Raw genomic sequence first — 72,089 nt, 5'->3', positions numbered from 1 at the left:
ATCAAGAAGATGTGGTATATATACACAATGGAATACTATGCAGCCATCAAAAGAAACGAAATCTTGCCATTTGCGACAACATGGATGGAACTAGAGCGTATCATGCTTAGCGAAATAAGTCAAGCGGAGAAAGACAACTATCATATGATCTCCCTGATATGAGGGAGTGGTGATGCAACATGGGGGCTTAAGTGGGTAGGAGAAGAATCCATGAAACAAGATGGGATAGGGAGGGAGACAAACCATAAGTGACTCTTAATCTCACGAAAGAAACTGTGGGTTGCTGGGGGGAGGGGGGTTGGGAGAAGGGGGGTCGGGTTATGGACATTGGGGAGGGTATGTGCTTTTGGGTAAATTGGAAGGGGAGATGAACCATGAGAGACTATGGACTCTGAAAAACAGTCTGAGGGGTTTGAAGTGGCGGGGGGGTGGGAGGTTGGGGTACCAGGTGGTGGGTATTATAGAGGGCACAGCTTGCATGGAGCACTGGGTGTGGTGAAAAAATAATGAATACTGTTTTTCTGAAAATAAATAAATTGGAAAAAAAAAAGCAAAGTCACCTTTGTCACTTACTAAATTTCCATAGTTAGGTCCAACTTTGTATTCTCTTGCATTATTCTTTGCTAGCCCTAATATTTAACTTACTATAACTAGATACTATTTCCCTGGTAGGTCTGGACTTTCCATTTCTCTGATTTTCCAGATTTTTTCCTGGTTAATTATTTAAATTAAAATAAATAAATCATAGTTAAAGAATTTAGATACCACAAGTAGGGTTTTTTTTTTTTTTACGATTTTATTTATTTATTTGACAGACAGAGATTACAAGTAGGCAGACAGGCAGGCAGAGAGAGAGGGGGGGGAGAAAGCAGGCTTCTTGCAGAGCAGAGAGTCTGATGCAGGACTCAATCCCAGGACACTGAGATCATGACCTGAGCCCAAGGCAGAGGCTTAACCCATTGAGCCACCCAGGCGACCCCACAAGTAGTTTTTAAATGAAAAAATAGTCACCTGATTTTATCCTTCCCCACTTGCAGTCTTGTTAACCAGAGAAAGTCATTTTTAACACTACAAACTTTGCCTATCCCACATTGTATCTGCCGTATTGTTTGATATATGCTTACGCTGCTATTTACTGACTGATTAATTTTAGTTGTATTTATCATCCTTTTGGAACAGATGTGGAATTAGTTCTTTTTTTTTTTAAAGATTTTATTTATTTAACAGAAAGAGGGAGATCACAAGTAGGCAGAGAGGGGGGCGGGAAGCAGGCTCCCTGCTGAGCAGAGAGCCCGATTCGGGGCTCTATCCCAGGACCCTGGGATCATGACCTGAGCTGAAGGCAGAGGCTTAACCCACTGAGCCACCCAGGTGCCCTGGAATTAGTTCTTTCAACCCTCCTCCCCTTTTTCATCTTCCCAAAATAAAGCAGTATTTTTAGTTATGTGAGCAAATTGTATGAGTCATTATAATGATGGAAGTTTTGTTCACTATAAAGTTAATGCTTTTTAAAAAGATTTATTTATTCATTTTATCTTTATTTTATTATATTTTATTTTATTTTGGAAACAACAAGCTTTTATAGGAAGCTGATAAAGGACCAGAGAGAATTAGGAAAAATAAAAAGAACATATACAACTGGATCTTCAAGAATCTTCATGGAACATTATGACCCATCAAATTGAGGTGTCCACATTTTCTAACAAAAATGAACTGATCTGAGTAAGGGCAGCATGAAAATATTCTAATGCAGTGCTGCTTAACAGAACTTTCTGTGATGATGGAAATGTTCCATTATCTCTGTTGTTGAATACAGAAGCTACTAGCCACGTGGATACTCATAATGTGGCTAATGCAACTGAGGAACTGAATTTTTAATATAGTTTAAACAGCACCGTGGCTAGTGATTACTGATTGAACAGCACAGTTCTAATGCCTCATGGGTCGAAATCAGTGGTTTCTTCAGGGGATTTCTCTCATCACTGCTGACATGTGTAGAGGGTTGGGGGTGGAAAGAGAGGAAAGCTCTTAACAGCTCTATTTAACACTTAAGTTCTGAAACTCTTTTTCAGAGGCAAGAGATGAGGAGAGCACTTTGGGAGAGACCTGAGAATGCCCTTGAACTCCTGGCTAATGCCAACGGAAGTAGAAGGCCTAGGATTTGGCTCACTCTGATGGGAAGAGAGCTATGGTACAACTCATAGAATCTGAGGCTTAGGTCATCTGTGCATGGAAATCATTGCTGAGGGACTTGAAGGGCGGTAGGGGTGCTCATTTCCAGACAGGGTTTCCAGGGCTAGAAGAGGATTTAGAGGTGGAGGGAGGACCTGGGGGTCCTTTCTGGCCACGTGCAGGCGGTACTGGCCTTTTGGGGATTAAGGTCTTGTTCTTGCTCTTGAACACTTTGCTGGGATCCAGCTTGTTCACGAAGGAGTTGGTCTCTTCTGCAAGTAGGTCTGTGTTGTAGGTGATGGGTTTATACATGCCGAACCACTACTTGGCCTGTGGGCTAATGCCATAGCTGGTGAAGGTGTATTGCCACTGCGGTAGGCCCAGGTGCGTGATGAGCAGGCAATAGTAAGCAGTGAAGTTGTCTGTGAGAAAATGCCAGTATAATGTTCTGTCCAGGAACCAGATCTCAGTGTCTTGTGCTAACATTGGTTTCCCTCTTTTGTAGACAAGGCAAACCTTCCCATTCCCACTGCAAGGATCCAGCTCAAATACCACGTTGTGAGAATCAAAGTGAGGCTTCTCTGGCTGGTTCTCACTGGCTTCAAGTGCATCATCCTCCAGGTCTGCCAGAGTTGGTGCATTAGGGAGTGAATACACAGAAGACATGGTTGAGTTGAGTCAGTTATTTACTTATTTATTTAATTTTTAAAAAGTTTTTTTTCAGTGTAACAAAATTCATTGTTTATGCACCACACCCAGTGCTCCATGGAATACGTGCCCTCTGTAATACCTACCACCTGGCTCTCCCAACCTCCCACCCCCCTGCCCCTTCAAAACCCTCAGGTTGTTTTTCAGAGTCCATAGTCTCTCATGGTTCATCTCCCCTTCCAATTTCCCTCAACTCCCTTCTCCTCTCCATCTCTCCTTGTTAGCTGAGTCAGTTTAGAGATGCTGTTAATTGCCATGCTGCCCAACGGAATGGTGTGCTCATCCAGCTTCACACTCCATGTCATGTGGAAGCCATTGGTCATCAGATAAAAATTCTTCACATCCTCAGGTAGCACACAGTTATTTTTTTGTTCCCATGAAGAAATCATGTGACATTCAGCAGGTGGTTTCTCTATGATAGTCACCTCTGTCACACCTGGGGAAGATTCTAATATGCGGGTGATTCCCAGGGTCAGCTTCTCCAGGTGTGGCTTGCTGCAGCCTGGGGGAGGCGTCTCCTCCATGGCTCGCGTCCCCGCCCCGCACACGGCGGGGTGCAGTGGCGAAGACTGGGCTGGAGAGCTGGGTGGGTGGGAGGTCTGGAGGCTGCCCCAGAAGCTCGGCCATCAAGTTCACGGCATGCTGAACTTGTAGTGAATTGTAGTGCTTGGTGCCAGAGAGCACTGCAGGGCGGAGATGGGAGGCCCCGGGTTGCTCTGGGAGTACTAGTTCCTGGGCACACTTCTTCCAGCCACCCCGAGGTCGCTCCACCTATTTATTCATTTTAGAAGGGGGAGGGGCTCAGGAGGAGGGAAAGAGAAATTCCAGCCGACTCTGACATGGGGATCAATCCTATGGCTCCAGCCAAAGCTAAGAGTTGGGTGACCCACTGGCTTCACCACCCAGGTACCCCTTGCTCACTATAAAGTTAAATAGAATTATACTTTCTTTCTTGTACAGCTTATGTTCCCCCCAGAGAGAATAGTTACCTCAACTTTACTTTGCCTACTTTCTCATATGCATAGTCTCATTTTGTTCCTCAAGTCCGGTTGAGTCTACTTTTTTCCAGGCACGGAGTCCTTTGTCTTCTGCTCCATCTGGCCGGATTGCTTTCTAAGCCGACTGCACAGTCAGTATCCTGGGACTGTTTTGCTGCTCTCCTAGGTTAAATCTGTGAGTTTCTGAATTCCATGAACTCTTTGTTTTGGATTTTCTCCCTGATTCTGCTGAGCCCTGTCCCTAGTACCTTCTTAAGAAAAAAATGGGAGACAAACTTTTTGAGTCCTAGATTCCTGGCTTGGCTGGAAATTCTGGACTGAAAATATTTATTTTCAGAGATTTTTAAGGCATTGCACCAGTCTTTTAGCAACCAGAATAACCTTTTATAGTTGATTATATTTCTTTTCTGGAAGCATTTATGATCTGCATATACAGTTCATCTGAGATTTAAAAAAAAAATTTATTTATTTATTTGACAGAGAGAGATCACAAGTAGGCAGAGAGAGAGGGCAAAGCAGGCTCCCTGCTGAGCAGAGAACCCGATGTGGGGCTCGATCCCAGGACCCCGAGATCATGACCTGACCTGAAGGCAGAGGCTTAACTCATTGACCCACCCAGGTGCTCCAGTGATCTAAAATTTTTTGACAACATGTCTTGGGGTAAGTTTTTTAATAGATGGGTTTCATTGTTTTGGACTCTTAGTGAATTTTACAACATTGACATCTACGACCATAAGATTAGGGAATTTTTTAAAGTTATTTCTTTTGATTTTATTAAAAGTTTATAATTCCATATAACTTAATTTTTTTAAAGATTTATTTATGAGAGAGAGAGGGTGATCAAACATGGGGCAGGGGCAGAGGGAGGAGGAGAGAGAAATTTTAGCAGACTCCTCACTTGAGCTTGTAGTCTGACATGGAGTTTGATCTCAAGATCCTGTGAAATCATGACCTGAGCTGAAACCAAGAGTCATTTGCTCAACTGACTGAACCACCAAGGGACCCCAATTTCATAGGACTTTAAAATCAACTTTTCTAGGAAGAGGAGTTAAGATGGTGGAGTACGGGGACTCTAAGCTTGCCTTGTCCTTCAAACACAGCTAGATAAATAGCAAATCATTCTGAGCACTCAAGGAGTACATCTGAAGACTGAGAGAACAAAAATGCAAGTCTAGAAGTAGTAAAGGGACAACCTCATGAAATTAGGAAATGCAGAAAGTTGATTTGGGGGGATAAGAACTGTGGGTGCTGTGGAGGGGAGGGAACCCTTCTTACAGAGACTACTACAAGGTATTATAAGCAGAAGAGTGCAAAATCTGAAGTTTTAGAAGTCTGCCGCACCAGGATCATGACTGGCTTAGCAGTGCTTCTGTGGGGAAAGAGGGAGGAAACCCTGGAATGGACAGTGTGGTCTGAGAATCCCCTGCCTTGCATGGGGAAAAACAGTTCCCCTACTTGGAGTGCATTCGGGAGTGGTGGCAAGGCCTCTCTGGGGACAAAAGGATGGGTGGCACTAATGTATTGTGCCTTTCCCAGGCATAGGAGCAGGGATGACAGCAGAGGGCAGCAAGCCTGGGTATTGGCTTTCTGCTCCACTTTGCCATAAACTCTGCACCACTGCATGGTCATGCAAATGATTTCCTGGGATGGGCTGGAAAATGGCAAAATCCTGGTGAGACCCTCTCCCAGAGGATCACTGTGGGGCCACAAGGTGTGCAAGTCCCTAAATTTAGAGTCTAGAAACCCAGCCTTGCACCTGAGATAAAACACAGGAGTACTGTGCTGCCTGGCAGGCAGACAGCTTGGGCACAGACAGGGCAAAGGCAGGAATCTGATGGAAGCTGGGGACACAAGAAGGGTGATTGTTTGCTCTGCTGTGAGGGCTTCCCAAAGGGTGGTGGGCACAAGCTCTCTGCTCTGGAGACCAGAGAGCAGGCAGAGGCCATTTTGTCTATTGCTTATCAGCACTATGGACCTCTGTGAGCTAAATAGTGTCACCAAGTGGAGACTGCAGCCACTTACACCAAACCTTGCCCTGTTGTACCTGCAGGCAAGTCCACCTGAGAATCATCAGCACAACAGGCCCTTCCCTCAGAAGACTAGCACAAACCCCTCATATGCTCCAAGTCTACTAAACATAGAGTTCTGCAAAGCTTAAGCTCTAGGGAAAATGAGATCTAGCTTCCTTTATATTTTTTATTTTATTTTTATGTTTTTTTTTTTAAGATTTTATTTATTTATTTGACAGAGATCACAAGTAGGCAGAGAAGCAGGCAGAGAGAGGAAGGGAAGCAGAAAGCAGAAAGCCCAATGCGGGGTTCAATCCCAGGACCCTGAGACCATGACCTGAGCTGAAGGCAGAGGCTTAACCCACTGAGCCACCCAGGCGCCCCGTTATTTTCGTTTTTTAATTTAAAAAATTTACTTGTATATATTTTTTGGATCCAGCTTCTTTTAATAGGCAGACCAAAACACACCTAGGATATAGTTCTTTGTTTCTGGATAAAATGACGAGATGGAGGAATTCACCAAAAGAAAGGACAGGAAGTAGAAGTAACAGCCAGGGATTTAATCATTACAGATATAAGTAAGATGTCTGAACTAGAATTTAAAAAACAATTATAAGGATACTAACTGGGATTGACAAAAGCATAGCAGACACTAGAGAATCCCTTACTGCAGAGATAAAAGACCTAAAGTCTAGTCAGGCTGAAATTAAAAATGCTACAACCAAGATGCAAGACCAGTGATACAGAAGATAAAAGTATGGAAAATAATGAAGCTGAAAAGAAGAGAGAAAGAAAGGTATTAGATCACAAAGGTAGACTTGGGGAACTCAGCAACTGCTTTAAACTTAACATTTGTATCATAGGAGTCCCAGAAGATGAAGAGAGAGGAAAAGGGGCCGAAGGTTTATTTGAGCAAATTATAGCTGAAAAATTTCATCATCTGGGGAAAGACATAGACATCAAAATCCAAGAAGCACAGAGAACTCCCATTAAATCCAGCAAAAGCTGGTCATCCCCAAGACATATCACAGTCAGATTCACAAAATACACAGACAAGGAAAGAATCCTGAAAGGAGCAGGGGACAAAAAGTCCTTAATCTACAAGTGAGGACAGATTAGGTTCGCAGCAGATCTATCCACAAAAACTTGACAGGTCGGTTGAGAGTGGCAGGATATAGTCAACATGCTTAAAGGGAAAAATATGTAGCCAAGAATATTTTATAATAAGGCTGTCATTCAGAATAGAGATAAGGCGTTTCCAAGTTAAACGAAAACTAAAGGAGTTCATGACCACCAAACCAGTTTTGCAAGAAACATTAAAGGGGATGGTTTGAGTGGGGAACAAGGGACCAAAAGCAACAAAGACTAGAAAGGAACAGAGAACCTCACCAGAAACACCAACTTTACAGGTAACATAATGGCACTAAATTCATATCTTTCAGTAATCACTCTGAATGCTCTAATCAAAGGACATAAGACATCAGAATGGATTAAAAAAAAAACAAAAAGACCCATTTATATGTTGCCTACAGGAGAGTCATTTAGACCTAAAGACACCTGCAGATTGAAAGTGAGGGGATGGAAAACCATTTAAAGAGTTAATACCTGTTTTTCTTAAATTGTTCTAAAAAATAGGTTTCCAAACTCATTCTACAAGGCCAGCATGATTCCAAAACCAAAGACCTGATTAAAAAGGAGAATTACAGGCCAGTATCCCTGGTGAACATGGGTACAAAATTCTGAACAAGATACAAGCAAATCAAATCCTACAGTACATTAAGAGAATCATTTACCACAGTCAAGTGGGATTTATTCCTGGGCTTCAGGGGTGTTTAATATTCACAAATCAATTGATGTGATGCACCACACTAATAAAAGAAATGATAAGAACCATTTGAACCTTTCAATAGATGCAGAGAAAGCTTTTGATAAAATATAGCATCCATTCTTTTTTTTTAAAAGATTTTATTTATTCAGATTTTTTAGATTTTATTTATTTAGGGGCACCTGGGTGGCTCAGAGGGTTGAGCCTCTGCCTTCAGCTCAGGTCATGATCTCAGGGTCCTGGGATTGAGGTCTCTCTGCCCAGTGGGGAGCCTGCTTCCCCCTCTCTGCCTGCCTCTCTACCCACTTGTGATCTCTCTCTCTCTCTGTCAACTAAATAAATAAAATCTTAACCAAGTGGTGGGTATTAGGGCATGGATTGCATGGAGCACTGGGTGTGATGCAAAAACAATGAATACTGTTATGCTGAAAAGAAATTAAAAAAAAGATTTTATTTATTTAATTGAGAGAGAAAGTACACAGAGGAATGGGGGGAGGGGCAGAGGGAGAAGGAGAAGCAGACTCCAATATGGAGTCAGAGCTCAATCCCAGGACTCTGAGATCATGACCTGAGCTGAAGGTAGGTGCTTAACCAGTTGAGCCACCCAGGTGTCCCTATAGCATCCATTCTTGAAAAAGACCCTCTAACAGAGTTAGGGATACATGGAACATACCTCAACATCATAAAGGCCATATATGAAAGAACTACAACTAAGATCATTCCCAGTGGGGAAATACTGAGAGCTTTTCTTCTGAGGTTAGGAACAAGACAATGTCACCATTACTACTTAATGTAATACTGGAAGTCAGCCTCACCAATCAGACAAGAAGAAGAAATAAAAGGCATTGAAATTGACAAGGAAGAAGTCAAATTTTCACTTTTCACAGATGATGTGTTATTCTATGTAGAAAATCTGAAAGTCTCAACAAAAAGATTGCTAGAACTGATTCATGAATTCAGCAAAGTCACAGGATATAAAATCAACGTACAGAACTGTGTTGCATTTCTATACACCAATAATGAAGCATCAGAGAGAGAAATCAGGAATTGATCCATTTATAATGGCACCAAAACCCATAAGATACTTAATAATAAGCCTAACTAAAGAGGTAAAAGATCTGTACCCTGAAAACTATAGAACAATTATGAAAGAAATTGAGGGGGTGGGTGGATGGGATAACTGGGTGATGAACATTAAGGAGGGCATGTGATGTAATGAGCATGGGGTATTACATGAACTGATGATGAATCACTGACCTCTACCTCTGAAACTAATAATATACATTAATTAGTTGAATTTAAATTTAAAAAAGGAAAAAGCATAAATAAAATTAAAAAAAGGAATTGAAGAGGGCACAAAGAAATGGAAAAACATTCTGTGCTCATGGATTAGAAGAACAAACATAGTTAAAATGTTTATACTTCCAAAGCAATCTACACATTCAATGCAATCCCTATCAAAATAACACCAGCATTGTATACAGAGCTAGAACAAACAATCCTAAAATCTGTATGGAACCATAAAAGACTCCAAATAGCTAAAGTAATGTTGAAAAAGAGAAGCAAAGTGTGAGGCATCACAATTCTAGACCTTAAGCTGTATTACAAAGCTGTAATCATGAGGACAGTATGGTACTGGCACAAAAACCGACACATAGATCAATAGAACAGAATAGAAAACACAGAAATGGGGGCGCCTGGGTGGCTCAGTGGGTTGGGCCGCTGCCTTCAGCTCAGGTCATGATCTCAGGGTCCTGGGATTGAGTCCCGCATCGGGCTCTCTGTTCAGCAGTGAGCCTGCTTCCCTTCCTTTCTCTCTGCCTGCCTATCTGCCTACTTGTGATCTCTCTCTGTCAAATAAATAAATAAAATCTTAAAAAAAACACACACACAGAAATGGACTCTCAACCCTGTGGTCAACTAATCTTCAACACAGCAGGAAAGAATATCCAATGGAAAAAAGACAGTCTATTCAACAAATGGTGTTTGGAAAACTGCACAGTGACATGCAGAAGAATGAAACTGGATCACTTTCTTACACCATATAGAAAAATAAATTCAAAATGCATGAAAAACCTAAATGTGGGACAGAAAACCATCAAAATCCTAGAGGAGAGAATACAGGCAGCAACATTTTTTTGTTTTGTTTTGTTTTTTCCAATTTATTTATTTTCAGAAAAACAGTATTCATATTTTTTCACCACACCCAGTGCTCCATGCAAGCTGTGCCCTCTATAATACCCACCACCTGGTACCCCAACCTCCCACCCCCTGCCACTTCAAACCCCTCAGATTGTTTTTCAGAGTCCATAGTCTCTCATGGTTCATCTCCCCTTCCAATTTACCCAAAAGCACATACCCTCCCCAATGTCCATAACCCTACCCCCCTTCTCCTAACCCCCCTCCCCCCAGCAACCCACAGTTTGTTTCGTGAGATTAAGAGTCACTTATGGTTTGTCTCCCTCCCTATCCCATCTTGTTTCATGGATTCTTCTCCTACCCACTTAAGCCCCCATGTTGCATCACCACTTCCTCGTATCAGGGAGATCATATGATAGTTGTCTTTCTCCACTTGACTTATTTCGCTAAGCATGATACGCTCTAGTTCCATCCATGTTGTCGCAAATGGCAAGATTTCGTTTCTTTTGATGGCTGCATAGTATTCCATTGTGTATATATACCACATCTTCTTGATCCATTCATCTGTTGATGGACATCTAGGTTCTTTCCATAGTTTGGCTATTGTGGATATTACAGGCAGCAACATTTTTGACCTCAGCTGGAGCAACCTCTTACTAGACACATGGTTAGAGGTGAGGGAAGCAAGAGCAAAAGTGAAGTATTGGGACTTTATTTAGGATAAAAAGCTTTTTCACAACAAAGGTAACAATCATCAAATCTAATGGTAACCTATAGAATGGGAGAAGATATTTACAAATGACATATTTGATAAAGGGTTACTATCCCAAATCAAGAACTTATTAAACTGAATGCCCAAAAAACAAATAATCCAGTTAAGGAATGGGCAGAAGACATGAATAGGCATTTTTCCAAAAGAAGACATCCAGACAGCTAACAGACACATGAAAAGATGCTCTACACCACACATCATCAGGGGAAATACAAATAAAAACCAAAATGAGATACCCCCTTACACTGGTCAGAATGGTTAGAATTAATAACACAAGAAACAACAGATATTGAGGAGGATGCGAAGAAAAGGGAATCATCTTGCTCTGTTGGTAGGAATGCAAACTGGTGCAGCCACTCTGAAAAACAGTATGGAGTATCCTCAAAAAGTTAAAAATAGGAACTACTCTACAATCCAGTAACTGCACTACTGGGTATTTACCCGAAGGATGAAAAATACAGTTTAAAAAGGGTACATGCACCACAATGTTTAAAGTAGCATTATCAACAATAGCCAAACCATGGAGAGAGCACAGATGTCCATCAACTGATGAATGGATAAAGAAGATGTCATTCATATATATATATATATATATATATATATATATATACACACACACACACACACACACACACAATAGAATATTACTCAGCCATAAAAAGAATGAAATCTTGCCATTTGCAATGATGTGGATGGAGCTGGGATGTCTTATGCTAAGCAAAATAAGTCAGTCAGAAAAAGACAAATACCATATGATTTTCACTCCTATGGGGGAATTTAAGAAACAAAAAAAGATGAACATATGGGAGAGGGATAAAAGAAAAGAGGGAAACAAGCCGTAAGAGACTCTTAAAATAGAGAAGACACAGGGTTGATGGAGGGATGTGGGTGGTGGATGGGCTAGATGGGTGATGGTTTAGGAGGGCACTTGTTATGATGGGCACTGGGTGTTGTATGTAAGCACCGAATCACTGAATTTTATTCCTTTTTTAAGATTTTAAAATTTGTTTTAGAAAGAGAGAGCCCGTGAGTGGGAAGAGGGGCAGAGGGAGAGGAAGAGAATCCTCAAGCAGACTCTCCACTGAGTGCAGAGTGGAATGCTGGGGTGGATCCCAGGACCCTGAGATCGGACCTGAGCTGAAACCAAGAAATGGATGCTTGACTGAGTGAGCCATTCAGGTGCCCCTGAATTCTACTCCTGAAATCAATATTGCACTGTATGTTAACTAACTAGAATTTAAATAAAAATTTGAAAAGAGAAAAAAATCAACTTTCTAATACTCAAGTACCTCTCAAATACATTTGGAAGTTTTATTAGGATTACATTAATGTTATAATTTAAATTAGAGAGATTTGACATCTTTATTATATTGAGCCTTCTTATCTACAAACAGGGATTTAAGTTTTCTTTTATGTACTCCAGTGGCCTATAGAAGAAAGTGAACGTTTCTTGTTAATTTATTCCTAGTTAGTATTCCTTTTTGGTGCTATATGGGATATTTTTATTTCTATTATATTTTCTACCTGATTCTTTGTATATGGAAATACTAATTTTTTTCTTTAATGCCCCCCCGAAACACTAATTTTTGTGTACTGATTTTGTACCCAAATTATGCCTTTCTCTTATTGTTATTAATAGTTTTCATTTGAGTTTATATCTCCAAGTACACAATCATATAATCTCTATATACAAATTTTTGCTTTCCCTCTTCCATTGAATGGGATCTTCTTTTCTTCCACAGAGCATAAGTCTTTGATATTAGCATAGAGAAAAAGCTATAGTCTTCTTTCCTTTTATGTGTTCCCTTCTTTATATTGCCCACACATAACACTTTTTACACATAAATATATCTTTCCTCGGGATGCCTGGGTGGCTCAGTTGGTTGAGCTGCTGCTTCAGCTTGGGTCGTGATCCCAGGGTCCTGGGATGAGTCCCACATTGGGCTCCTTGCTCATCTGGGAGCCTGCTTCTCTCTCTCCCTCTGCCTGCTGCTCCCCCTGCTTGTGCTGTCTCTCTCTGTCAAATAAATAAATAAACTAAAATAAAAAAGTACTTCAGTGACATCATTGGCTCAACCTCTGCAATAAAAGATAATTTATTTTAAAAAATACCTATTTCTTCAAGACGCCTTTCTAAATTCTTCAGGTTTTAGTGGGTTTTTCTGGATTTTCAGGGATAAATAATTTCACTTGAAATAATGATATTTTGTCTTTTCTTCCCCTTTTCTACTTTTAACTCCACTCCCTGTCAGTCTCTCTAAAACATTAAATGAAATTGGGGAGACTTGGAGTACCATAGTTCCCCTATCTGGGGTTTCTGCTTTTTTGTAGTTCCAGTTTCTGGAGGTCAGCCTTGGTCTGGAAGCAGATGATCCTCCTTCTGACTTATGGGCAGGAGATCAATGGAACCTAATCATAACCCTTGCATCATTCACCCCCCTTCATTTCATCGCCCGCGTTTTATCATCTCATACCACCACAAGAAGGGTGAGGACTGCAACATTAGGTATTTTGGGAGAGAGAGACCACATTCACATACCTTTTACTACAGTATATTGTTATAATTATTATTTGTTATTAATCTTACCGTGCCTAATTTATAAATAAAACTTTATCATACGTAGGTATGGGAAAAAACAGTATATACAGTACGGAAGTACTATCCCTGGTTTTAGGCATCCACTGCCAGATAGAAGGGGACAACTGTATTTGTATCCATCTTGACTTTCATAGGAATTTCACACAGTGTGAGATTCTCTGTGGTTTTCTGAGTCTGTTAAATTGTTCCTTGAATTCCTAGTTTACTGAGAATTTCATTTTTTTTTAAACTCGGTAATTGATGTTAAAAATTTTATCAACTGCCATTGTTTTTCTAATGATCTGTTGATCCCTGTAATTGTGCATTACTCTCTTACTTTAATCCTGAACTTAATTTTCTAGTGTTTTATTTAGAGCCCTGCATCAAATGCTTTAACAGAATAGAGAGCCTGCCCAGTGGGAGCCCACGCCTGGCAGTCCTGAGAAAGAATTACTTAGTTTTCAAGAGGTCCCAGACTATTTTGCTTCCAGGTGGGAGGGGAGGGTCGGCAGGATCTTTTCTTAAAAGGGAACACTGGGAAGGTTGAAACAGGTTTTGTTTCTCATAAAGATGCTTCCCATTTCCAACAGGCCGCCACCAAAGGTTTGTTTGAGCAGCGACTTTCCGGAGCTCTTCATTAGCTTTTTCCGCGGAAGTCCCGCCTTTCTCAACTCCCCATTGGGTTTGGCCAGCTCCTCCGCTTCCACTGGCTAATCAAACAGGAGGTCCACCCCCAGGGCTTCCCATTGGCTGTTGCGCCTGCAATTGCTGTCCTCTCCTTGGAGGAGGCAGGGAGGTTCTCCGTAGCTCTCAGGCAGGAGTTACTTGTTGGACCCGGTACACTGAAGAACGGTTTTATCGCTTTGTACCACTGTCCGAGTGAAGTCCGCGGCAAGTAGGGCCGCTTCAGGAGACAGCTGGTCCCGAGGTCGGGTTGGGGGCGTTCAGCAGTTCTCCAGAACATGGTCGGGGGTGGGGAAGAGAAGTCTACTTGGACTTGAGATCTGGATGCTCTGACTGGGTGAGGGGACTCTGGGTTGGAGTCCTTAATGGAGGCCGGGGGGGTGGTGGTGGAGGAGACCACCGTATGCAGCCTCTGTCCTCCCCGCTGAGCTCTGCTTGCGGGGGTCACCTCCCGCCGGAATCCCCCAAGGGCCCAGTAGACGCCCAGTACGGGAGGCCTAATCCCACGCAAAATCGATCACTAAAATGCACCATGCTCCACGGTAAACGTAACTGGTAGGTGACTCTGGAAGACACGAGTTGTCGCCAAGTTGATGTGTTAGGTTTTGTAGACCTTGAGATAAATATTTAGTAATTTAATTTTGCTCCTTGATGTCAAGGGGGGCTTTTTTTTTTTTTTTTTGGACCACTCAGTGTTTCATCAATCCTTGTAAAGGTCGTAGGCCCAAAGCAGGGAAACTGTATAAGGCCCAGCGTCTAGAGTGCTTTGTGGATAAAAACGAAAGCACTGCGTCATCCCTCCTTCAACACGCTCCAGGTTTTGCTGGGTCCTGATTCAAGGAGAACCAGACAGATGTTGCTTTTATTACCAGGAGAAGCTGGCCCAGCCTCTCTGCATACTCGCAGAGCTGGATGCTATGGAATATGCATGTAGATAAAAGGCTGAAGGAACTGTGGGGATCCTTGCTAAACAACAAAATTGAATATAGAAAATGCTTTATAAACCTGATGGGGACTGGGACAGAGGCAGTGGTCTAGACCCATGGCTTGTGTGGGGAGGGAAGATGTTAGTTGCAGTGGCACAACACGCAACCTGGCAAAACCTGCTCTGGCAGAATCACTGGCTACCTGTTTGGGTCACTGTTCTGTTACTCAGCTCTGAGGACAAAGAACAGAGAGACTTAGTACAATGGCTAGGTAATTTCAAGTAGTTTATTCTGTAATACCATATAGACAGACACACCCTTGGGCCAGAAAATCTGTGGAAGAAAGGATGAGTATTTGAAAGGATACACATCAAACCTTAATTTCTGGGATATCAAAGCAGATATGGGGGGGATGGTGAAAATTTATTTTTTTGACAATTAAAAAAGTACATATACTACATATACATAATACATATACATGGACAAAATAGAAGCTGTGTAAGTGAGTAGTCAGTGAAAAGTACGCCTCTCTCACTGTGATGTCCCTGTTCACATACCTGGAGGGAACCTCCTAAGTTTCTTGAGTATCCTTCACAACAGTTTACGTAAATAGGCATTTACGTATACACACTCCTTTTAACTTTATGCACATTTGCATTGCTTGTTTTTGCAAGGAAACCGATTAAAAAACAAGTGAATGGGGACTTAATACTTAATATGTATTAATTAGGTTGGGGATAGGCTTTTTAATTTCTTTATTTTTTTTTAAAGATTTTATTTATTTATTTGACACAGAGAGAGAGAGAGAGATCACAAGTAGGCAGAGAGGCAGGCAGAGAGAGGGGGAAGCAGGCTCCCTGCTGAGCAGAGAGCCTGATATGGGGCTCAATCCCAGGACCCTGAGATCATGACCCGAGATGAAGGTAGAGGCTTAACGCACTGAGCCACCAAGGTGCCCCCAGGCTTTTTTTTTTCCCAATTTATTTATTTTCAGAAAAACAGTATTCATTATTTTTTCACCACACCCAGTGCTCCATGCAAGCTGTGCCCTCTATAATACCCACCACCTGGTACCCCAACCTCCCACCCCCCCGCCACTTCACACCCCTCAGACTGTTTTTCAGAGTCCATAGTCTCTCATGGTTCACCTCCCCTTCCAATTTACACAAATTCCCTACTCCTCTCTAACGCCCCTTGTCCTCCATGCTATTGGTTATGCTCCACAAATAAGTGAAACCATATGATAATTGACTCTCTCTGCTTGACTGATTTCACTCAGCATAATCTCTTCCAGTCCCGTCCATGTTGCTACAAAAGTTGGATATTCGTCCTTTCTGATGGAGGCATAATACTCCATAGTGTATATGGACCACATCTTCCTTATCCATTCATCCGTTGAAGGGCATCTTGGTTCTTTCCATAGTTTGGCGACTGTGGCCATTGCTGCTATAAACATTGGGGTACAGATGGCCCTTCTTTTCACGACATCTGTATCTTTGGGGTAAATACCCAGGAGTGCAATTGCAGGGTCGTAGGGAAGCTCTATTTTTAATTTCTTGAGGAATCTCCACACTGTTCTCCAAAGAGGCTGCACCAACTTGCATTCCCACCAACAGTGTAAGAGGGTTCCCCTTTCTCCACATCCTCTCCAACACATGTTGTTTCCTGTTTTGTTAATTTTGGCCATTCTAACTGGTGTAAGGTGATATCTCAATGTGGTTTTAATTTGAATCTCCCTGAGGGCTAATGATGATGAGCATTTTTTCATGTGTCTGATAGCCATTTGTTTTCTTGATTGGAGAAGTGTCTGTTCATATCTTCTGCCCATTTTTTGATATGTTTGTCTGTTTCGTGTGGGTTGAGTTTGAGGAGTTCATTATAGATCCTGGATATCAACCTTTTGTCTGTACTGTCATTTGCAAATATCTTCTCCCATTCCGTGGGTTGCCTCTTTGTTTTTTTGACTGTTTCCTTTGCTGTGCAGAAGCTTTTGATTTTGATGAAGTCCCAGAAGTTTATTTTCGCTTTTGTTTCCTTTGCCTTTGGAGACGTATCTTGAAAGAAGTTGCTGTGGCTGATATCGAAGAGATTACTGCCTATGTTCTCCTGTAGGATTCTGATAGATTCCTGTCTCACGTTGAGGTCTTTTATCCATTTTGAGTTGATCTTTGTGTACGGTGTAAGAGAATGGTCGAGTTTCATTCTTCTACATATAGCTGTCCAGTTTTCCCAGCACCATTTATTGAAGAGACTGTCTTTTTTCCACTGTATATTTTTTCCTGTTTTGTCGAAGATTAATTGACCATAGAGTTGAGGGTCCATATCAGGGCTCTCTACTCTGTTCCACTGGTCTATCTGTCTGTTTTTATGCCAGTACCATGCTGTCTTAGTGATCACAGTTTTGTAATAAAGCTTGAAATCAGGTAAGGTGATGCCACCAGCTTTATTTTTGTTTTTCAACATTTCCTTAGCGATTCGGGGTCTCTTCTGATTCCATACAAATTTTAGGATTATTTGCTCCAGCTCTTTGAAGAATGCCGGTGGAATTTTGATCGGAATGGCATTAAAAGTATAGATTGCAGTATAGATAGGCAGTATAGACATTTTAACAATGTTTATTCTTCCGATCCAAGAGCATGGAATGGTCTTCCATCTTTTTGTGTCTTCTTCAATTTCTTTCATGAGTGTTCTATAGTTCCTCAAGTATAGATCCTTTACCTCTTTAGTTAGGTTTATTCCCAGGTATCTTATGGTTCTTGGTGCTATAGTAAATGGAATCGATTCTCTAATTTCCCTTTCTGTATTTTCATTGTTAGTGTATAAGAAAGCCACTGATTTCTGCACATTGACTTTGTATCCTGCCACGCTGCTGAATTGCTGTATGAGTTCTAGTAGTTTGGGGGTGGAGTCTTTTGGGTTTTCCATATAAAGAATCATGTCATCTGCGAAGAGAGAGAGTTTGACTTCTTCATTACCAATTTGGATACCTTTTATTTCTCTCTGTTGTCTGATTGCTGTTGCTAGGACTTCTAATACTATGTTGAACAAGAGTGGTGAAAGTGGGCATCCTTGTCTTGTTCCTGATCTCAACAGGAAGGCTGCAAGCTTTTTCCCATTGAGGATGATATTTGCTGTGGGTCTTTCATAGATAGATTTGATGAGGTTCAGGAATGTTCCCTCTATCCCTATACTTTGAAGCGTTTTAATCAGGAACGGATGTTGGATTTTGTCAAATGCTTTTTCTGCATCAATTGAGAGGACCATGTGGTTCTTCTCTCTTCTCATATTAATTTGTTGTATCACATTGATTGATTTACGAATGTTGAACCATCCTTGTAGCCCAGGGATGAATCCCACCTGATCATGGTGGATAATCTTTTTAATGTGTTGTTGGATCCTGTTGGCTAGGATCTTGTTGAGAATCTTAGCATCCATATTCATCAGTGATATTGGTCTGAAATTCTCCTTTTTGGTATGGTCCTTGCCTGGTTTGCCCCCAGGCTTTTTAATTTCTAATCAAATGGCATCTTAAATATTTGGCTGAGAGTGCTCAAAATATGCATTTCTAGTCATTCTCAGAGCTGAGGTCTGGCGGAGAGATTTTTAGGTCTAAAAGATAATTTTGGCTCAGAGCTAAGTGGGTAGCATGTCTGATTGTGGAGGTTGTTTATTCCACTGGATCTGCTGCATGAGAGGGTTCATGCCCATTTTTCAGTCACTGTTAACCCAGAGATAGGTTGTGCTACTGTGTCAGTCTTCTCATTGTTCTGAATTCCACCTTAGATGGTTGTGTGAATGTATATGCTCCAATTTGATAAGGTTTCTGAAGACTCACATGATTAGGAAGTAGCAGCCATATCTTGTGTCAGTTGACTGGGGTCTTTGTCCTCTCACACATCTATCCATTCACTCAGTAAATATTTCTCAAGCATCTATTATGTAGGAGGCAGTGTTCTACCTACTGGGGAAACTGGTGAACAAAAGTAGATGGAAGCCCTTAATCAGCTGAATGTGGGCTGGTAAGGAGTGAGGATGGATGTCAAGATGTTCTGCTTTTGCATATTTGATACCCCGACTTACCTCCCCAAAGTACGTAGTCTTGGCGTGGGTCCCTGCAAGTTTTAGTTTGGAAATTTTCTGATCTATCCACTTATACTTCTTTTAGTACCCTGTGCAGGTCCTTCCTAGAAAGGGAACAATTTGGTAGTCTCCTTATTTGGCTCTGTTTTAACTCTTCACCTCCAGTTTCACATCTGTTATTTCGACTGTCAACAAAAAGCTGAGCATCATCACTCCCATGCTTGACCCTTACCATGGGCTCTTCATTGTCCATGGAATAAAATCTGGGCTCTCTAACTGGCTATAGGGGATCCTGGGTGACATTGCCTCTGCATGTCTATGAAAAAATGGAGATGCGTTGCCCACATCCCATTCAAGGACAGACTTGCTGTCCAGCTGTGGGGAGTGCAGCAGTCAGCAGAGAGCATCCAGCTGTCAACTCCTTGAGGCTTTACCTCAGTTGCACAGAGTCTCCTGGCCTGAAAACACATCTTTCCTAGGGTAATCCACACCTGATGACCAGGACAGGTGGGGACATAGAGTGTCTATTTTGGGCTGATGTGGGTCAACTCTAATGATCAGTATTCACTCCAGATCTGCCTGCTGTGTTGGCTAATACTTGGTAGGGCTTGCTTGCAGTTTTGACTTCATCTACCCAGTTTAGCTTCCACCCTTGTTATTTCTCAGATGTTGATCTCTAATAAGCACTTTCCACTCCAGACTCCATCTTAGTACCTAGTGAACCCAACCTGTGACATTGCCTGAACAGCTTTATCACCCAATGGTCTAATTATTCAAACTGCCTATAACTTCGCAGGTACCAGGCTATTTAAAGATCTTGTGCTTTTGTTTGTGCCACACCCTTTGCCTCATTTTCCTTTTTACTTTTTTTGTGGCCATAACTTCTTTTTTCCTATCCTCCCAGGCCCACTTCAGGGCATGTCTCCTCCCTGGTCCCTACCCCTTGGCATGGTTTGCTTCTCTGCTCTCCTACTTCCCTGTGTTCACAATACTGTTGTACTATGTGGCATTGTGAAGTGTGTTTTCCACTTAGAAGTGATGGACTCTAGAGTAGGAAGGCATCCAGGATTGCCTGGCACAGTGATCCATTGTTCTGTAGTGGGATCAGCAACAGCCTAACTCTTTGCAGTCAGGTAACAGTGATGGGATTATTTGACTGTGAGTGAGAGGGAAAAAATATAGAAGGTTGGTTGGAGATAGAAAAGAACCCCTAGTAGCTAGTGAAATCTGGGGAAAACAGGGGACACTCATGCCCACAAGACCAGCTGCTGAGGTCTGTTATCACAGTTAAATTTGTATTTAGATCCAGCTGTCAGTGAAAAGAGTGCAGAATGCAAGCTTCCATTTTAACTTCCACCCCAACCGAGGCAGGTGATATACAGAGACAAAGGACAGTTAAATAGGGAATCTCAGCTACAAACACAAGTACATATATATCAAGAATCCACCAGCCATTGCAAAAGCACAAAATTTTTCTGAAAAACAACCTGAGGGTTTTGAAGGGGTGGGGGATGGGAGGTTGGGGGAACCAGGTGGTGGGTATTGGAGAGGGCATGGATTGCATGGAGCACTGGGTGTGGTGCAAAAATAATTAATACTGTTACGCTGAAAAAATAAAAAATTAAAAAGCACAAAATTTATGGAAATGTAATGATAAACAATAGACAAACAAAAAGGAAGAAATTATACCCAAGGAAATAGACCTAATTGAGCACAAGAACAGGACTTTTAAGTAAGTATAGTAATATGTTCAGAGAAATACAGCTGGGTAGAACATTGCTTGTCCAGTATTTTTGCTTTAAGCTTCTTTGCTGTAGATATCTGCCACAAGCATTTTTGCAAACACTTTTGACATATAACTAATTGGCTGTAAATCAATTTTGCTATGAAAGATAAAAACTGGTTGACAGTTGGGTTTCATTTTTCCACTGATATAGTTCTCCCATTTTTTTAAAGTCTTAGCCTTTATAGTGGTCTATACAGTGGTGAAGAGTTTTGAACTCACACTTTGGATAGAACTTTGCAATGTCTATACATGTGACAGTATACCAAGAACAAACAAGAGTGTAGAAAGCTTTCAAAATGCAATACAAATATGCATCTTATTCTTTGGAAACTGATCCTTCTCTTAAGGAAGAAAGAAGTTTCAGTGAAAAAAGTAAAGGTTCAATGCCAAGTGAGATGAACGAACAAGCAAAGAGCAAAAAGTATACTATGAGTAAAAGACTTTGGAGACAAGGTACAATTCCCCCAAGTAAAATCAGTTATATGTGCAGGGTTTTAAAAATTTTTTTTTTTTCTAAATTTGTCAGAGAGAAAGAGCAAGTACAAGCAGGGCGAGTGGCAGACAGAGGGAGAAGCAGGTTCCCCACCGAGGAAGGAGCCCAGTACAGGACCTGGGATCATGACCTGAGCTGAAGGCAGATGCTTAACTGTACCAGGCTTCCCCAGTTACATGTACAGTATTGACCTGAATCTACACTGTACATTTCAATGTATTCAAATATTTTGTATTAAAATAATCTTCAATTTTGTTACTAATTTTTCATGTTTTATGTCTTTTTAAATGAATGTTCCTCATTTTTTGTGATTTTATCTTTTATGGCAGAATAACTTATGGCCAATTAATTATGCAGCAAAAATATTTGTGGTGAAAATGCTTGGAACAAAGATGCTTATGGCAAAACTACCTAGAACCAGCATATCCATGAAACAAGGACAGTGTTTATTGCTTGCAAATGAAAAATGTAATTGTTAAAAAAAATTGAGTAATTGGCTCAGGTAGAGAGTAGATGCAGCTGAAAAATAAAGTATTGAGGTGAAAGGTCAAGCTAATGATTTTTTTCTTAAGACATGACACATATAGGGATAGAGAGATATGGAAGTATGAAATGTTTGAGGGTGGATGACTCCCTTCCAGCTCTGATTCTGAGTCAGAGAGAGGAAACTTTACAGGCTCTACTCATGAACAAGACACAGCTTTCTCGGCTCTTTTATTTTTCATTTACAGGAAGTCCACATTGAGATTCCACCAACATGAGTCTTCAGACTTCAACTCCTGCATCTATGGGAGTTAAAAATCCCATCCCCTAAAGTTCCCAGTAGTCCCAGAGGTTACTAATTCAACTCTTCATGGCTTTTTGATTCTGGCTTCTGATGATTTTTCCTTCTAGGCTTTCAAACTTGGCTATTTTAAAAATTCTATGTGTATTATCAGATTTCCTATATAGTTAGAAGGGAAAGAGGTGTTTCCCCACATCTGATCAAACCCAATGGCAAATTCAAACTTTCAAATTATTTATAAACTAAAAAAGATCATGAATAATTTCAAACATGTAATACAATATAGGGAATAATTTTAGATAGAGATGCAGTCCTTAAGAAGTTAAATGATATTAACTTGTTACCTTACTGTGTCACTTCTCTCTCCAAAAATGTTTAAAATGTTATAAATGGCACTGAAGCATTATCCCAATTCCTTCCCCCATTCTGTCCTCTTTCTCAAAAGAACTATTTTCTTGAATTTGAAAATAGTCACTAATTCATTTAAAAAACAATGTGCCCATTACACATTATAATAAGTAGGATTTTAAATGAAAAGCAGTATATTTTTCAAAACAAAATTTTGAAGAATAGCATTGTTTTACACTTTTTTCAACGTGTTTTCATATCTGGCTTAGTAGAAGATAGCTCATATCTGCATCTGCATTCATGTTATTTTGTTTGAAGTATACGAAGAAAATACAGCAGCCTTGTACAAACATGTAACTGGAAAGGGAGGAGTATTTTAATAGTCTTTTCAGTTAATTATGGATATTCTTCTTTGATACTATATAAAAACTTGATAAGTGGTAGTTTCTTAGAGATCAGTGACAGTGTGGAATCTGATACCATAAGAATGAACTTTTTATCCACTATGACATTAAAATCCATCAGTTTTATCTTGCATTTTGAATTGATCTTTTACCCATGTGTGACTCTGTCACATAATGCATTGGTTACTTGGAAAATATTAGCTCACTGAGTTATCTGAGTTATGTATATCTAACAAACATTCAGGCACTTCATTACATGTTGTTGACATGTCATTCTGTCTGTCTGTCTGTGTATTTCATTAAATCTCATCACGGGTCTCATTGTAAAAGTCTTAACATATTGGGAAGCTGTTGAGCTTACAATGACACAAATTTTCCAAAATTCTTATATTCACTTGAAATCTCAAATATTATTACTGGTAATGAATATCATCAATTATTTTCCTTACAGGGAGAGGCTTATTTCATTTGTTTTTGAGACCCAAGTCTGAATAACCATTTATTATTTCAATTTATTCTTTCAAACAAAAGTGGTGTTCCAAGGAGTGGCTCATTCAGTTCAAACTCAAAGAACACACAATTGCTTACTCTCAGGACAACCATTGTACTTTGGGACGCAGAGGTGCTTCATTGTGTGTTTCCCATTTCATCACACAGAATGTTAAAAAGACATGTACTCAAGCCTTGAGATTTAGTAAATTTACTGCTTTATCAGGGATATTCTTTTTGTCTAGAGTTTTATCTAATGCTTTGTATCTAGTAAGATGGCCATATTTTAAAAATCTGTTAACATAGTAACATTTATGGATTTAAAAAATACCAGATGATCTTTATAGACCTGTGATAAATCCAAACTGGTCATATATTAACCTTGTTACTATTATTATTTTTAAAATACTCTGTTGGATTCAATTTACAAGTATTTTGCTTAGAATTACTGTATCTATATTCATAAATGAGATTAGCCCCTGCAATTTTTCTTTCTTGCAACTTTTTCTGCTTTGGTATCAGGTGATACTGATCTCAGAGAATGAGTGGGGAAGTTTTATTTCTTTCTCCATTCTCTGGAAGAATTTGTGAAAACACTGGATGAATGAGAACTTGCTAAAACTTGCCTGTGAAATCGTTGGGGTTTGATATTTTCTTTGTGGGAATATCTTGAACCACTGCTTCAATTCTTCTAATAGTTATAGACTTTCTGTTTTTCCATTTATTTTGAGACAGCTCTGCAAGTCATATTTTTCCAGGAATTCATTCATTTTGTCCAAATGTTCAAAATTGTTGGCGTATAGATGTTAATAATACTCTTGGGACGCCTGGGTGGCTCAGTTGGTTGGACGACTGCCTTCGGCTCAGGGCGTGATCCTGGAGTCCCGGGATCGAGTCCCACATCAGGCTCCCAGCTCCATGGGGAGTCTGCTTCGCTCTCTGACCTTCTCCCCTCTCATGCTCTCTCTCACTGTCTCTCTCTCTCTCAAATAAGTAAATAAAATCTTTAAAAAAAAATAATACTCTTAACTATTCTAATTGCAGTTTTATCTTAAGTTTTATCCCTCTTTTTCTCAGCATAGTGTTTGTGTTTTCTCTTTTCTTAATCTCTTGATTAATTGATTGATTAATCTCCCAAAAGTTTGTCCATTTCATTTAAAGAACCAAACCATTTTTGATCCTCTCTATTGTATTTTGTTTTATTGATTTCTTCTCTCAACTTGTCTCCTTTTTCTGTGTTCCCTGTACTCATTTCATTGTTCATTTATTCCAGAATCCTAAGAAGACACTTAGCTCAGTAAACATGAAGCTTTCTTTTTTGCCAATATAATCACTTAAAACTGAATTTTTCCCTGAACACTTCATGTTTGCCATGTCCTACAATTTTTGACATGCAGTGTCTCTATTACTATTCATTTTCAAATACTCTAAATATATTTAGGAAATATAGAAAATAACTAAATATTTTCAAATTTCCATATTGACTTCATTTCTAATCTTGAGTTAGCTAGCGTTTTGTGTCCACAAATTTGGGATTCTCTATTTGCCTTTCTGTCATTAAAATTCAAACCAAGTTATGACCAGATTCTATTCCTTGATATTTTTTGACACTGTGTGTGTGTGTGTGTGTGTGTCCTAGTACCTAATAATTCCTGCAAATGTTTCATATGTGCTTAAGAAAAATATTCAATTTCTAATCACTGCATGTAAATGCTGCAGATCAAGCACATCAATCATGCTGTTTAGATCCTCCATATTTTCACCATTCTTCCACCTGACCCACCAGTAATCACAGGCCTGCCAATATTTCCTTTCATGATGATGATTCTATACATTTTCCTCTGTAATTACACCAGATTTAAATAATACATTTAGAGACTTTTTTGGGGGAAGAAACATGCTTAAATTGCTTTATCTTAGTGACTTAGTAGAAGTGAGGCAAATAAAAGATTTTGGGGCATGAAGTTATACAGTTTTCACTTCAATGACCCTCGTCACCTTCAATTACCTTGTGTCAACCTCTGGAAAGCTTTCCCTAGGAACAGTCTTCTCAGAACCCCATGCATGTCCTTGTTCCTCAGGCTGTAGATGAAAGGGTTCATCATGGGGGTCACCACAGCATACATCACTGTAGCTACTGAGTCCTTCATGGAGTAGGTTTGGAAGAGCTGCAGATATACCATGCCAAGAGTCCCATAGAAGAGGGAGACCACAGCAAATGGGAAGCACAGGTGGAGAAGGCTTTGTACTTGCTAGAGGCTGAGGGTATTCAGAGGATGGCTTTGACAATCCAGACATAGGACATGATCATGATCCCTAGGGGGGTGAAGAATATGAAGCAGCCTGAGGTAATCAGCACTACGTGAATGATCTGGGTGTTGGAACAGGCCAGCCTCAGCAGGACATACATCTCACAGAAGATGTAGTGTATCTTCTGGGAACCGTAGAATGTCACCCTAGTCATGAGGAGGGTGAGGAAGAGGCCGTAGAGGACAGAAAGTGACCAACATAAGGTGAGGAGCAAAATCAGAGCCCAGGGCTCATGGCTGTGACATAGTGGAGGGGGCGGCAGATGGCCACATAGCGGTCATATGCCATTGTGGCCAGGATGAAGTCCAGTGTCACCAAGGAAACCAGGAAGTAGAGCTGTGTTAGACACCCCACACAGGAGATGGCTTTATTCTGAGACTGAAGGTTTACTAATGTCTTAGGGATTGTATTGGTGACAAAAAAGAGGTCGGTGAAGGAGAGGTTGGCTAAGAATACATACATGGGAGTGTGCATGCGGGAATCAGAGGCAATGGCCAGGATGATGAGCACATTTCCCTCCACTGTGACCAGATATATGGACAGGAACATCCAGAACAGAATCCGCTGCTCTTTAGGACTCTCTCAGATCCCCAGGAGGAGGAACTCTGAGGTTCCATTCTGGTTATCTCTATGCATTTCCCCAATTGTCTGCAAGATTAGTACCAACACACATTTACAAATTGAGTATTGAGTAAGGACATTGAGGTAAACAAAATCAAATATTTTCTTAGGATTAAAAATATCTTAGACTAAATTTTATAATTTTTTAATGTGAGCAATGAAGTAATAACAAAAGCATAAAATGGAAAATCTTTATTCAATTTTTTCCAGTGACCTTTAATCTGACATACCCAATATTATAGAAATAATGTGTATGCCTTATTTTAAATCCTATCAGCTTATAATATTCTTGAGGTACTTAAAGATTAGTATGTTATAGTTTTGAGATTGCACAGATTTAAGTGATTTTAAAATAGGTGTATGTGTTATAGGAAATGGATACGGTACAATGGACAAAGGAGGGAGATAAGGACAAATATTGTAAGGGAAAAGAGAAAAAATTAACATTATTTACTGATAGTATGATCTATCTGGGAAACGTAAGATGATCAGCTGAAGTGCCATTAGAAATAAAAAGGGATTTCAGTAAAGTGACCAATCACACAGTGAGTAGTCACAAAACTAATGGTGCTCTTATAAGTATATACTGCAGTGATGAAGACTGTGTTGTCAGACACTGGAATTCAAGTGTGAGTGCTGCCTCTTACTTGCTGTGAATCCTCAGGCCTTTTAACTAGGTTCCTTAAGACTCCATTTCTTTATATCAAAAATAGGTCAGGAGCGGAGAAAATTAAACAATAAACCACTTAACAGAGTTTGTACGCAGTGAGCACTCCACAAATATTGCCTATTATTATCACATGCAAACAGTAATCAGGAATAATAAGGCTAAAATCTAATGTGAAACAATCCCATTTACATGATCAACAAATGGATCTATGCATTAATACATTGATAAGAATCAGGCACAATCAAAAAGAAAAAGCTGGTGGCATCACAATTCTGGACTTAAAGCTCTATTACAAAGCTGTAATCATCAAGACAGTATGGGACTGGCACAAAAACAGACACATAGATCAATGGAACAGAATAGAGAACTCAGAAATGCACCCTCAACTCTATGGTTAAAGCAGGAAAGAATATCCAATCGAAAAAAAGACAGTATCTTCAACAAAAGGGTATTGGGAAAATTGGACAGGTACATGCAGATGAATGAAACTGCACTATTTCCTTACACCATATACAAAAATACACTCAAAATTGATGAAAGACCAAATGTGAGACAGTAATCCATCAAAATCCTTGAGGAAACACAGGCAGCAACCTCTTTGAGCCCAGCCACAGCAACTTCTTCCTAGAAGAATTGCCAAAGGCAAGGGAAGCAAGGACAAAAATGAGCTATAGGGACTTCATCTAGATAAAAAGCTTTTGCACAACAAAGGAAACAGTTAACAAAACCAAAAGAACTCACAGAGTGGGAAAAGATATTTGCAAATGACATCTCAGATAAAGGGCTAGTATCCAAAATCTATAAAGAACTTATCAAACTCAACACCCATGGAATACATAATCCCATCAAGAAATGGGCAGGAAACCTCAACAGGCGTTTCTGCAAAGAAGACATCCATATGGTCCACAGACACATGAAAAAGTGCTCCACATCACTCGGCATCAGGGAAATACCAAAATCACAGTAATATACCACCTCACACCAGTCAGAATGGCTAAAAATAACAAGTCAGGAAATGACAGATGTTGGCAAGGATGTGGAGAAAGGGGAGCCCTCCTACACTGTGTTGGGAATGCAAATTGGTGTAGCCACTCTGGAAAACAGTATGGGGACTTCTCAAAAAGTTGAAAATAGAGCTACCCTATGACCCAGGAATTGTACGGCTAGGTATTTATACCAAAAATACAAATGTAGTGATCTGAAGGGGCACCTGCCCCCCAATGTTTATAGCAGCAATGTTCACAATAGCCAAACTGGAAAGAGCCCAGAGGTCCATCAACAGAAGAATGGATAAAGAAGATGTATAAAGAGATATTATACAACCATCAAAAAGGGGAAATATTGCCATTTGCAATGATGTAGATGGAACTAGAAGTAAGTGAAGTAAATCAATCAGAGAAAGACAATTCTAATATGATCTTACTGATATGTGGAATTTGAGAAACAAGGCAGAGGATCATAGGGGAAGAAAGGAAAAAAGGAAATGACAAAACCAGAGAGGGAGACAAACTATAAGAGACTCTTAATCTCAGGAAACAAAGTGAGGATTGCTGGAGTGGAGGGGCATGGGAGATGTTGACTCGGTGACAGACATTGGGGAGGGTGTGTGCTATGGTGAATGCTGTATATTGTGTAAGACTGATGAATCACAGACCTGTACCCCTGAAACAAATAATACATTATATGTTAATAATAATAATAATAATAATAATAGCATCAGGCATGCTCTTCAAATTCTCCAGGGAGGCATAAAGTAAAAATTTAATAAATGGATGGATATACCAGATTCCAAACTGATTCTGAAAGCTGAAATATTGCAAAGGCAAAAATGCTATTATTAACCTATTCAAAGTCCAAGTTTTTAAGAAACAAAAGCTAATCTAAAATTCATCTAAAAATAAGCACAAAAATAAGATAAGAAAATGTTGAGAAAGAGAATAACAATGAGACACTTCCTCTGCCAACCGTAAATGATTCAAAAATGGTGTAGTGCTGGTGCTGCACTGAATAGATTGATAGAATGGGACAGAAACTTCAGAAACAACTGAGTACATGTGGGATTTAGTGGATTATTATGATAACAGGTCAGAGTTGCATTATGGGATAAATGTTATTGGGAGAGCTGTCTATTTTTGGGAAAAGTTAGTAAGGTTTTTAATGTCAACTTTATGTCAATTAAAAAAAGAAATGAAGGTTGAACTGAACTGTACAGAATATTAGTCATTTAGTGGATTTGAGCTGAAGGAATGGGGGAGTCAGAAGCCCAAGAACCTTAATGAATGAATGAAGGTACAGATAAAAAATGCAGTTGTTTTGAAAATCAGTCAGTGTGTCAAGGAAAGTTTTGCAAAGACATTTTTTGCAAATTTAGTCAGGAACATGATGAATTTAAAGTAACAGCAATATAAACAAATGTAGATGTGGGGACAATGAATAACCTATGACATAACAGTAATTTGGAGCTCTGGGTTTTAGGGGAGAGGCCAACCTGGCGTTTAGCAAATGAGTGGATTCATTATCTCAATGAAGAGAGTTCAATTCCCAGATATCCTGTGTTAGTGGTATAGTGGAAGGAGACTTTGAGTCAGAAGTTCGAGTCTGTGTTAACCCATACAGCTGTTTTTTTTTGAGCAAACAACTGCCCAATACCGAGTACTTGGTTAGACAATGTGTTGAATATTTTATGTATATTAAATCTTATATTTATTCCACAAATAGCCCTATTACTTTCTATTTCTCCATTTTGGGGATTAGAAGGTTAATGAGTTTCCCAATGTTGCCCAACCAGTAACTCATGGAGCTGGGATTTGATTACCAGTTTCTGCCTCCAAATTCCAGGCCTCAACTGCTCTGCCAGACATTAAACAAGAAAAATGATGTCTCCCTTACTAAGGGTTTAGAGAAGAATTCAAATGGAGGAGGAAGCACTTTTCCAACCCTAAATCCATATGTAAATGAAGGAGCTATTATGAGGGTCCCAAAGGAAGTCTTCTTTACCATTTTCCCAAGCTTCTGAGTATCTCTTAATCCCCTAAAGTCAGAAACTCTGCTCTCAGGAGAAAGAGACATCCAGGGCCTACTTCCTTCTCTGTCTTGCACCTGGCTCTCCCTACTACACAGAGAGAGCACCCTCAGGCCATCTGTGTCTGTAGGAAATAACCCAGGATGTCCTAGGGAAGACCTCACCTGTGGCTGGCCCATTGGTGTGGTCTACATGGATTGGTCAGGTCAGAAGCTAGAAAATAAAATATCCAGGCTGTCTCCCAAAAGACTTGAGTGCTGTGTTGATGAAAAGAGCTGGCAGGGGAAAGTGATCCCAACACAGAAGGCATTTGAACAGGGCTGCATTATACAGTGGGCTAAGTGATCATTTCAGAGCTGATGAAAGCAGTTAGTGGAGGTGGGTGATGGTTAAGATCTAATTCTAAGATTCCAAACTATAGAATAATCATGTGATGGTCCTTTGGCATTTGAGTGAATATGGGAGAAACTCTAAGCTCAGGCTCTAGAAACTTTTTGCATACACAGCTTCCCACATTTATTATTTGCTACTGTAAAATTCACCCAAAGTTCAACACTATAAATGAGGTAAGTTATTTTACCAATATTTAAGGGAAGGTTGTAGCTGGAACAATATGCCCAAGGTCACAGAGTGATTTGGTGGCAAGGATTAGGCTGTGACCTCGTTCCAAGTCAGGTATTCTCTTTGTTAGCCTAAGAAGGGGGAGGAAGTAGAAAACCGGGAAACAAAAGGTCAGCAAGGGGTGGGCTCCTTGCTTCTTAGGACAGTGGAGTTTCAGTGAGAATGAGAACTAATGGGCTAATTTCAGAGACCACTCCAAGACCACGCCTCCCCCCCCCCCCCAGCAAATGGCCTAAGAATGAAAATGAGCATAATGGGGCGCCTGGGTGGCTCAGTGGGTTAAGCCACTGCCTTCGGCTCAGGTCATGATCTCAGGGTCCTGGGATCGAGGCCCGCATCAGGCTCTCTGCTCGGCAGGGAGCCTGCTTCCTCCTCTCTCTCTGCCTGCCTCTCAGCCTGCTTGTGATCTCTCTCTGTCAAATAAATAAATAAAATCTTAAAAAAAAAAAAAAAAGAAAATGAGCATAATGGTAACTCCCTGAGTGACTCCAACCCTGAGCACATTGGCCACCATCTCTGTTTCTGCCATGGAGACAAAGGTCTTACAACTCCTTAGACCTCATCAGAAACTACACAGCCCATTTGTCTGGATTCAGGACCCTCTGGGAGGAAGCAGGGAAGAGGGCTGGGGAAAGACAGAGAACACCCAGAAGGCATGATATCTTTGCTTTTCTAACCCTCAAGGCTGGTGTCTCCCATGCTTCAGTGTGCAGAGAAACACCTGTGATACTTTAAAACAAAAAGCTGATTTTCTGGCCCTTTTCTGGAAATACTGATTTCTGTTTTGAGAACCAAGTCCTTTTTAGCAGCCACCTGGTGATTCTCACTGTGCGGAAATGCTGTTCTGAGTCTGTAAGACTCAATGAGTTCTGAGCATTTGTGTGGTCAGATTGGCTTAGAGACACAAACCCCTCTGCAATGAGGGCAGAGATTGTAGGAGTGGTATGGAAAAGTGTTCCAAACTTGATGTTGGAAAAGTGTCCTTTGGTACCTCCTGTGTTGCTCCCTGGTTGCAGAACCTTGAAGAGGGCATGGAACCTCCCTGAGCCTCCTCATCCCACCACAAAGCCTTTCTTGCGGGTTTGAGAATCACATGCAACAGAGTATGTGGCAGCACTTTGAAAACTGTAGAGTGCTAAAAAGATGGGAGGGGATGCCAATTACCTTCAAATATTAGGGGATTAGATTATATGAAGACCATCAAAGTTTGTTATGTTTGTGTGAGAGAGAAAAGGTGAAGAAAGAAGAAAGGAGAAAAGGGGGAGAGAATGGAGTCTGTGATGTGAAGACCTTACCCACTGTTCTGTGCTGCTTTTAAAGTTACCTGGTTCTGCTGCCCTCAGTTTCTTCCTACATTGGATGAAGAGTCAATCAGAACACAAAGGACCCTACGACATTGATTTCTGAATAGGACTTCATGATTTGTCGTTTTGGCTAAAGGTGGGAAGCAGAGGAATCGGCCTCTGGATAAGCAGTCTGTCCAAAAGAGAATGGCAGGCTGTGGGTGCCCTGCTGAAGATGGGGGATCTGAGAACTGATGGTTGGATCCTAAGCTCAAAAAAGAAAGGGACTGAACTGGAGCCACATCAGGGCTGTTTGTCAGTTTTGGAGAGACACTGGGGAGGCAATCCCAAGAGAGCTTGTTGGGAGGATCCTAGATAATTGCTCCAGTGTTAATATCTACACGCAAAGGTCTTGGGAAATAAGTCTTATTTACAAAGAGTAAACCAACACCTTGGGCCACAATCCTAAAACATGCTCCAGGAATTAGATTAGCAGGAAAGAAAGAGCTACACACACATGCTTCAGCCTGGCCTTGAATCATCAGAGATCCAGAAACTCTCAAGCACTGAATTTGGACAATCCCAGGTGACTAGTGGCTCTGAGTACTAAGTAAAAGAAGCTAAAAAAAATATTACCTGATGTAGGAAAATAACATCAAGTAGACTTCAAAGTATTTTTCTCAATCCCATTTTCAAATATAATTTTGAGCACAAACCCAAAGATAAGCAGGTACACAAGTAAATAAGATACTGAAAGAAGAGCCAACAGCTGAAAGGCATATGGGGACTCTAGATAACAGAATAGTTGGACCCAGAATATATCATGATGTTTGTGATGTTTTGGGATATAGAACTAATTGTGAAATGTTGGAAGGACTTTTTACAAACTGAACAAACATGAGTAACCAGCAATCAGATAAAAACAAACAAACACCTTACTAGCCTTGTAGAGATGCTGTCTGGTTTTCTTTTAGTCACTGACTGTTCCTGCAAGGTCAGCAGACCCTGACTCCTAATAGTATGAATCAGTTGACCCATTTTGTACATTATTGAAATGAAAGTACGTCTTTTGGGTTGTTTTGTGTCTGCTTCTCTCACTCTCTATATTGTGAGGTCTACCTGCATTGTTGTAGATGGTTGTGGGTTGTTCATTCTCATTGCATTGTGTGACTGCCATTGAAATCTATTCTCCCATTGATGGGCACTTGTGGCTTCCAGTGTTGGGCTCTTAAGAATAGTGGAGCTTCACATTCCTCCTGGGCATCTTTCTATATGGGGGCAATGTCTGGATGACTGGGCAGGTGTTCATTTAGTTTAGAAGACAGTGCTATACAGCTTCCCCTACTAGTTGTAACATAGCATTGCTATGCTCCCTTTAGCAGCCAGTGAGAGTTCCAGTTGCTCTACATTCTTTTTTTTTAAGATTTTATTTATTTATTTGACAGAAAGATAGATAGATAGATCACAAGTAGGCAGTAGGCAGAGAGGCAGGCAGAAAGAGAGGGGAAAGCAGGCTCACCACTGAGCAGAGGGCCCAATGTGGGGCTCCATTCCAGGACCCTGAGGTCATGACCTGAGCCAAAAGCAGAAGCTTTACACACTGAGCCACCCAGGTGCCCTCAGTTGCTCCACATTCTTAACATGAGTTGGTATTTTCCATCCTTCTCATTGGAGCTTTTTTGTGGGTATGTGGTATCTTACTGTGGTTTTAATTTGCATGCCTTTTCTGACTAAGGAAGTTAAGCATCTATCTTTTCTTGTGGTTATTTTCCGCAGGTATATTCTCTTGTGTAGATTATCTCTTCAAGTCTTGTGCCCATTTTTCTATTGGGGTTTTCTGTCCCCTTCATGTTGATTTATAGGAGTTCTTTATGTGTTTTGTTTAGAAGTCCTTTGTCAGATGTATGTAATAACATCTTCAACTTTGTGGTTGTCTTTCATTCAGCTAATGATGGGTTCTGTGAATCAGGATATTTTAATTTTAAATAGTCCAATTTATCAGTTTTTAATTTATAGTTACTATTGTTTATATATTGTTTAAGAATCTTTGCTAAATCTTTGCTAATATTCTTCTATATTTTTCTCAAAAAGATACATGGTTTTACCTTTCACATTTAGATCTGCTGTCAGTCTAGACTTGATTTTTATATCAGGTGAGGGAGAGATCAAGACTTTTTTTTCTCCCTCTAGGGACACCTGGTGGCTCAGTTGGTTGGGTGTTTGACTCTTGGTTTTGGCTCAGGTCATGATCTCAGATTTGTGAGATCAGACCCCATGTCAGGCTTTTTGCTCAGTGAGGAATCTGCTTGAGATTCTCTCTTCCCCTTTCTCTGCTCATCTCCCTGCTCAAGTTGTTTCTCTCTCTCTCTGAAAAATAAATAACTAAAATTTTTAAAGAAGATGTTTTTTCTTCCAAAAGTTGGATATACAACTTGGATATCCAAATGTCCAGCCCCATTTATTGAAATGCTTATCCTTTCCCTGCTGTATTGCAGTGTAAATTTCCAGGGTAGCCAATCATGTGATTGGAGTGTTTAAAGTTTCAGTTTTATCACTGCTGCTCACCATCCCCATCTGTGGAGAGGGGCAATCACCAGTGATTTAATCAATCACGCCTATGTAAAGAGGCTTCAATAAAAATCTAAAAAGATGGGTTTCAGACCCATATACACATGTAGATTTAGGGAGAGGTGTATGCAGGGAGGGAATAGAAGCTCCATGCCCCTTCCCACATATCTTGTTCTATGGATCTCTTTCATCTGGTTGTTTTTGAATAATAATTAGTAATCTACTAAGTGATGTGTTTTTCTTAGTTCCATAAGCTATTCATGAAAATTAATCCATCCCAAGGAGGGGATTGTTGAAAACCTTCAATTGGCTGGTCAGTCAGAAACACAGGTGACAACTTTGACTTGCAATTGGTGTCTGAAGTGGGGTGAGGGCAGTCTTATAGGACTGAACCCTTACGCTGTGAGATTTGATTCTATCTACAGGTAGATAGTGTCAGAATTGAGTTGAATTGTAGGATATCCAGCTGGTATCAGGGAATTGCTTGGTGGTGTTGGAAAAAACACACACACCAAAATTTCTGTCAGAATTGTAGAATCTAAGTAGGGTTTGGGTCTCACAATTCCTGCTCCCCTTTTTCTGCTTACACCACCACTCCTGTTATGAGCATATGTTGATATGCTTGAGAGTTTTGTTTTGAGGGAATGAAGAAGATGAGAGGTAAGGAACTACAGAAATAAAGGACAGGATGAACTTTTTCAAAGACAGCCTGATTTCTCTCAGGGAGAAGGAATGCAGGAAAAAGGCAAGGGAAATAGTATTGTTTTGAGGCCCAAAGGAAAAATACCTCCCCAGAGCAAAAGAAAGGGATTTCTTGCCATTTCTGTCTGGACATCCGTGGTTGTGTCCAGAGGGACTATGAATCAGAACTGAAACAATGGGGGCTGTGCCCAGCAGAGCTTCAGGTAAGGGGTGGCATAACCCAGGACATCTACAGTGGATTGATGCAAGTTGTCTTCCATAAAAGGCTTGCAGGAAGCAGGCTCTTTAGAAAAGTTCAGAGCTCAGAGACTCTGAGTGGATGTGTGCTAAAGAACATAACAGACCCGATTAGGTCCTAACTGGGAATGTCTGGATAAGGCTGGGACTTTGGTCCTTGTCAGACAAGTTGAAGGATTTGATTTTGCAAACTTTTAGTATTAGTGTTAGTGACCTTATTTATTGCCAAGGTTTCCATTGTTTGGTGGATATTGGATTATGCATACATTTCTTTTCTTCATCACAGGTATATGAGCTCATTCTGAGTTGGTGCAATGTACTAAACTCTCCTGAATCCCCCAGAGGGTAATGTTTTGCCCATGGTGAAGGAAATTCCCAGTCTCTACTTGAATGCCCTTTCCAAACTTACCTCATGTCAACCTCTGAAAGGCTTTCCCTAAGAGAAGCCTTCCCAGAGCCCCATGCATGTCCTTGTTCTTCAGGCTGTAGATGAAAGGGTTCATCATGGGGGTCACCACAGCATACATCACTGTGGCTACTGAGTCCTTCATGGAGTAGGTTTTGAGGGGCTGCAGATATACCATACAAAGTGTCCCATAGAAGAGGGAGACCACAGCCAAATGGGAAGCACAGGTGGAGAAGGCTTTGTACTTGCTAGAGGCTGAGGGTATTTGGAGGATGGCTCTGACAATCCAGACATAGGACATGATCATGAACCCTAGTGGGGCAAGGAAGATGAAAGATCCTGTAGCAATCAGCATTGTGTGATTGACTTGAGTGTTAGAACATGCCAGCCTCAGCAGGACATACATCTCACAGAAGATGTAGTGTATCTTCTGGGAACCGCAGAATGTCACCCTGGTCATGAGGAGGGTGTGGGTGAGGCCATAAAAAATAGAAAGTGCCCAACACAAGGTGAGGAGCAAAATGCAGAGCCCAGGGCTCATGACCGTGGTGTAGTGGAGGGGGCGGCAGATGGCCACATAGCGGTCATATGCCATTGTGGCCAGGATGAGGTTGTCCAAGGCCACCAAGGAGACTAGGAAGTAGAGCTGTGTCAGACACCCCGCATAGGAGATGGCTTTGTTCTGAGACTGGAGGCTCACCAGCATCTTGGGGATTGTATTGGTGACGAAGAAGAGGTCAGTGAAGGAGAGGTTGGCCAGGAAGAAGTACATGGGTGTGTGCAGGCGGGGATCAAAGCTGATGGCCAGGATGATGAGCACATTTCCCACCACTGTGACCAGATACATGGACAGGAACATCCAGAACAGGACCTGCTGCTGCTCAGGAATGTCTGAGATCCCCAGGAGCAGAAACTCAGAGACTCCACTGTGATTGCTTCCATCCATTTCCTCAACTGTCTGAAACATCAGCACCAACATATGTTTATTAAATGCCCTCAATTGAATAAGGACATCCAAATAAGCAAAATCAACTGTTTTCTGAGCATTAAAAGTATCTTGGACTAAATTTTATAATTTTTTTTTTGGATATAAGACAACATAATAACATATAAAGGCATAACATGGAACATTTTTATGCAACCCAGTCATTCCAGCAACTTCTTTTTTTTTTTTGTTTTTAACTTTTTTTTTCCAATTTATTAGCAACTTCTAATCTAGTATACTCAATATGGAATAATGTCCATGTCTTATTTTAAATCATACCATCTTACAATTTTCTTGAAATGCTTAAAGACTCATATCGTAGATTATGATTTTGTATAGATTTAAGTGATATTTAAAACAAGTGCATGCAGTATAAGAAATTGATTTTATACAATTGGACACGGGGGAAAGTAAAAGTATTGGAAAGGAAATGGAATAATTATTATCTGCTGAGAGGATGATCTATCTGGGAAACCTTTAACAATTGACTAAAATGACATTAGAAATAAAATGGGATTTGAAAACAATTTAAATCTGAGGTCTGACACTTTCTGTTAACCCCCCAGCCAGTTACCTGAGCTTTTTTATATTCCATTTCTGTATGTGAAAAATGGGTCAGGGTGAGAATAAAATGAAGTAATAAAGAGCTGGTGGCCTGCAGTAAAAACTCAAGAAATATTTATTGTTATGATTATTATTATATGTAAGAAATAATAAATACAAATAAGTTTAATATATTGTGAAAGGGATGCCTGGTTGGCCAGTCAGAAGTGTATGTGACTTGATTGCAGGGTCATGAATTCAAGCACCATGTTTGATGTAAAGATTACGTAAATTAAAAAAAGTTATATTTATATTATAGATATACATAAAATACATATATGTATTACATGTAATGTGAAACAATGCCATCCACCAGCAAATAAATCTACGTATTAAAATGTTAACATTCAGGCAAGATCTTCGAATTCTTCAAAGAAGCATGTAGTGGGAATAATTATTATTGTGGAAATAATTATTGTGGAAAAACATACCAATATTCCAAAGGTGTGTATTCTACTGAATTAATCTAAAATTTAAACTATGTGAAGTAAAACTTTGAACAGGGTTTTTAAGAAAACATCTATGTTTAACTTCAAAATAGTTGTGAAAATAAGCTAGAAAAATCTTGAAAAATATAAATATAAATATAAAGGGCTGTATACAAAACTATGTGGTACCAATGCTGGAATCAATGGATCAACCAAACAGAAAGAAACTTCAGATTCAGACCAAAGACCATGTGGGACTGAGTTTATTATAACTATAGTACTTTTGTGGTAGAAAACTGTTGTATTATTCAATAAATGGCATCGAGACAATTGTCTTATTATTTTGGGGGTAATATGAGATCCATATTTTGTTTCTTACCAAACACATTTCAAGCATACCAAAGATTAAAATAACTGTATTTTTCCCTTTCAAAAACCTGAAATAAAGCAAAATCTTAAAAATAAAAACAAACAATAAAAAGGAGGGCATATAAATAAGTTAATTAGAATTCCATTGTGTGGAGATAAATAACAATGGTGCACATTTTGGTGTTTGGATTATTTGCAATGTGAAGGATGCAAAAGGCCAGGCTATAAAATCTGGGTCAAGAGCATTACATGTACAAAGCACCTGAGCTGGAACTTCATTGTATGTAAGGAGTTACATATGGGTCAGTAGGGCTGGAGTGAAGAGAGTGGTGAGATGTAGGGTTGTGCAGGTAAGCAGGAGTCAGGTCATTCAGAGCCTTGTTAGGGTTTTAAAATTTTATTCTAAGTGCAGTAAAAAGCCTTAGAAGTTAAAAAGTTAAAAGCCTTAAAAGCAGAAGAGGTTATATTTATTTAGCAACTATTCTTCTATTTGTATTTTACCAATAGTGTTTTAATAATTAGCTATGAATCTCCATTTTTTAAAAAGACTTATTTATTTATTTATTTGACAGTCAGATTACAAGTAGGCAGAGAGGCAGGCAGACAGAGAGAGGAGGAAGCAGGAGGAAGCTCTCTGCCCGCTGAGCAGAGAGCCTGATTCAGGGCTAGATCCCAGGACCCTGGGATCATGACCTGAGCCGAAGGCAGAGGCTTTAACCCTCTGAGCCACCCAGGTGTCCCTGGATTTCCATTTTTAATCAAATACTTTTTCAGTGCCTATCACACTGAAAGCTCTGGTAATACTGAACCACATTTGCATTTAAATTTACTTAAATTTAAAGTGAAAGAAAGCAAACATCATCACAAATTCTGCCTTGCAACCAACTGTAACATTTTGGTGAACATACCTTGAGGTTTTTGTTTCAATTATCTTAGGCCCTCAACAGTGTGATGAGTAATTTTCTCCAAGACAGTATTGTGATTTACTATATACTTTTTAAAAAGATTTTATTCATTTATTTGACGAGATCACAAGAAGGCAGAGAGGCAGGCACAGGGAGAGGGGGAGGCAGGTTCCCCGCTGAGCAGTGAGCCCAGCATGGGGCTCAATCCCAGGAGCCCTGGGACCATGACCTGACTCAAAGGCAGAGGCCCAACCCACTGACCCACCCAAATGCCCCTACTATATACTTTTCTTGAATAACTTTATATTGCTGTCTACATGATTTTTTATTTAATCTTAAACTGAATTCCACTGTGTGGAGATAGGTAACTTCATATTTTGATGTTTTTATTATTTGAGATATGAAGGATGTTTCTCTTTCACTGATTTATCTGACTTAGAATGTCCTTTCCAATCTTAAAATTATGTCTCCCTTCATTTTATGAGAATATTCTTTCATTGTATCCTTTTTTTTGGTACATTTTTTTGAATTTATATCTATATGTTAACAATAAATTAACATTTCATTTTGGCAATGTTACTCCATCTCTTCGAAAAAACCCATAGTAAACCCCAACCTGTCTCTTTGAAAATGAATAGACAGATTAAAGTAGTGTTTTGAATAGACTAAAAGAAGTCTAAAAGAAGAGTATCATTCCAAGTATTAAGGTGAATAATCCTTTTATGCAAAACACTTTATATAAAGAAAGAAACTTAAAAAATTATTTAATGATACCAATAGCAGGAGGATATTGCCTCTGTCAAAAGAGAGTGCTCCTCTATTAAGAAAATTTCCTTTTGGGTGAAAAATAAGATCATGAAATTTAAAAATATAATGGTAGGCAATTGACTTTTGGCATGACAATTTGAGGAGGTCCAATGACCCACTCCCCAATGACGGTTGTGAAAATATCAAAATAAAAGGATTTAAAACTGATGGAAATTGTCCTAAGGGCAAGCAGCAAATGAAGAAATGTTCAATAACATCTTTGAAAATTCAGTAAGAAATATGGCAAATGAAAAGATGGGAAAACAGCAACCTCTGAAAAACTAGAGTGGCTATACATTAGTCTTTAAACACAAAAGTAGATATAGAGATTAAAAATAGACTTTAAAAATGTTTTTAGAAATAAATGAAGGCATTTTATAGGTTAAAAGGGTAAATTGAACATCACACTTTCAGTGGATTGAACAATTGAGCAGAAGAACAACAAGGGAATAGAGAACAATACTATATGTATATATTTTAAAGATTTATTATTTATTTGAGAGAGAGAGCAAGAGAGCAGGGGAACAGACAGAGGAAGACAGAGAAGTAGAGAATCTGAAGCAGAGTCTGACATGGGACTTGATCTTGCAACCCTGAAATCATGACCTAAGCCAAAACCAAGAGCTGGATGCTCAATTGACTGAGCAAGCCACCCAGGTGCGTCTTGAACAATAGTATAAATCAGCTATACTTGACAGATTTCTATAAAACACTCTGCCCAACAACAACAGGACAAGATTCTTTTCAAGGGCCATTAGAATATTCTCTAGGATAAGCGTATCATCCTTAGCGAAATAAGTCAAGCGGAGAAAGACAAATATCATATGATCTCCCTGATATGAGGAAGTGGTGATGCAACATGGGGACTTAAGTGGGTAGGAGAAGAAGCCATGAAACAAGATGGGATAGGGAGGGAGACAAACGATAAGTGACTCTTAATCTCACGAAACAAACTGTGGGTTGCTGGGGGGAGGGGGGTTGGGAGAAGGGGGGTAGGGTTATGGACATTGGGGAGGGTATATGCTTTTGGGTAAATTGGAAGGGGAGATGAACCGTGAGAGACTATGGACTCTGAAAAACAATCTGAGGGGTTTGCAGTGGCGGGGGGGTGGGAGGTTGGGGTACCAGGTGGTGGGTATTATAGAGGGCACAGCTTGCATGGAGCACTGGGTGTGGTGAAAAAAATAATGAAAACTGTTTTTCTGAAAATAAATAAATTGGAAAAAAAAAAGAATATTCTCTAGGATAGACCATATGCTAGGACATAAAACAAACCTTAATAAATTTAAAAGGATAAAAATAACACAAAATATGTTCTCTAAGTGCAATGGAATGAAAATTAGAAATGAATAGCTGGAAAAATTTGAGAACATTCACATATTTGTGGTAATTAAAGAACACACTACAAAATAGCCAGTGGGTCAAAGAAAAAAAAAAACACAACAACAACCAAAATGGAAGATACTTTGAGATGAATGAAAATGAAGATATAACATACCAAAATTTATGGGATGCAGCTAAAGCAGTGCTTAGAAAGAATACTTTTGTTGTAAATGCCTATATTAGGAAAGAAAGAAGATCTCAAATCAATAACTTAGTCTTACATGGTTAACCTGGTAATAGTCCCCCAATAGATCTACATATTGAAAGTAATTCCTTTTAGAATCCTAGCTGACTTCTTTGCAGAAATTGTACAAATTGATTCTAAAATTCATATGGAATTTCAAGGAACCAGAATAGCCAAAACAATCTTGAAAAACAAGAACAAGAATTCACATTCTCCAATTTTAAAACTTACTACAAACAACAGTAATGAAGACAATCTGGTATTGGCACAAGGATAGGCATATAGATGAATGGAATAGAATTGAGAGTCCAGAAATAAGCCCATGTATCCATGCTCAACTGAGATTTTTAAGAAAAGATTTTATTTATTTGTCAGAGTGGCAGAGAGAGTACAAGCAGGGCTAGCAGCAGGCAGAGTGGGCAGACGGAGAAGGAGGGTCCCAGCTGAGCAAGGAGCCTGATGCCAGACTTGATCCCTGGACCCTAGGATCCTGACCTGAGCCAAAGATAGTTGCTTAACCAACTGAGCCTTGTTAGGGTTAGAGCCTTGTTAGGGACACCCAGGTGTCCCTATGGTTAACTAATTTTTGACAAGGGTATGCAGATTACACAGGAGGGAAAAGATAATTTCAACAAAAAGTGCTGGACCACTAGCCACATGCCAAAATTGGATTATCACACACTGTATATAAAAATTAATTTGACAAACTGTAAGAGACTCTTAACTTTAGGAAACAAACTGAGGGTTGCTGGACGGAGGTGGGTGGGGGAAAGAGATAATTGGGTGATGGGCATTAAGGAGGGCATTTGATGTAATGAGCACTGGGTGTTATGTGCAATTGATGAATCGCTAAACTCTACCTCTGAAACTAATGATGCATATATGTTAATTAATTAAATTTAAATAAAATTAATATGAAATGGATCAATTTGAAATTGAATGTAAGAGCTAAAACTATTAAACTCTTAGAAGAAAATTTGGAGAAATTTTGTGATTTTGGATTTAGTGAAGGGTTCTAAGATGTGACAGCAAAAGCATGAGCAACAAGAGAAAAACTACATTCACAAGAGTGGCACTGATAGCAGGAAACAATGCAAAATTGTGAAAATTATGAAATAAAACTTATGAAAATTTATGCCATATTTTATTTTCATAAAAGTAAAATACCTCTTACATCAAAACATTATAAAACAGTGGTAAAATACAAACAAATAAAAATACCAAAAAGGAAAAATACTTGCCATATATGTGATAGACAAAGGCTTAATATGCTAATAGAGGAATAACTATTTCAAGCTGGTAATAAAGTTGCCAATCCTCATTGGAAAATAGCAACAGACATGGATGTGCAATTCACAAAAGAAGGTCAAAGTCAAAAGCATATGAACATATGGCTTTATTACTTATCAAAAGATGGGATGAACAGGCAGTTTTATATCTGATGAAATAAATGATTATACTTTCTGGAGTGAAATCTGACATTTCATGTCAGAAGCTCTTAAAAAAGAGGTCTTCTGAGCAATCTCAGTGTTAGGGAGCAAATGTAGCTGTGGGAACTGTGAGTAACCTACAAGAGTATAGTAATTTGGAGCTCCAGTATGCAGGTGAGGTGGGCATGGGGAGGCTCAGTGTTTAGTATATCTCAATGAAAACATTTGAATTCCCAGATGTGTGGTGTCCATGTTACAGTGACAGGAAAGTTTAAGTCATATGTTTAGGTCCAAATCTCAATTTGACATCTACGAGTGCCTTTTGAACAAACCATTACTCTTTACAGAGTATCTGACCAGACGACATGTGAGTTGTCACCTCTCCCTCATGACCCCCCACACTTGCCTCCCCATTTAGTCTATACAACAGCACTATTTGTTTTTTATTATCCCATTTTATAGACGAGGTGATTGAGAGTTGGGAGGTATGGATTTCTCCAATTCCTTCAAAACTAGTAACTGATGGAGTTGGGATTTGACTTTCCTTTTGCCTCTAAGTCCACACTCTTACTGCTATGCCACACATTAAACAAGAGTAAAGATGCCTACCTCACTGTGGGTTTAGAGAAGACTTAAATGCTGAATGTGGAAGCACTTCTTCAACTTAAAGCTCTGTGTAAGTGGGAGGTGCTGGTATGAGGATCTCAGAAGGAGTCCTTTTCTTATCGTTTCCCTATGTTTTGACTGCCTGCCACCTCGGCTCCAGTAGGAAATGCTGCTCTTAGAACCAAGAGGGATAGAGGGCCCCATTCTTGTCTCCATCCTGGACATGGTTCTTCCCAACTCACATAGGAGCTGCTTTAGCCCACCTGTGTCTGCAGGCTGTGACCCAAGATGTTGAGGGGACACTTATTTGTGGCTCGCCCCTTGGTGCTGCTGACAAGGAGCAGAGAAAAGTGAGAGAATGCATTATGGCCTTCACATGCTAAGCGGTGTGGATTCGTCAAGTCAGGAGATAAGAAATGAAAGAGACATAGAAAAACAAGTCAGGCTATCTCCCAGATGACTTAAGTCCTGTGCCTGCAAATGGGGCTGGCCAGGGGAAGTGATTCCCCATTATGGAAGACTTTCTTTTACTTGTCTTGTCTTTTCCCCTTCCTTCCTTCCTTCCTTCATTCCTTCCTTCCATCCATCCATCCTTCCTTCCTTCCTTCCTTCCTTCTTTCCTTCCTTCCTTCCTTCCTTCCTTTTATGGAAGACTTTCAAACAGCTTATGATATAGTGGGCACTGGGTATGGTGAAAAAATAATGAATACTGTTTTTCTGAAAATAAATTAATTAAAAAATGATATAGTGGGCTGAGTGATCATTTCGGAGTTGGTTCAAGCATGTAGTGGAGGTGGGTGATGGTTAATCTCTCTTTTAACCCTAAGATTCCAAATTATAGAGTAATCTTGTGCTGGTCCTTTGGCATTTGAGTTAAAATGGGAGTAATCCTTAGGACATGATATTTTGTGTGCCCATATCTATTTGTTACTCATATAGTTCTCCTAAGTTTCTACACTATGACTGAACTCCTTTGTTTCTCTGAGCATGTGAGCCTTCAAGGTGAAGAGGCTGCTTGCCTCTTAGGAAAGCAAAGAGTTTCAGTAAAAATGGGGCATGATAGGCTTATCCCAGAGACCACTACCAGACCCCAGAAGTGACCTGAGGATGAAAAAGAGCACCATGGTAATGGGCTGAGGGTCCCAGATCTGAGCACTGGGCACCATCTCTGCTTTTCCATGGAGACAAAGATATTTCACCTCCTTAGGCCCCATCAGAAACTACTTCCTTGTGTAACCTATTGCCTGGATTCAGGGTTCTCTGGGACATCTTTCTGACAGGATGGAGGAAGAAAGGAAAGAAGAAGGCTGATAAAAGTCAAAGGACACCCAGGGGAATGATAGCTCTGCTTTCTAGCCCTCAAGGCAGCATCACCCACACTTTAGTGTGCATCAGAATCACATGTGATACTTTAAAACAAAAAGCTGATTTTCTGGCCTCCTTCCTTGAAATACTGGTTGTGTTCTGAGAACTAAGTCCTTTTTAGTGATCATCTGTTAATTCTGATGGTGTGTTTTGGGAACTCCTGCTCTGAGTCTGTAAGAGTCAGTGGTTTCTGGACACTTGTGAGGTCAGATGGCCTTAGAGCCCAAGGCTTTCTACAGTGTGGCTGGGTGAAGAAGGGAGAGAAGGGGGGTGGAGGACAATATGGGCAAGGGCTCCAAAGTCAGCCTTAGAAAACTGTCCTTTCATACCTCTGGTGTTGCTCTCTACCTGCATTATCTGTGAGCCTCCATATCTCACCCATGAAGCCCTCTTTGCAGGCTTGAGAATCAAGAGTGACAGCATGTGACAACACTTTGAAAACTAGAGTGCTAAGAGATGGGAGGGATTGTTGTAGTACCTTTAAATACTAAAGGGTTAGATTATATGGAAAATTTTAAAGTATGTGGGTTCATGAGTATATTCATGAGAATAAATGGAGAAGAAAGAAATGTGTGTGTGTGTGTGTGTGAGAGAGAGAGAGAGAGAGAGAGACAGAGACAGAGACAGAGACACAGAGGGAAAGAGAGACAAGGAATGTCTGAGATGTCCAGACCTTACCCACTTCTCTATGCTGGTCACAGAATTGCGTAGTACAACGTCTCCAGTTTCCTTTTCAGGATGAAAATTTCGTCAGGACACAAAGACCCTAAGGCATTATTTCTGAATAGGATAGAAATTGGTGCCTGGGTTTTCAGTGCCTACACAAAAGAATAATGTTAGGCTGTGGATGCTATGATGAACTTGTGGAATCTGAGAACTGAACCCTGGATATGAGGTTCATGAAAAAAATGAATGAGCTGGAGCCACATCAGGGCTATATATCAGTTTTGGAGAGACGCAGGGGAAGCAATCCCAAGACAGCTTGTAGGGATGAACCTGGATAATTGCTCCACTGTTAATGTCTACATGCAAAGGTCTTGGGAAATAAGTCTCGTTTACAAGGAGTAAACAAGCTTCACTGTGGGCAGCAATCCTAAAACGTGCCCTAGAAATTATATTAGCAGGAAAGAAAGAGCTACATAAACATGCTTCAGCTTGGCTTTGAATCATCAGAGGTCCAGAACACTTCAAGCATTGAATTTGGATAATCCCAGATGGCTAGTGGCTCTGAGTACTAAGTAAAAGAAGTTAAAAAAAATCTTATCTGATGTAGGAAAATAACATCAAGTAGACTTCAAGTTATTTTTCTCAATCCCATTTTCAAATACAATTTTGAGCACAAACCCAAAGATAAGCAGACACACAAGGAGACAAGATACTGAAAGCAAAAGCCAATAGCTGAAAGGCATATAGGGACTCTAGATAATAGAACAATTGGACCCAGAATGAAAAATCATGATGTTTGTGATGTTTTGAGATAGATAGTACATACCTCAATATCATAAAAACCATCTGTGAAAACCCCACAGCAAATATCATTTTCAATGGGGAAAAACTGAGAGCCTTACCCCTAAGGTCAGGAGCATGTCAGAGCTGTCCACTATCACCACTGCTATTCAACATAGTACCCAAAGTCCTAACCTCAAAAACCAGACAACAAAAAGAAATGAAAGGCATCCAAATTGGCAAAGAAGTTAAACTCTCACTCTTTGCAGATGATATGATACTTTATGTGGAAAACCCAAAAGACTCCACTCTAAAACTGCTAAAACTAATACAGGAATTCAGTAAAGTGTCAGGATATAAAATCAAATACACAGAAGTCAGTTGCATTTCTATACACCAACAACAAGACAGAAGAAAGAGAAATTAAGGAGTTGATCCCATTTACAATTGCACCCAAAACTGTAAGATACTTAGGAATAAATCTAACCAAAGAGGTAAAGACTCTGTACTCAGAAAACCAAGGAATACTCAATTGAGGAAATTGAGGAAGACACAAAGAAATGGAAAAACATTCCAAATGGCCAACAGACACATGAAAAAGTGCTCAACATCCCTCAGCATCAGGGAAATACAAATCAAAACCACAACAAGATAGCATCTCACATCAGTCAGAATGGCTAAAATTAACAAGTCAGGAAATGACTTGTTGACAAGGATGTGGAGAAAGGGGAACCCTCCTAAACTCTTGCTGGGAATGCAAGCTGGTGTAGCCACTCTGGAAAACAATATGGGGGCTTCTCAAAAGTTGAAAATAGAGCTCTCCTATGACTCAGCAATCACACTACTGGGTATTTACCCTAAAGATACAAATGTAGTGATCTAAAGGGGTACATGCACCCCAATATTTATAGCTGCAAAGTCCACAATAACCAAACTATGGAAAGAGCCTAGATGTCCATCAACAGATGAATGGATAATGAAGATGTGGCATATATGCATGATGGATACTATGTAGCCATCAAAAAACCAGAAATCTTGCCATTTGCAATGACATGGATGGAACTAGAGGGTATTATGCTAAGCAAAATAAGTCAATCAGAGAAAGGCAATTATCACATAATCTATCTGATATGAGGACTTTTAGGGACAGGGTGGGGAGGGAAAAAAATGAAACAAGATGGGACCAGGGAGGGAGACAAACCATAAGAGACTCTTAATCTTAGGAAACAAACTGAGGGTTGTGGGGGATGAGGGGTGGGGAAGGAAAGGGTGGCTGGGTTACGGACATTGGGGAGGGTATGTGCTATGGTGAGTGCTGTGAAGTGTGTAAGACTGATGAGCTCGGGGCCTCACTCATCAGTGCACCTTCAGAGAAAAGCAGTCAATCACTCCTGTCTCCCTGGTCTCCTGCTGCACTCTGAGCTCACTCAGCCTGTGTCTGAGCATTTCTATCTCTGGCGCATGGCCCCATTTGGCATCTCCAAACCCAGCAGATTCCTGCAGCATGCTTCTGCACTGCTCCTCCCAGAGGAGGAAGGAAGGACTCTCCCCGGATCTACCAGTTGTGGTGTCCCTGCCCAAAGAGCAATGGTCCAATTCTGCCTTGGATCGCAGTTTAAGGTAGCCCTGAGGTGAGATTCCCCTCCTTGGCTCCAACTCTGCAGCCAGCTTCCCTGCCCCAATACCTGGGAGCTCTGCCACACTCAGCCCTAGTCTTTCTGTGACCCTGTGGGTCCTGAGACGACACTGTCCCAGCAAGTGTTCCACCCCACCCCCCAACTTAGCCTCTGGAGCAACATCCCTTAGTGGAGCAGACTTCTAAAAGTTCCGATTTTGTACTCTGTGCTCTACCGTTTGGCGGGAGCTGGCCCCTCCTTCCGAAGTCTCTCTTTCCATAAAGTACCTCGGATTCACTTCTCTACATGTCCTATCTCCCAGAAAATGGTTGGTTTTCTGTTCCTAGAATTGCTGTTCTTCTCTTCGATCTCCTGTTGAGTTCGGAATGGTTTGATAACTATCTAGCTTAACTCCTGGGACCTGATGATATTTAGGTCTCCTACTCCTCTGCCATCTTGCTCCTCCTCCATTTCCCTACTAGTTTTAACATAGTATTGGTATGCTCCCTTTAGCAGCCAGTGAGAGTTCCAGTTGTTCCACATTCTTAACACGATTTGGTATTTTCCATCCTTCTCATTGGAGCTTTTGGTGGGTGTGTGGTGGTATCTTACTGTAGTTTTAATTTGCATGTCCCTTCTGATTAAGGAAGTTAAGCATCTATCTTTTCATGTGGTTATTCTCCACAGGTATATTCTCTTGTGTAGATTATCTCTTCAAGTCTTGTGCCCATTTTTTCTATGACCCTTTCATGTTTCCTGACCCTTTCATGTTGATTTATAGGAGTTCTTTATGTAGTTTGTTTAAGGGTCCTTTGTCAGATGTATGTAGTAACATCTTCAACTTTGTGGTTGTCTTTCATTCAGCTAATGATGGATACTGTGAAACAGGATATTTTAATTTTAAAACACTCCAACTTAACAATTTTTAATTTGTAGTTAGTATTGTTTGTATCCTGTTTAAGAATCTTTGCTAAATCTTTTCTGATATTCTCCTATATTTTCCTCCAAAAGATACATGGATTTACCTTTCACATTTAGATCTGTTGTCAATCTAGACTTAATTTCTATATCAGGTGAGGGAGCAATCAAGATACAGTTTTCTTTCCAAAGTATGTATATCCAACTGACTCAGTGCCATTTATTAAAAAGGCCATACTGTCATTAGCCCTCAGGGAGATTCAAATTAAAACCACATTGAGATATCACCTTACACCAGTTAGAATGGCCAAAATTAACAAAACAGGAAACAACATGTGTTGGAGAGGATGTGGAGAACGGGGAACCCTCTTCCACTGTTGGTGGGAATGCAAGTTGGTGCAGCCTCTTTGGAGAACAGTGTGGAGATTCCTCAAGAAATTAAAAATAGAGCTTCCCTATGACCCTGCAATTGCACTCCTGGGTATTTACCCCAAAGATACAGATGTCGTGAAAAGAAGGGCCGTCTGTACCCCAATGTTTATAGCAGCAATGGCCACAGTCGCCAAACTATGGAAAGAACCAAGATGCCCTTCAACGGATGAATGGATAAGGAAGATGTGGTCCATATACACTATGGAGTATTATGCCTCCATCAGGAAGGATGAATACCCAACTTTTGTAGCAACATGGACGGGACTGGAAGAGATTATGCTGAGTGAAATAAGTCAAGCAGAGAGAGTCAATTATCATATGGTTTCACTCATTTGTGGAGCATAACAAATAGCATGGAGGACAAGGGGCGTTAGAGAGGAGTAGGGAATTTGGGTAAATTGGAAGGGGAGGTGAACCATGAGAGACTATGGACTCTGAAAAACAGTCTGAGGGGTTTGAAGTGGCGGGGGGGGTGGGAGGTTGGGGGTACCAGGTGGTGGGTATTATAGAGGGCATGGCTTGCATGGAGCACTGGGTGTGGTGAAAAAATAATGAATACTGTTTTTCTGAAAATAAATAAATTGGAAAAAAAAGGCCATACTGTCCCTGCTGTATTGCTGTGTAAATCTTTATTATTAGTCAAGTGACTGTATATATGTTAATTTGTTCCTGAACTCTTTGTCCTATGCATTTTTCTATCCTTGAATCAATACTCAACTTTTAAATCATTATATATATATTTTAAAGATTTTACTTATTTATTTGAGAGAAAGGGAGAGAGAGCATGAGCAGGGTGGGGTGGGGCAGAGGGAGAAGGTGACTCCCTTCTGAGCAGGGAGCCCAATATGGGGCTTGATCCCAAGACCCTGGGATCATGACCTGAGCCAAAGGCAGATGCTTAACTGACTGAGCACCCAGGTGCTCTAATTACTATATCTTCTAATGGGATTTATTTTTTTCTTCAGTATTTCTTCCACTATTCTTGGCCCTGAATTTCTATTTAATTTTAGAATAGGCCTGTCAATTTCCTCAAAAAGATCTCTTGGGATTTAAATTTTTATTGCACTGAAATAAGATTAACTTGGAGATAGAATGGGCATCTTTCTAATATTGAACCTTCTAAACCAGGAATGTAGTATATTTCTCCATTTTGGAAGGCTTATTATTATTTTTTTTAATCTCAGTAACACTGTGTGGTTTTCAGTAGAGTTCTTCCCCATTATGAATTTTATATCTTTAAAATACTTTGTTAAATGGTAACATTTGAAGATTTTTTTCTACCTGTTTACTCTTATATGTATTTTTCTAGTTGTTAACCATTTATATGTTTATATATATATATATTCTACTTGTTTACTTTTAATACCAAATATAGTATAATATATATAGTATGTATGTATAGTATATATGTAGTATATAGCATATAAATATACACACACACTTGATTTTTACATATTGACCATGTATCTGGTGATCTTGCTGGAGACATCTACTGATTCTATTGGTTTATCTGTAGATTCTCTTGCATTTTATATGTTTACATTCAGGTTTGTGAACAATGACATTTTTTCCTTTCCAATCCCTACATTTTTTATTTCCTTTTTCTGACTTCTAACACCAACTAGGTCTTCCAGTACGGTGTTGAATTAATGTGGTGATAATGACATTACTGATCTTTGAGGAAAGCTTTAAATATCTCACTATTATGTATGTTTGTTTTGAATTAAGAGTCAACAGACTATAGCTTGTTAGTCAAATCTACATGTCACTTGTTTTTATAAATAGATTTTATTGAAACATAGGCCCATTCAGTTACATAATTTTTTCTTTTTTTCCCTCAAAGATTTTATTTATTTATGTATTTGAGAGAGAGAGAGGGAGAGGTAGTGAGAGAGAGCAGGAGCAGAGTGGCAGAGTGGAGGTCAGAGGGAGAGGGAGTAGCAGGCTCCCCACTGAGCAGAGAGCTGGACATGGGCTTGATACAAATCCCCAGGAATTATGACCTGAGCTGAAAGCAGATGCTTAATGACCTGGCACCCATGACTCACCCCTCCCCATTCAGTTACATATTGTCTATGATTGCTTTCATGCTGGAATGGAATAATGGTGCATTTGTTTATTTTAAAATTCTTATATATCTTTTATTAATTTTAACTTTAGTTCTAGAATTTTTTGCTTTATATATTCTGAAGCTATCCTTTTAAGCATATACCAATTTAGAATAGTGATATCATCCTACTAGTTTAACTTATTTTTAATTACAAAATATCACTCTTTATCTCCAGTATTACCGCTTCCTTAAAAACATCTCCACTGTATATATTTTCTTTTGAATTTTGTGTACAAGGTATATCTTATCCCATCTTCTAAACTTTCCGAATCCTTATATTTAATGTGTGTTTTGTAAACAGCTTATAGCTGGGTTTTTATTTTTTATTTTGTTTGAAAAATTTAATCTTCATTTGGAGTATTTAACCTCTTAGATTTATGTAATTACTGATATACTTGAAGTTATATCTAGCATCTCACTTAAAATTTTCTTTTACCCATCTGTTTGTATTCTTTTTTCCTTTTCTTATCTTCCTTCAAAATTCAAAAGTCTAATATTTTAAATCTATTTATCCTTATATATACTTCTTACTTATACAGTGTTTTATTTTTATTTTACTGTAGAGATTATAACATGCATCCTTGACTTATTACAACTGAATGCAAGTGATTTTTTTTTCTTTTATCACTTCTATGATTTTACTAGAATCTTAGGACATTTAAACTCCATTAACCACCTTTTATCTTCACATTATTATTATCATGAAATTTATCTCCACACATGTTTTAAACTTCACAGGACATTATAATTTTTGTCTTGTAGAGGCAGTATTTCAATAATTGATCATTTGCTTACCCTTTCTGCATGTTTGAGATACGAGACTCTAATCTCATTTCTAAGTTTCAGTCTATGATCATTTTCATCTTGCCTGCAACATCTCCTTTAATATTTAAAATTTTTCTCTGTGGAGTCCTTAGTGACAAATTCCTGTAGTTTTATTTGTCAGGAAATGTTATTCTTTTTTGAAGAATGTTTGTACTGTATATCGTCTCTATTAACAGATGGCATGGTACTGTCTTTTGTTCTTCATCATTCTAACTGCTTCTCTTATGAAGATAATGTGCCCTTACTCTCAACCCCAGTTGATTTAAGATTTTTCTTTAGATTTGGTTTCATATGTGTAGATTTAGTTTTATTTGAATTTATACAGCGGGGTTAACTGAGCAAACTAAACCTGTAGTTTTCTGTCTTTCATTGGTTCAGAAAATAGTCATTATTTTCTCAAATATTGCTCCCTCTTTTTTATTTTCTTTCTCCTGTCTTTTTTGGATTTCAGTGTTACATATGTTAGATCTTCAGTGTATGCCCATATAGCTCTTATGATCTTATCTGTTTTTTTTCTTTAAAAAATTTTAAAATTTATTTTCAGCATAACAGTATTCATTATTTTTGCACCACATCCAGTGCTCCATGCAATCCGTGCCCTCTCTAATACCCATCACCTGGTTCCCCCAACCTCCCACACCCCTGCCACTTCAAACCCCTCAGATTGTTTTTCAGAGTCCATAGTCTCTCATAGTTCACCTCCCCTTCCAATTTCCCACAACTCCCTTCTCCTCTCTAACTCCCCTTGTCCTCCATGCTATTTGTTATGCTCCACAAATGAGTGAAACCATATGATAATTGACTCTCTCTGCTTGACTTATTTAATTCAGCATAATCTCTTCCAGTCCCATCCATGTTGCTACAAAAGTTGGGTATTCATCCTTCCTGATGGAGGCATAATACTCCATAGTGTATATGGACCACATCTTCCTTATCCATTCATCCATTGAAGGGCATCTTGGTTCTTTCCACAGTTTGGCGACCATGGCCATTGCTGCTATAAACATTGGGGTACAGATGGCCCTTCTTTTCACTACATCTGTATCTTTGGGGCAAATACCCAGGAGTGCAATTGCAGGGTCATAGGGAAGCTCTATTTTTAATTTCTTGAGGAATCTCCACACTGTTCTCCAAAGAGGCTGCACCAACTTGCATTCCCACCAACAGTGGAAGAGGGTTGCCCTTTCTCCACATCCCCTCCAACACATGTTGTTTCCTGTCTTGTTAATTTTGGCCATTCTAACTGGTGTAAGGTGATATCTCAATGTGGTTTTAATTTGAATCTCCCTGAGGGCTAGTGATGATGAACACTTTTTCATGTGTCTGATAGCCATTTGTATGTCTTGATTGGAGAAGTGTCTGTTCATATCTTCTGCCCATTTTTTGATATGATTGTCTGTTTTGTGTGTGTTGAGTTTGAGGAGTTCATTTTAGATCCTGGATATCAACCTTTTGTCTGTACTGTCATTTGCAAATATCTTCTCCCATTCCGTGGGTTGCCTCTGTTTTCTTGACTGTTTCTTTTGCTGTGCAGAAGCTTTTGATTTTGATGAAGTCCCAAAAGTTCATTTTCGCTTTTGTTTCCTTTGCCTTTGGATACAAAATTCCACCAGTATTCTTCAAAGAGCTGGAGCAAATAATCCAAAAATTGGTATGGAATCAGAAGAGACCCTGAATCGCTAAGGAAATATTGAAAAACAAAAATAAAACTGGGAGCATCACGTTACCCGATTTCAAGCTTTATTACAAATTGTGATCACCAAGACAGCATGGTACTGGCATAAAAACAGACACATAGACCAGTGGAACAGAGTAGAGAGCCCAGATATGGACCCTGAATTCTATGGTCAAATAATCTTCGACAAAACAGGAAAAAATATACAGTGGAAAAAAGACAGTCTCTTCAATAAATGGTGCTGGGAAAACTGGACAGCTATATGTAGAAGAATGAAACTCGACCATTCTCTTACATCATACACAAAGATAAACTCAAAATGGACAAAAGACCTCAACGTGAGACAGGAATCCATCAGAATCCTAAAGGAGAACATAGGCAGTAATCTCTTCGATATCAGCCACAGCAACTTCTTCTTTTAAATTTTTAATTCAATTTTGGTATTTTATATTGACCTGTCTTCTAGCTTATTAATTCTGTATCCTGCTAGTTCCAGTTGGCTGTTAAACTCATTCACTGAATCCTTAATTCTAGATACTCTGTTTTTCACTTCTGGGATGTCCAGTGATTTCTTTTTATATATGTCACTTGCTGATGAAAGTTATGATCCCTTTATTATTTTCAGATATTAATTGCTATAGTTTAAATTCCTTATCCGCTACCTCTAAAATCAGCTTGTCTTTGCTACTTCTTTTTCTTTTCCTTTTCCTTTTCCTCCTCTTTTATTTATTTATTTATTTATTCTTTATTATTGGCCACAGTGTTTTGTGTCTTCCATATTTCTGGTCTTTTTCATTGTATGCTGGACATTATTACCATTAGTATTGCTGTGGCTCCAGATGATGTCATCTTCTGCCAGAGATGGTTCTCCCTTTCCTGCTATGCAGTAGGGTGAAAGGGCTGATCACTCCATTACAGCCAGGGATTGATTTTGGCCTAGGGCTGGGCTGCAGACTTACTACTTCTTAGGGTGTATTTCTCCTAGGTTTTTGATTGAGAACCTGATAAGTTCCTCAGCTCTAAGAGATAATGGGAGGTTCTCTTTAGAGTTTGTTTTACTCCTAGCTCTCTATTGTCTTGCACCATAAAACTTCAAATTTTGGCAAGTAATCTTGACAGAAAGGCCAGGCATGTGTTTAAAGAAGCCCCTTTCCTTTGATGAACCTTGGTTTTCAGTTCTGAAGGACTGTAGGACATTTTGTGCTGCCTTTTAAAAAAACTCATCCTCATTCCCTGGAATTGCATGAGATTCATTAAATGTCCAGAGGAAAACCAGCCATGTGTTTATGACCCCTCAGATTTCCAGTACTGTACAACTGCTGTAAGCTTTGATGCTTCATATTTCCTTAGCATATATCCTGTCTCAGTCTGTGCCCAGACTCAGGATGAAATTAGCCAGTTGTACTCACCTCATTTCAGAACATTCTGTCTCTCTCTGAAACTAATTTATGTAGCTTTTGTTGCTTTTGCTACTCTTTGATGCCTTTCATGATGTAAAAATTTGTTCTTTAAAAATGATCATTGCAGCAGCACATTGTTTGATTCAACCCACTATATTCTATGTTAATGGAGAGATTTGTTTCTTTTATTTCCAGAGAGCCTCATGTCAAGAAATGTTAGTTTGTTTAAGACACTTAGTGGATGTTTATAAGTGACACATTCTTCTAATATATCCACCTTGAAACCCTGTTGCTACTATCTGAATTCAAGTAACTATTATCTCTAACCTGTGGTACTGAATTAATAATTTCTCTCTCTCTTTTTTTTGTTTTTTTTCCAATTTATTTATTTTCAGAAAAACAGTATTCATTATTTTTTCACCACACCCAGTGCTCCATGCAAGCTGTGCCCTCTATAATACCCACCACCTGGTACCCCAATTTCTCTCTTTTTTTAAATGTGAGTGCATTCTCATCTAATCTGAATTACTGTCCTAAAAATGAAATTTTAACATGTAATTCCCCTTAAAACTATTTAGAGATGTTTTTCTGAGAATGAAGATGGCCTTTAGGATGAAGAAGCACACCTTACAAGATTTTGCCTGACCAGTCCCCTGCCTGACCCTCTTACCCTGGCCCTTGCATTTCCTCCTTCAACAATATGTGATAGTTGTGCTGAACTTGCTCAAATTCCCTGAATATGCCATATTATCTTTAATTCTTAAATCTTTGCACAAGTTATTTAGTTTGCTGAGAACACCATTTTCTTTCCATCTATTCTTTTCATCCAGTTGCCTCACAGAGATCCAAGATCCAAGACACAGTTGTCAAATGTGGCTGGGAGTGGCTAGGAGAGTGAGGGTGTAGTGAAGGCACTGTGCTTACAGACTGCAATGAGATTTCATCACTAAGTTACAAGCAATGTGTGAAAATAAGTCACAGTTACTTTTTCTAAATGTAGCAGGGATAAATTATGGGACTCAACTATTGAATAAGTTGATCAACAAGGAAAATTTCTTTTCCTGTTTTCAGGATGATATTTCAGGAGCAATAATTGAACTCTCCAGAAAAATAGGTTATCATACTTAAGCACTTCAGAAGGCATACTTAAGCACTTTAGAAGGCAAATACTTCAGGAGTGAAAATAATGACGTCAAAGAAGGAAGAAGTCTTCTGGACTGTGGTAACCAGGGTGTATTCCTAGTGGGACTGGGGTATGAGCTATTTCCTCTGTTGCCTCTCCCCCTACCTAAATATGGCCAGTAATTAAGAAGTCCCTGCTTTAGACATCCTAGGGGATTTGTCCCAGGGAGGTTTGGAATTTATTTTGTTTGTTATTAATGTCCCCCCCCCCCAAGACATAAGTTCCACTGGGACCCAAAGTCCCCCAGGCTCAGGAAGACAAAATAAGAAAATGAAAACGGATGATATAGATTCAGGTGTTGATTACAGAGTCTGAGTCTCCATCAGCTTATAATAAAAGAGTGAGGGGTCCTGGAAAAAAACACTGAAGTCCCCTTGAAACATACTTGGTAAGTTCGGCTGGAGGGTACATGCCTTAGACTTTTTTTTTTAAGATTTTATTTATTTATTTGACAGAGATCACAAGTAGGCAGAGAGTGAGAGGGGAGAAGCAGGCTTGCTGCTGGGCAGAGAGCCCGATGTGGGGCTCTATCCCAGGACCCTGGGATCACGACCTGAGCTGAAGGCAGAGGCTTTAATCCACTGAGCCACCCAGGGGCTGCTGCCTTAGACTTTTTGTTAGCATTCAGGTTACTAAGGTTTTATGATGTGACTCCGTGGGATTGTTCTTCAGGCAGTCTAAATTAAAAAACAACAACAACAACACATGCTTAACATTCTAGAAATAGCTTCATTTGTGTCACCAGATTCAATATGTATTTCAAATAGTATTTGTAAGTATTTCACGACAGAGTCCTTTGTGTTTTGCAGAGATTTTTTGAAAGAGATTTCAGTTTGTAGCTTTGGGAGGTGGGCAGGAACAAGCCAGTACTGACATTTTAAAGCTGAAGGAGGTAAGATGTAGAGAAATGAAAGGAGTAGGTAAAGTTCATATGGCTCCTTAATGGCAACATTTATAGTGATCTCTGAGTTGGGCTCTTAATCAGGTGTTTTATACAGTAGATGGATCCCACTTGTTTCCCAGAAATGGAAATTCCTGAGAAGTCAGAGATGGCTCCTTCCTCCAGTAATACCTAATAACAGATCTTTCTGTCCTCTGTCCAAGTGTGAGAACATATGCATATGCCTGGTTTAAGCCCCTCGATCTTGGTGAATGTCCTGCAGTGAGTGCACTCTTCTCTCTCTTCAGGGTTAGTAGATGTTTTCTCATCCTGAAATGCTTGTCACACTGTGGGAAGGCTATGTGGAGGAGACCAGAAATAGATCCAAGAGACTGGAAATTATCCTCATTTTTTTTCACTTTTCCATGATCTCCCAACTTCCACATCTGTCTAGTTTCTTCTAATTTGTTCCTACCCACCTCCCAAAGCTACAATATTGATGTTGTGTGGGGCGAATCTTAAGGAAAAATTGATAGCACTGTTGTCTGCGTAAATTAGTGTAAGACATAGAGCAGGATAGCTTCAGTTGGGGTAGTGTGCTGATCCAGGGAAAGAAATTATGGACAGTCTGCAGTACAGTATCTGGAAATCAGTACAACAGATTTAGATAAGGGAGCTCAGATTTGGAAAGGCTCAGTGTCAGTGGATGTTTCAACCTCCAAAATTTTTGGTGTCTGTTGAAACAAATAGGAAATCCCTTGGGTGGCATAAATTTTCTTTTCTTTCCTTCTCTTCCTTTTCCTTCCTTCCTACATTCCTCCCTTCCTCTTTTCCTCCCTCCCTCTCTTTCTTTCTTTCTCCACACATTGTTCTAGATTTTAGGCTTCAGCAATGAACAGGATAGAATTTTTCCCTTTCCTTAAAACCTAGCAAAGAGCAAATAATCCTGATTTAATGGTCTGGGCCAATTCCTAGGACAGAGAATGGAATGAAATGCAGACAGCATGTGTAAGTAAATGGAAGACATGATGTGATATGGTGGGATATAAGCAGGATGCCTTTGAGAAAATCAGAAATAATTGGTATGCCTGGAGTAGAGAGAGGATTAAACATGAGCTAATTGATCTGATGAAATAAAAGGGTTTTGTGGGTCATGTTAACCATTTTGGTCTTTATGTTAACAGAAAGAGGAAACTCTTCAATTAGAATAGTGGCACAAGCAGGTTTGAGTCATAAAAAGAACAATTCTGGGTAATGTCAACGGGATGGAAGGGAGTGAAAGTAAATATGGAGAGACCAGATTGGTTGTGATGGTTCAGGTGAGAAAAGTTGAGTGACCTGAATGATGGCTGTGGGATGGGTAGCAGGGTCTATATGAGAAGTGAGGAGAAAGGGAGATTGGTAACATACAGTAAATGAGTGACAAGCATGAAGGGAGCCCTCAGTCTGGCTTGAGTACCTTGTAGGTGGTACTGCCAGTCACGGAACTACTAGAGCTACTGGGAGTGGGAGCACCTACAGGGCAAGGAAGACAAGACTTCAGACATTTAAGACAGATTGGTTTCAGAGTGACAGTGAGACACATAGGGAAGATGGTCTTCAGGGAACTGAACACCCATATCTATAGCTCAGATGAGCTATGTACGCTGAATAAATACATTTGGGATTCACTTTCATATTTAGGGTAAGTGTAGAAGGAAAACATTCTGAGGACAACCAACATTCAAATGATGACCGGGAAGGGGGAGCTCTGTAAGAAGTGGGTGAAGGTATTGCAAGGCAGGCAGGAAGAACATGAAGCTGAGGTATCACCACTATCAAGAGACAGGAGAGTTTTACAAAGGAAGAAGTGATCATTGGTGTTAAATGTGCTGTCATCTGATTCAGAGACTTGGATGTCATTGGAGGCTTTGATGGGGTAGTTTCAATAGAGCCAGTTGCCACCTGTGCCTTAATTCTCACTCATCCATACATTTGACAATAGGCCACATGCAATAGACATATGTTTATTTCTTATATTTGGATTTTAAGGTCTGTTATTTTCTTCATAAATATGGTAGCATCACAGAATGACAGAAAGGAACCAAACTGTTGTCTCAGATTTCCTCCTTCTGGGTCTGCCCATTGATCCAGATCAGCGAGACCTGTTCTATGCCCTGTTTCTGACCATGTATGTCACCACCATCCTGGGGAACCTTCTCATCATCATCCTCATTCTCCTGGACTCCCACCTCCACACGCCCATGTATTTGTTTCTCAGCAATTTATCCTTCTCTGACCTTTGCTTCTCGTCTGTCACAATGCCCAAATTGCTGCAGAACATGCAGAGCCAAGTCTCCTCCATCCCCTATGCTGGCTGCCTGACCCAGATGTACTTCTTCCTGTTTTTTGGAGACCTGGAGAGCTTCCTCCTGGTGGCGATGGCCTATGACCGCTATGTGGCCATCTGCTTCCCTCTGCACTACACCACTATCATGAGCCCCAAGCTCTGTCTCTCCTTGGTGGTGCTGTCCTGGGTGCTGACCATGTTCCACGCTATGTTACACACTCTGCTCATGGCCAGATTGTGGTTTTGTGCAGACAACACAATCCCCCACTTTTTCTGTGATATGTCTGCTCTGCTGAAACTGGCCTGCTCTGACACTCGTGTTAATGAGTTGGTGATATTTATCATGGGAGGGCTCATTCTTGTCATCCCGTTCCTGCTCATCATCATGTCTTATGTGCGGATTGTATCCTCCATCCTCAAGGTCCCTTCTGCCAGGGGCATCCACAAGGCCTTCTCTACCTGTGGCTCCCACCTCTCTGTGGTGTCTCTCTTTTATGGGACAATTATTGGTCTCTACTTGTGCCCATCAACTAATAATTCTACTGTTAAGGAGACTGTCATGGCCATGATGTACACTGTGGTCACCCCTATGCTGAACCCCTTCATCTACAGCCTGAGGAACAGAGACATGAAGGGAGCCCTGGGAAGAGTCTTTTGGAAAAATAAAATATCTTCCTCTCTAAAGTGGTAACAATTGATATTTTCACATTATTTAATTCAGTGGGTATAGTAATATTGATAATGGAAAATTACTCTTAATCCATGTTTTTTCCCTTTCAATTTTAAACCCTTCAAACTTTTTTTTTTAAATTTTATTATTTTTTTTCCAATTTATTTATTTTCAGAAAAACAGTATTCATTATTTTTTCACCACACCCAGTGCTCCATGCAAGCTGTGCCCTCTATAATACCCACCACCTGGTACCCCAACCTCCCACCCCCCCGCCACTTCAAACCCCTCAGACTGTTTTTCAGAGTCCATAGTTAAACCCTTCAAACTTTTTGTTTGATATCATATTAGAGGCAAATATGAAACTATGATGATCACTTAGCTGTTTTGAGGTAGAGTTGGGGGCAGCAAACCAGTCTGTTCTGAGTCCTTATTTCCCTCTTGCCAGGTGGAATTGAAGTTTGAAAATAAGATTTATATACCTTTGTGCAAAATACCTTATTCCTTTCAATTTAGGAATTTTCTTCTACTTCTTCTTCTTCTCCCCCTCTGCTCTCCTCCCCCCTCCTCCTCTTCATCTTTCTTCTCCTTCTTCTCTTCCTCCTCCTCCTCCTCTTCCTTCTTCTTCTTCTTCCTCCTCCTCCACCCCTTCCTCCTCCTCTTCCCTCTCCTCCTTCTCCTCCCCGTCCCCACCCCCCTTCTTCTTCTTTTTTCTCTTCTTCTTCGTGATTCATCTATCCACTTTAGAGAGAGAGAGAGAGAGAGAGATACAAGGAGAGCAGGGGGAGTGGTGGAGGGAGAGGGAGAATCCTGAAGCCAGCTTCCTGCTGAGTGTGGAGCCCCAGCCTAGGGTTTTATCTTATGAACCTGAGATCATGATCCCAACCTAAATCAAGAGTTGGCCACTCAATTGTCTGAGCCACCCAGGCACCCCCAGGAATTATCTTCTTAAAACATTACTGTAATCATTGCTTTTTTCCTGCCTAGGAATCCTCAGTAATGTGCACAAGCAAAGAAATAATAAAACCCAACAGAACACAGAGACTCCTGGAGCTCTCAGCTTCGATATACACCTTATTCTCCACTATGTCTAAAAGCATCTCATATTTCCCTCTCTCCATCCGTATGCCTGCCTCATTCTATCCTTTAATTCTAACTATTTTTTCGAGCCAGAGCAGAAAATCACTCTTTGAAAGAAAACAAATAGCAAACAGTTGTTGGGTGCTTTTGTATGTGTCAGGTTCTTTTCCAATCTATTAACCTACCACCTCTATGATGTTGGTCCTATTATTATCCCCATTTTATAACTAAAATGATAGAAAGGTTAGTTTACCATCTAACATCAAACAAGAAGTTCAGATTGAAGCCTAGGCCATTTGTCTTATAGCCCAAGATCCTCACGACCACACTATGCTGCATCTTGAGACTATAGAATCACATTCCTCCATTGTAATGGTGTGTTCTATTCAATTTCACTCACTTGTCAGTTGATTGTGCTTTCATTTATTTCTTTCATATCTTTGTTTTTCTGGTTGAATAATAATCTTTTTCATATATAATCATAAAGTATATAACATATATCATAAAGTATATAACAGGAGTTCTAAACCTATATCCCAGTGGCCAAGCAGCTAATGTAGTTGAGTGTAAAGCATATCAGATTTAAGAAAAACCAGCTGTAGAAATATGATAAAAGGTACTTTATTTTATTAATATTTGGAGTATTCATCTATCATAACTCAAAATATATGCCACTGGAGATGATCTTTTAACCCTGATATCAAATAAACTCTAAATAAAAATAGAAATACTTAATCAGTAGATACATTATTGGATTTTATAACTCCTTTGATTTGGAAGCAAACCTGGCACCATGTATTCTGACCAAGATGTCAGTGTGGAGTCCTTTTTTTTTTCTTGAATTGTTTAGTAGAGAATTTAAGCTTGGGTCCATTTAACTGGGAGTGATATTTAGATTTTTTTTTCTACTTAATAATAGATAAGAGCTATTCACCAACACATGTACTTTGAATATGGATCAAATCTTTGCACAGACATTTTTATAATTAAGGTCACTTTTTTGGAGGCATAAGTAGAATTCTGATATTCCAATGTTGTCATGATACTTTTCAGTATTGCACAATGTTCCTAATATTAACTTTAATTTCCCCTCATATATTATACCATCATATTAGTTGGGAAAGGTGAAGTAGTAGGTTCATATAACATATAATGTTATTTTATTGTAAAAAATAGGAAATAAATGAACATTTTAAAAGAACTCATCATTATTTTTTCACCACACCCAGTGCGGTGAAAAAATAATGAATACTGTTATGCTGAAAATAAATAAATTTAATTAAAAAAAGAAATCATCATTCAATTCTGTAATTTCATATATGTAGATCAGTCATTGTTTTCATTTCTCTAAATATATTTTAGCTATACTGAGTAGTTTTCATTTTTCTTTGCCAAGTTATGTTTTCAAAGTACATATATTTAAGGGTATCCATCAATTGAGTGAAATATTTGTGCAGTTATTTGTGAATGTATTTGCAGAGAAATATTCAGTATGTTTGCATGTTTGTAATGTCAAGTTAAGGCCATGTATTGAATCAAATCTTCACAAGTGATATGAGAGGATTTTTTTTTTAAATTAGTGTGTGACATGAGTAACTTGTTTTCTTTAAACATTCCCAAAACCTTCTGGCCCTGTGCCTGACCTCCATGTAGTGCTGAAGGTTACTGTCTTGTTTACCCGTTTTTTAAAGTGGAACATTAGCCAGCTGGTTCAATTCTTGGGAGCATTTTCAATTCATGATATTAAGTACTATTGTATTATGCATTTTATTTTTGACATTTTAACATTGAAAAATATAATAAATGAACTCATATGGTGTCTTGCAAAATATTGCCACTTTGGGTTTAATTTTTAAAAACAAGGTTAACCTTATTACCAATACTATCAGAGTGTGGTTTGTCATAGACTTACTAATAATATTGACCAGGTAACATTAAAATTTTGAAGTTATTTTTACTCCAATAAAAATATAGCTAATTTCATGATATTGTGTCTATTAGGGAATCTTTCCCAAAGTTTCCATGAAAAGATCAAACCTTTCATCAACATCACAAACAGTGAATTCAATGATATTATTTATGTTTATATTCTCATGTGGCAAGATGTAGATGCCTGTTTCTGTTTGAAGCACATTATTTTTTTTCCCAATTTATTTATTTTCAGAAAAACAGTATTCATTATTTTTTCACCACACCCAGTGCTCCATGCAAGCCGTGCCCTCCATAATACCCACCACCTGGTACCCCAACCTCCCACCCCCCCGCCACTTCAAACCCCTCAGACTGTTTTTCAGAGTCCATAGTCTCTCAGGGTTCACCTCCCCTTCCAATTTACCCAAATTCCCTACTCCTCTCTAACGCCACAAATAAGTGAAACCATATGCTCCACAAATAAGTGAAACCATATGATAATTGACTCTCTCTGCTTGACTGATTTCACTCAGCATAATCTCTTCCAGTCCCGTCCATGTTGCTACAAAAGTTGGGTATTCATCCTTTCTGATGGAGGCATAATACTCCATAGTGTATATGGACCACATCTTCCTTATCCATTCGTCCATTGAAGGGCATCTTGGTTCTTTCCATAGTTTGGCGACTGTGGCCATTGCTGCTATAAACATTGGGGTACAGATGGCCCTTCTTTTCACGACATATGTATCTTTGGGGTAAATACCCAGGTGCAATTGCAGGGTCGTAGGGAAGCTCTATTTTTAATTTCTTGAGGAATCTCCACACTGTTCTCCAAAGAGGGTGCACCAACTTGCATTCCCACCAACAGTGGAAGAGGGTTCCCCTTTCTCCACATCCTCTCCAACACATGTTGTTTCCTGTTTTGTTAATTTTGGCCATTCTAACTGGTGTAAGGTGATATCTCAATGTGGTTTTAATTTGAATCTCCCTGAGGGCTAGTGATGATGAACATTTTTTCATGTGTCTGATAGCCATTTGTATTTCTTGATTGGAGAAGTGTCTGTTCATATCTTCTGCCCATTTTTTGATGTGTTTGTCTGTTTCGTGTGGGTTGAGTTTGAGGAGTTCATTATAGATCCTGGATATCAACCTTTTGTCTGTACTGTCATTTGCAAATATCTTCTCCCATTCCATGGGTTGCCTCTGGAGCAAATAATCCTAAAATTTGTATGGAATCAGAAGAGACCCTGAATCGCTAAGGAAATGTTGAAAAACAAAAATAAAGCTGGCGGCATCACGTTACCTGATTTCAAGCTTTATTACAAAGCTGTGATCACCAAGACAGCATGGTACTTGCATAAAAACAGACACATAGACCAGTGGAACAGAGTAGAGAGCCCTGATATGGACCCTCTACTCTATGGTCAATTAATCTTTGACAAAACAGGAAAAAATATCCAGTGGAAAAAAGACAGTCTCTTCAATAAATGGTGCTGGGAAAACTGGACAGCTATATGTAGAAGAATGAAACTCGACCATTCTCTTACACCGTACACAAAGATCAACTCAAAATGGATAAAAGACCTCAACGTGAGACAGGAATCCATCAGAATCCTACAGGAGAACATAGGCAGTAATCTCTTCGATATCAGCCACAGCAACTTCTTTCAAGATACGTCTCCAAAGGCAAAGGAAACAAAAGCGAAAATAAACTTCTGGGACTTCATCAAAATCAAAAGCTTCTGCACAGCAAAGGAAACAGTCAAAAAAACGAAGCACATTATTTTTGCTAAACCCTAAAGACCATCATTTAGACTCGAAATCTCCAAAAAGTATAAAGGCCAGTCAATTATTTCATTTAATACAACAACATTGTACAATATCATTTCTAATTTTATAGTCATAAGAAAAAATAAACTAAAAATTTGTCTTATTTTTGCTTAAGTTTTTCATATCATAATTTTTTGTACACTGATCATTGTAAGATTCATTTACTGTAAAATAGGTTTGACACAGTGCTCTTTGATGCATGCTTATTAAACATATTGGGATGCCAAACATTCCAGAAAGATTCTCACTTTTTCCTGAAAAGCGTAATTATTTATTTTTCCATTTTTTTGTATCTCTATGAATCCAGTAAATGTTACCTCCTTCTGAGAAAAGGAATACCAAGAAGACAATGAAACATGCTGATAAATGGGAGAGTTTATGCCCTGTCTCAAAGGTCAAAGTGCTACTGAGCTAGAGGGGGTTGCTTTTGTGTAGTAATATAGACCCAGGATCACATAATCTCACAGCTATTTGGCCCTGTGTCTGGCCTCTGTTAGTACAGATGTCCAACATGTTATGTCTCCAATGTATTAAGCAATACATTGCTTAATGAATTGGATGACTGGTCCAATTCTTGGGAGCACATTCTGTTAAACTACATATTTGGATTAAACTATAAACTATTCATTTGGATTTTTATGTGAATCTTTCAGCTTCTAATATTGACAACAATTCATATAAAAATTAATATTCTTCAGGTCAAAGGAAACATGTTTTCCCTCCAGATGCAGCCTTTTATAGACCTGCCCTTAATCTTGGGCAACATGGTCCCTTCTCCTGGGCCACATTTGCCCCACTCTGGCACTACTGACATTTTTGGCTGGATAATTCCTTATTGTAGGTGCTCTCCTATGTACGGTAAGATGTTCAGCCACATCCCTGACCTCCACCCACTTGTTGCCAGCGACATTACTCCTAATTCTGGCTGTGAGAACCAAAATTATCCTCAGACATTGCCAAATGGCCTCAGGTGTGGTGCGGGTGCATAATCACCCCAGCTGAGCCCACTTCTTCAGAGAGATCTCTTACACCTTGCAAACACACATTGGTGCCTCCTCTACTGGGGATCTGGAGCTCGGTTCTGGCATAGCAGGGTCTGGAACTGGAAAACCCACTCTTGTAATTTAGAGCCTTCAAGCCCCAGGGCAAGCAAGACTCCTTCACTTCACTTTTCCAAGGTTTTGAGAGAGAAGCACCTACATCTTAATATTGTAAAGCCTTGTGTGCTGTGCTGGTGTCGGTTGTGGCCACGGATGCAGAGTGTAGGAAGGGTTGGACCAGTGGAGCTCTGAGGTCAGAGAAAAGACTGAGTAACTTGTTAAGCCCTCCCTTTCATGATAGCATGTGTGCAATGGATTCGTGCATGAATGAAGTGTTGCTTCTTAAAGTGCTGAGCGTCCTGTTTCTTCTGGTTCAGTATCCATAACAATTGCACATAGCTATTGAAAACATTTGAAATATTAAATAATTTATATTACTTGTAATGTTTATACATGTAGGCCAATATAACATGTATGAAATATGATTTGACAGTTTACGTTGGCAACTGGATGAACTTTGAATGCTAAATTTGAAAATCGTTTTATTTTTTATGATATAAAACAAATTTAATTAAAATTTTAAGAAATCAACAGTTTTTATTTTATTCAGTAAAAAGTTTATATTTATTATTTTAAATTTTATTTTGCCTGTAACACATAATGTAATGTTTTAGAAGAAAACTTTTTGAAATCATTTCAAAAATAATAACTTCAATTTTTCCATTACTTTAATACTCATTTATTGTGAAATTTCATATTTGAACACAATTACATTTTATTTTTAAATCCTTAGATCATTGTTATCAATAGAAATGTAAACTATGTTAATACATAATTATGTAAAAATCTCAATTATAACAATCTATAATTTTATTATAAATGAAGATCATAAAAATCAATATTATACATTAAATAGGTGAAGTTATGAATTATGTATGTATTTCTAACATTGTTGGCCCATCAACAGATACCAAGATATATGAGAAGTAAATAAGGGGGGACAAGATGGCGGGGTAGTAGGAAGAGGCGCCTTTTCAGCCGTACCCCAAAGTGAGCTGATTACCTACCAAAGAACTCCAATCACCCATGAAATCAGCCTGAGATCAGAATTATACACGTCTGGATCTCTACAGGGGCAGAAGATGCCAGTGGGCAGGTAAAGCGGAATGGGAACTAGAGACTGATATCGGAAGATAAACAAAAGGGGGAGGGAGCCCCCAGAGGCGACCGGTTGGGACGTAATACCCCAATACGAGGGAGAGTGCCCTGCGTCTGGGGACCACATTAACTTGGAGACTGGTTGAAAGCACTCCAAAAGAGCAAAGGATGGAGGGGGGAAATTGTGGGAATCCGGGCGGCTAGGGACAGGGGCTTAAGTCCCCGGTCCCAGACAGCCTCCCCGGCACTGAGGTAGAGAGAGTGCCGCGGAGAAACCACTCTTGGTCCCTAAGCCGTCAGCGCGCCCGAGAATGGGTGGGTTCTGGCTCCTGTGAGGGGATGGGAGCCGCGCCGGTCTGCAGAATGCGCGCTAGCCCTACCACAAAGCTGGAGATACGCGCACACGTCCCTCATGCTCCCCTGAGTTACAAAGGCCCGGCTGGCGCTCTTTGACCCGCGCCATTGTTTCAAAACCTAAGCCGTGTGCCCGAAACTCTTCCCCAGACAGAGACACGCAAAAGCCCAGCCTGGGGCTTATGGACCAGCGCCCCGTTCTCAGTGCCCCAGATGCGTGCCCTACCCACAGCCGCCTCTGAAAAGAGGTGCGCGCAAGCCGGGCACTCCCAGCCCGGGGCCGGCGGCAAAATCTCAGTGTGCGACTGCTGCTTGGAACCTCTCTGGCAGTCGGGAGCTCCCAGACAGCCGCCACTGCCTCAGCTTTGAGTACGAGCAAAAGATCCTGTGCCCCCAGTATCTGCAAATTGGAACCTGCTCTGCCAGCAGCCAAGGGGGAATTTATTCAGCTTCTGCACCCAGACTGAGGCTTCTCTCTGAGAGGGAGATCAGGTTGCGGTTTGATTTCTTCTAATACTACAAAAACCATCAAAGGTGGTCAAGGTGAGAGGAAAAAAAAGTGAACAAGCATAAAAACCACTTTTTATGCCTGAAAGCCTTAAAAAAAAAAAAAACCAGTTTCCCCAGAGCCCACCCCCTTGAGGGGGGCGGGAGGACTCAACTCAGGAAACATCATTGACTGACAACCCACGTGGCAGGCCCCTCCCCCAGAAAACAAACCAAGAAAGAAAACAAAAAGGACTACAAGAGAACAACCACTACTTCATAGGAAAACCTGTATTGTTCACTCATTTCCACTATTCTGGTTCATATTTTTTTTTTTACACATAGGTAATTTTTTTAACCTATTTACCATCACAGCGAGCTGTACAGTACATCAAATTCCATAATACCTTTCTAACCTGAACTTTTTGATACATACACCTATGTTTTTCTTTTGCATTTTTATTTTTGAATTCCTTTTTTAAAATTTTAGTTTAGTTTAGTCTAGTTTATTCCTTTTTATCTTTATCTTCTAATATTAATATAGAGTTAAACTTCAAAATAATCTCCTTTCCACAATCAATACTATCCCTATAAGTAAACCAATTTTTAGTCCCCTTTATCTTAGGAAAGTTGAGTCTTTTAACAAAGATATTAAGATACATCCAGGAAGAATCAAAACAACCTTCCTTGCACACACTGAGAATTTATAAGAACTCTTCCATCTTCTTCCACCAGTGTATCTGTGTTTTTTGTGTTTGTCCTGATAGCATATAAATTTTACACTTGTGGTTCTTTTTGACGAGGTTCTTTCTTTACTTGCATATATATATTTTTTTTCTCTTGCCATATACTTGTATCAGTCTTTTTATCTCTCTTTGTTTGTCTACTTCATAAATCTTACCTTGGGGCCCATTTGGGCTGAAACTTCTTTTTCATCTTCCCTTTCTTTCCTGTCTCTCTCTCTCTTTTTTCTTTTTCTTCTTCTTCTTTTCTTTTTTTTTTTTCTTTTCTTTTGTCTCTCATTTGGGTGGAGAATCCTGATTGCTCAGAAGTGTTGCAGGGTGCACCTTGACTGCACCAGAGTTGATACATCCAGCTACATCTGTTCAGTCATCTCCCTCCAAAATGACTAGGAGGAGGAATGCCCAACAGAAGAAAAATACAGAGGATGGACCTTCTGCAACAGAGCTAACAGCTATCAACATAGACAATATGTCGGAAAGAGAATTCAGGCTAACAATTATCCAGGCAATAGCTAGGTTGGAGAAAGCCATGGATGACCAAACAGAATTGATTAGGGCCAAACTGAAAGCGACCAGACAGGATGTTCACAATGTTAGGGCAGAGCTTAAAGCTACCAGGGAGGAGGTTCACAATGCTCTCAATGAGTTCCAATCTAATCTAAACTCTCTCAAAGCTAGGGTAACTGAGACAGAAGATAGAATTAGTGATCTGGAAGACAAACAGATAGAGAGAAAGGATCAGGAGGAAGCCTGGAACAAACAGCTTAAAAACCACGAAAACAGAATCAGGGAAATAAATGATGCCATGAAGCGTTCCAACGTCAGAATTATTGGAATCCATGAAGGGGAGGAGAAAGAAAGAAGTCTAGAAGATATAGTGGAACAAGTCCTTCATGAAAATTTTCCCAATATCGTGAATGGAACCAGCGTTCATGTACTAGAGGCTGAACGGTCTCCACCCAAGATTATACACTCCAAAAAAACATCACGACACCTGATAGTCAAACTGAGGAATTATAATTGTAGGTATAATCTCTTGAAAGCCGCCAGGGCAAAGAGGCTCCTTACTTACAGAGGGAAGCCCATCAGAATAACGTCAGACCTGTCCACAGAGACCTGGCAAGCCAGAAGAGGCTGGCAAGATATATTCAGGGCACTAAATGAGAAGAACATGCAGCCAAGAATACTTTATCCAGCAAGACTGACATTCAAAATGGATGGAGAGATAAAGAGTTTTCAAGACCGGCAAGGCTTAAGAGACTATGCAACCACCAAGCCGACACTGCAGGAAATATTAAGGGGTGTTCTATAAAAGAGGAAAAATCCCAAGAGTAGCATTGAACAGAAATATAGAGACAGTCTACAGAAAGAAAGTCTTCAAAGGTAACTCGATGTCAATAAAAACGTATCTATCAATAATCCCTCCCAATGTGAATGGCCTAAATGCACCCATAAAACGGCACAGGGTTGCAGATTGGATAAAACGACAGGACCCATCCATATGCTGTCTACAAGAGACCCATTTTGAACCTAAAGATACACGCTGACTGCAAGTGAAGGGATGGAGCAGCATCTTTCATGAATGGGCCTCAAAAGAAGGCTGAGGTAGTGATTCTCATATCAGATAAATTGGACTTCAAACTAAAGACTGTAGTCAAAGATACAGAAGGACACTATAATCCTTAAAGGGACTATCCACCAAGATGATCTAACAATTGTAAATATCTATGCTCCCAATATGGGAGCAGCCAATTACTTAAGAAAACTGTTAATCAAGATAAAGAGTCATATTGATATGAATACACTAATCGTAGGAGATCTTAACATGCCTCTTTCAGAATTAGACAGATCATCGAAGCAGAAAATCAATAAAGAAACAAGAGCATTGGATGACACATTGGACCAGATGGGCCTCATAGATATATACAGAACATTCCACCCTAAAACAACAGAATACTCATTCTTCTCAAGTGCACACGGAACCTTCTCCAGAATAGACCACATACTGGGTCACAAATCAGGACCCAACCGATACCAAAAGACTGAGATTATTCCCTGCATATTCTCAGATCACAATGCTTTGAAACTGGAGCTCAATCACAAGGAAAAGTTCCTAGAGAACTCAAACACCTGGAAGCTAAAGACCACCTTGCTTAAGAATGCTTGGATCAACCAGGAGATGAAAGAAGAGCTGAAACAATTCATGGAAACCAATGAGAATGAAGACACTTCGGTCCAAAACCTATGGGACACAGCAAAGGCGGTCCTAAGGGGAAAATACATAGCCATCCAAGCCTCCCTCAAAAAAATTGAAAAATCTAGAACACATCAGCTGTCTCTACACCTTAAAGAACTGGAGAATCAACAACAAATCAAACCAACTCCACACATAAGAAGGGAAATCATCAAAATTAGAGCTGAGATCAATGAGGTAGAAACCAGAGATACAGTAGAACGTATCAATGAAACTAGAAGCTGGTTTTTTGAAAGAATCATTAAGATCGATAAGCCACTGGCCACACTAATCCGAAAGAAAAGAGAGAAAGCCCAAATTCATGAAATTATGAATGAAAAGGGAGAGATCACAACTAACACCAAGGAAGTAGAAACAATCATCAGAAGTTATTATCAACAGTTATAAGCCAATAAGCTTAGCAACCTAGACGAAATGGATGCATTCCTGGAAAAATATAAACTCCCGAAATTGAACCAGGAAGAAATCGACAACCTGAATAGACCAGTATCTAATAACGAGATTGAAGCAGTGATCAAAAACCTCCCAAAAAACAAGAGCCCAGGACCTGACGGATTCCCTGGGGAATTCTACCAAACCTTCAAAGAAGAAATAACACCTATTCTCCTGAAGCTGTTTCAAAAAATTGAAGCAGAAGGAAAACTTCCAGACTCTTTCTATGAAGCCAGCATTACCCTGATCCCCAAACCAGGCAAGGACCCTACCAAAAAGGAGAATTTTAGACCAATATCACTGATGAATATGGATGCTAAGATTCTCAACAAGATTCTAGCCAACAGGATCCAACAACACATTAAAAAGATTATCCACCATGATCAGGTGGGATTCATCCCTGGGCTACAAGGATGGTTCAACATTTGCAAATCAATCAATGTAATACAACAAATTAATATGAGAAGAGAGAAGAACCACATGGTCCTCTCAATTGATGCAGAAAAAGCATTTGACAAAATCCAACATCCGTTCCTGATTAAAACGCTTCAAAGTATAGGGATAGAGGGAACATTCCTGAACCTCATCAAATCTATCTATGAAAGACCCACAGCAAA

At 39.6% G+C, this 72,089-nt stretch overlaps 3 protein-coding genes and 1 pseudogene across 3 annotated transcripts; 1 reads left to right on the top strand and 3 right to left on the bottom strand.

Moving 5' to 3' along the window:
- Positions 1 to 2,271: 2,271 nt before the first annotated feature.
- LOC122907653 (tubulin polyglutamylase complex subunit 2-like) lies at positions 2,272 to 3,507 on the bottom strand. Its single transcript, XM_044250464.1, is given in 3 exon segments — positions 2,272 to 2,836; positions 3,097 to 3,434; positions 3,436 to 3,507. Coding segments are annotated over 3 exon segments (975 nt in total).
- A 21,688-nt stretch (positions 3,508 to 25,195) lies between these two features.
- On the bottom strand, positions 25,196 to 26,168 carry LOC122907340 (annotated as a pseudogene).
- A 9,471-nt stretch (positions 26,169 to 35,639) lies between these two features.
- Positions 35,640 to 36,914, bottom strand: LOC122907651 (olfactory receptor 1D2-like). The gene has a single exon (XM_044250463.1). It carries the CDS (start codon positions 36,612 to 36,614, stop codon positions 35,640 to 35,642), a length of 975 nt encoding a protein of 324 aa, XP_044106398.1. The 5' UTR covers positions 36,615 to 36,914.
- Positions 36,915 to 59,254: 22,340 nt separating this feature from the next.
- On the top strand, positions 59,255 to 60,233 carry LOC122907650 (olfactory receptor-like protein DTMT). Its single transcript, XM_044250462.1, has one exon. It carries the CDS (start codon positions 59,255 to 59,257, stop codon positions 60,203 to 60,205), a length of 951 nt encoding a protein of 316 aa, XP_044106397.1. The 3' UTR covers positions 60,206 to 60,233.
- Positions 60,234 to 72,089: the final 11,856 nt, after the last annotated feature.

The sequence above is a fragment of the Neovison vison genome, chromosome 5 (genome assembly GCF_020171115.1).
Source record: "Neovison vison isolate M4711 chromosome 5, ASM_NN_V1, whole genome shotgun sequence".
NCBI lineage: Eukaryota > Metazoa > Chordata > Mammalia > Carnivora > Mustelidae > Neogale > Neogale vison.
Note: the sequence above shows the minus strand (reverse complement) of the source record. Positions and strands in the feature narration are given on the sequence as shown.

Excerpts from the sequence above, each read along its gene's own strand:
- LOC122907651 (XM_044250463.1), bottom strand. The coding sequence starts at position 36,614 with ATGTTGGTGCTGATGTTTCAGACAGTTGAGGAAATGGATGGAAGCAAT.
- LOC122907650 (XM_044250462.1), top strand. The coding sequence starts at position 59,255 with ATGACAGAAAGGAACCAAACTGTTGTCTCAGATTTCCTCCTTCTGGGT.